Here is a 70,403-nt window from a genome sequence, read left to right on the forward strand (position 1 = left end):
TTCCATCCCCAGTACCCCCCCCCCTCACACACACACCCATAAATGGGCATGGTGGTACATGCTTGTAATCCCAGTATTTGGGAGGCTGTAGCTCGGAGGTAGAATGCCCCTGGGTCCCATCCCCAGTACCGGGGGGGGGGGGGGGGAAGCATTGGTAAACAGGGCATGATGACATACACCTGTAATCTCGGTACTTGTGAGGCTAAGACAGGAGGGTCACAGGTTCCAGGCCAGCCTTAGCCATTTATCAAGACCCGCAGCACCCTAACCAACCTGGTGAGACCCTGTTTCAAAATGAAAATAAAATAGGGCTGGGATTGTAGCTAGAGGTAGGATGCCACTGGGTTCAATCTTTATTCACACACACACACACACACACACACACACACACACACACCTTCATAAAAAAATGTTATTTGGGTTGGAAGTGTTAGCTGTTCAATTGAGATAGGCTGTTGGCTGGCCCAAATGTGCTAGCCACATAACCTGCTACTCTGCTGGTGGTAGAGCATGTCCCTAGCATGTGCAGTCTGGGTTCAATTCCCAGCACACACACACACGGAATTCTCCTAGGTCTACTATAGAAAAAGCAGATAAATTAGGGCTCAGCCTAAAGACACTTAGCATTAAGCAGACAAGCAAGTATAGAGTAGGATCAAAATCTGCCCCTATCATGCCTCCAGGGCCATTACATGTAACCCCCTAATCCAGGGAGGGCGAAAGGGCCATTGTGGATCAGTGACAGGTATATCCTGTAGGAGCTCAGAGTGTTTTAACACAGACGTGGCTAGAGGTATTAAATATTCTGTCTGGGCAGGGGCAGAAGTATTCATTGTAATCTGTGTCTAGTTTGCTCATCAAATTCATAATATTGTGGGAAGGTCTTTTTTCCCTTGAAAGTGAAGGCCACAGCCGGGCATGGTGGCTCACGCTTGTAATCCCAGCATTCGGGAGGCTGAGACCGGAGGATCACGGTTCGTGGGCAGCCTCAGCCACCTAGTGAGGCCCTCCACAACTGAGTGAGACCCTGTTTCAAATTAAAGAATAAAAAATAGGGCAGGGGGTGTAGCTCGGAGGTTGAATGTCCCTGAGTTCCACCCCTAGACCTGAAAAAAAAAAAAAAGGAAGAAAGCTCACAATTTGGAGACCAACAATAAAAAGCCTATTTCACAGGACAGATATGAAAATTAAGGAATCTATTGCCTTGAAATGAGAAGTAGACTAAAAAGGGAAATTTTGTTTAAGACAGCCTTCCTGTTTAGGTAGTATAGTGTTCAAATTATGAGAAGATGTTCAGTGCCAGGGTAGAAGTGGACACAGTATGTGGGAGTCAGAGGAGGGAAGGAGCTGGAGGCTGAAAGCTTCAGGCATGATGTGAAGCTGGGATTGAGGATGAATATGGCAGTTAGAGAAAGACCCTGAGCCTATTCCCCAGGTGAGGGCGTACTTCCAGCATGTTGCTCCAGAATGGGATGCTCCTGGCTGCTGTCCTGGCCTCTTCATCTCTCCATGGGGGTGGGATGGGAGTTACTGGTCCCTGTCTCTGGCCCCCTCCCCCTCCAGCACTGGCAATCACTGCCCCTTCATCTGCCTTAATCAGCTCTGAAACATTGTTTTTCATTTCCCCTTGTTCTACCCATTAACTACAGCCTATTAATTAGTGCCACTGGACTCCTGTAAACCCTCTTCACTAACCATGCCTCAGCTCCCCAGCTTTTGCTAAATATGTCACTGTGCCTTAGTCTATCTCTCCCTGAGAAGTGATTACAGATCTTGGCTGTGTCGACCCCCTGCCACAGCTGCCTAGAGAGTCCAGAGCTTGGCCAGACGCTTCATCTTGATTAGCTCTTAACTCCTATCTGACATTGCCTGGCCGGGCACTAAGTTGTAGGTTAGAAATCTCTCTTAATATCCAGTTCTTTTCTCCTTGGGCCTGTTCCCTGCTCTCCTGCTACTCTGGATCACAGGGAACAGCACTGTGGGACTCGAGAGAGGTGGGTCCCTCTCCTGACCCAGTGGAGTCTCGTCAAAATCCCATCATCGTCTGTGTGTGGTGGCACACTCTTGTATCCCAGTACTTGGGACGCTGAGACAGGAAGATTGCAGGTTTATGGACAGCCTCAGCTAGTTAGGCCTTGTGCAACTTAGTGAGACCCTGTTTCAGAATGAAAAAAATTAAACTGGGAGTGTAGCTCAGAGGTAGAACGCTCTTTGGTTCAATCCCCAATAACACCCAAAATAAAAAAAGCCATCAGCTTGTTCCACATCACTTGACATCATTATATATAGATCACAGTGATTAGGGTCTGTGTACACCTCAACCCTCACCTCTTTTGTTGACTCCTTTTCTGTTTACTTAGCTTTCAGATGAAATTCCAAATCTGCAAAACCCTGCTTCTTTTTACCTTCTTGTACTACCCTATCTTAGCCTCCACCCACAAGTCCTCCAAACCAACTGTCCCAGGGCGATCAGTCTGATGTTCACTTCTTTGTACTGAGGAGGCCCACATTCTTCTTGAGTCTGACTCTTGAATCCTCTTTCCCCTGGATTCCACCCTGCCCTGGCCCTCTAGATACTTCAGGGAAGGCAGCCTCTCTCAGGATAGGTAAAATGGACTCGACTATGATGGCGGTGGTAAAAGGAGCATCAGTCGTTGAGATCTGACTAACGTCAGGTATGGTGCTAACCATGTCTCTTGTAGTTCTTCCAGCTGAGGAAAGTCAGGCTCAGGAGCCTTTAGTAACTGGCTCAAGTCACACAGTAGTTAAATACCTAAGCCTGTACTAAAATGCCTCAACTTCTATGCTTATGTGTGTGGTCTCTCTCTCTCTCTCTCTCTCTCTCTCTCTCTCTCTCTCTCTCTCTCTCTCTCTCTCTCTCTCTTTTTTTGGTGAGGTGGGGTTTTGAGAATTGAATCCAGGGACATTCCAAGCTACACCCTAGCCCTTGATTGTGTGTGTGTGTGTGTGTGTGTGTGTGTGTGTGTGTGTATAAAAGAGAGAGAAAGAGAGAGCGACTGGGGATTGAACCCAGGGGCATTCTACTTCCAAGCTATACCCCAGTTTTATTTTGAAACAGGGCCTTGCTAGGTCAATGAGAGCTACATTATTTGCTGAGGCTGTCCTCAAACCTGCAATTCTCTTGTCTCAGCCTCCCAAGTACTGGGATTATAAGACTGCTCCACCATGCCCAGCTGTGTTTTTGTTTTTGGTACTAGGGATTGAACCTTAGGGCATTCTACCTCTGAGCTACACCCCCAGCCTTACTTTTTTAGTCTTTTTTTTTATTATTATTTTTGTGTGTGGTACTAGGGAGTGGAACCGAGGGACTTTCGACTTCCAGGCTACATCCCAGCCCTATTTTATAATTTATTTGGAAACAGGGTCTCACTAAGTTGCTGAGAGCCTCACTAAGTAGCTGAGGCTGGCTTTGAACCTGTGCGATCCTCCTGTCTCAGCCTCCCAAGCGTGGGGATTACAAGTGTGCGCCACCATGCCCAGCACCACCCTTTTTATTTTTGAAACAGGGTCTCACTAAGTGTCTCAGTAAGTGCTGATGCTGGTGGACATAAACCTGTGTGATCCTTCTCCCAAGTACTGGGATTACAAATGTGTGCCACTATGCCTGGCCCTTTTTTTTTTTTTTTTTTCAGGTTTGGGAATGGAACCCAGGGGTATTCAACCCCCAAGCTACACCCCCTGCCCTATTTATTCTTTTTTTTTTTTTTTTCGGTATTGGGGATGGAATCCAGGAGCATTGTACCTCTGAGAGAGACCCACAGCCCTATTGTTTAGTCTTTTTATTTTTGAAACAGGGTCTCACTGAGTTGCGAAGGGCCTCACTAAGTAGCTGAGGCTGTCTGCGCACTGTGCTCTGGTTTCCACCTCCCTAATGATGGGATTACAAGTGTGCACCACCATGCCCAGCTTTTATTCTTTATTTTGAAACATGGTCTCACTAAGGGCCTAAGTAGCTAAGGCTGTCTGCAAACTGTGATTCTCCTGTCTCAGCCTCTGGAATGCTGGGATTACAAGCATGCACCACCACACCGTTTGTGTATGGGGTGGGGGGAGGTTATTGGGGATGGTACTCCAGGGCATTTCTACCTCTGAGCTACAATCCCAGACCTATTTTAATTTTAATTTTGAAACAGGGCTCACTAAATTGCAGAGGGCCACACTAAATTGCCGAGGCTGGCCACAAACCTGCGATCCTCCTGTCTCAGCTTGCCAAGTACTGGGATTACAAGAATGTGCCACCACACCTGACTTTGTTGTTTTAAATAGGGTCTTGCTGAGTTGCTGGGGCTGCCCTGGAACCTATGTTCCTTCTGTCTCAGCCTCCTAAGTACTGGGATTATAAGCATGTGTCACCATGCCCAGCTGGTCTTTTCTTTTAACCTTGATGCACAGAATCATTTCTTTAGGTCAAAATCATTTTATTTGGAAAGTAAAAGTCTGAACTGTTGTATTGATTATTCTTTTCCCTCAGTCCTAAGGGACCACATGTGTTTCAGATCCCAAACCCTTCCTGGACCTTTTCCCCTTGCACAGTCTGTCCCAGATTAGGCCTGTAGTCTTTATACCTGGAGGTGGCAGGTCGAAGACCAGCAGTGGGGGTGGCACTGGCAAGGGGCTTCCTGCCAGCCAATCGGAATCTCCTGACTAGGCTACTGACTGGGCTCTGAGCTCACATCATCTGTTCCTGCTAAGACAATCATCAACATAAAAGGCTAATTGTATTAATCACCAAGGCACCCGTCCTGAGTCCCCCTCCCATTCGGGAGAATTATGAATTGCAATTGCAGATGGCTCTGCTGATTGAAGGCAGGGCTCAGCAGGGAGAAGGGCCAGATCAGATTACACACCATTAATTAAAAACTTCCCCCACAAAGAGGAGGAAGGGAATGCACACCAAGGGGCCTCCTGGTTGGGTCTCTGTCCTCCCCAGGCTCCCTCCCCCTGCCTGGGCCCAGGGCCTGTAGGGTGAAGCCTGCTTCCCCAGCTGCAACTGCTGAGATTCAGCTTGCCAAAGGCCAGCCCTTTCCTCATCCAAACAGATGGCCGGCTGTCCTATTAAAGGGCTCCAGAGAAGGAGAAGCTAACCTTTGGTTACTTCTTTGTCTAACCTACACGCTCTTCAGCCTCTAACCTAATTCCTCACTTCTCTGGAAGTTTATCTCCTGTTCTAGTTCATCCTGAGAACAGGGATACAGAACTGTCAGTGGAAATAACCCCCAGCAATTGGACGTGGAGTGCACGCTTGTAATCCCAGCATTGAGAGGCTGAGACAGGAGGATCATGGTTTGCGGCCAGCCTCAGCTAATTAGTGAGGCTCTCTGCAACTTATTGAGACCCTGTTTCAAAATAAAGAATAAAAAATAGGGCTAGGGGATGGGCATGGTGGTGCAAACACTTCACTTGTAATCCCAGTACTTAGGAGGCTGGGGCAGGAGGATCACAGTTTGTGGAACTCTGAAACCCTGCTTCAAAGTAAAGAATAAGCCCAGCATGGTGGTGCATGCTTGTAATCCCAGTACTTATTGAGGGTGAGACAGGAGGATTGCACAGGTTTGGAGCCAGCCTCAGCTACTTAGTGAGACCCTATTTCAAAATAAAGTATAAAATAGGTTGGCGGCATAGCCCGGAGGTAGAGGCCCCTGGGTTCTATCCCAAGGACCACCAAAAAAAAAAAAAAAAAAAAATAGGGCTTGGGGTAGAGCTCAGAGGTAGAATGCCCCTGGGTTCCATCCCCAGTACTGGGGGAAAAAAATAGCCCCCAGCTTTCCCTTTAGCACCACTCCTACCCTTTGGGCCTCTACATCCTGGGACAGAGGTTGTGAAGTTGGCCCTGGAGGGGTGGGTGGAGACTTAGTGTCTGGCTGCGCAGCCTCTTCCCAGCCGCTGCCTGGAAGCAGAGCCCTCGGCTGCTGTCATTTGGATCATTTGGAGCTGTAACTCCTGAATTTTCCTCTTGATCAATTACTGCCTCCTCTCCCTCCCCGGACGCCCAGCCTCAGTCATTCATTCATCAAACTTATTGAGCGCCCAGTGTGTGTTGGCTCTGGGGATGCAGAGATGATTTGTCAAGGAGTTTAAGAGCCTCCTCCCCCACCCCATCCTCTAGTCCAGCCTCTTTCCTTTCTGTGTGGTGGTTTGTATAAGCCCCCCTGCAGTTTGATTTTGGAAAACTCTTTAAGACCTTAAGGACCTATGCAGTCGAGCTGGATGGCCTTTGGTAAGTCAGTGATATCCTACACACACACACACACACACACACACACACACACATGCAGATCTAGCTTTCCTTGCTCATAAAAGGGTGCAGGAAGCCCTGGGCCCTGAGAAATCACAAGGACGGATGAGTGGAATTCAGCTTGGAGAGATGTAAATAGTACTCAGCACTGACAATAATACAGAACACTGAACGGGCACCAGGGACTAAGCCACTAAGCCTAGGCTGAGCCTGTTACCCTGCCCTCAAAGACTTTGGCGGCCCTTCCCCCAGCCCCAGCCCGGCCCCTTCCAGACATCATTTAAAAGGACCTTTTTTGTAGATTTGGTTGCTGTATCTCGGTACCATGGTGATGAGTGCCATAGAGATAGGAACTGGCTTTTATTGGCTTGTCTCTTCATTCCAGGGTTCTTTCCCTACCCCTTTCCCTACCCCCATTAAGCTCCCAGGTCAGCAAGCCCAGGAGAGAAGGAGGCAGGGTCCTGGTAAATAGACCCAAAGATCATGAAACCTGCTCCCACTCCCTCCCTCTCAGTCATCTTTCTCCGTCTTCCCTCCTCCCTCCCATTATCAACAGCAATTGTATTCAAACCCAGTAATTACAGTAAAGCAACAATAATTATCATTTATTTGGGTTGTTTTTCTAGCATGTTAACTTCCCAAAGCATTTCTAACTTTGTTTTCACAGCAGTAACTGGGGATAAAGTGTACCCATTTTACAACTGAGGAAGATGAAATTCAGACAGGATCCTGTCATGGGCAGATTAGATTTCCAATTCAGATTTTGGTAGGTAGCTGTATTACCTCAGGAAGGCAGTCTCTATCTTCAAGAAGCCCTCAGTCTAACAGAGGAGCCCCCCCCTCCAAATATCCAAGAGTGGAGAAATCCCTCTGAGGAACTTAGAGGCTGTCCCACAGTTTGATTCTTCTGGGAAGCCTGTCCCTCCTCCCTAGGGCTCCCTGGTATGTGAAGCTGGGCATCCCTGAGGTCCCTTGGTCAGTCCAAGCAGAATGGCTGCCTGGGCTCCAGTTCCCTTTCTTATAAGGGTCTGGAGGCCCAGGACTCTCACTGGGCCCAGCTGGGTGAGTGGAGGGGAGACCATCTATAAAATCCCTGTCTCCTGCTCTGCCCCCATTAAGAGATGGGGAGAACTAGAGGGAGTGAACCAAACAGATTTTCTCTATAAATGTGGAAGATGTGCCCATGATTCCAGCTACTTGGGAGGCTCCGGTGGGAGGATCTTGAGTTCAAGGCCAACCATCTCAAAAGAAAGAAAGAGAAAGAAATGTAATTCCAAGGATAGTGATTGGCATGCCCTTCTCCCTCCACCTGCCCCCGCCCCAGTTAGGAGGAGGCCAAGCCCTCCAATCCCCCTTACAACCACCACCAGGGAAGCCCTCAGTCAGGTCACAAGTCTGCTGGCCTCAGGGCTCCTGCCCAGGGCCCCAGGCTATGGCTTCTCACACACTCACTTCTGCATCCCCTGAACTGGACTGGGATTCCTTCTTCTGGGGCTCTGCCCCGACTACTTTCTCCACCTCTGTGGTGCCCATGAGGATGGCCACCCGCTGTGCCAGGGTTTTGGTGTCCGGGAACAGGATAAAGTTGTAGATCAGTGAAGCCAGGACAGCCCCTGTCAGGGGCCCCACCCAGAAGATCTGAGGAAACAGAAGTAGGCATCCCACCCATGAGCTACCAGGATCGCAGGACCCTACTTCCCTAGTGCTGCCCTGACCACCCAGAAACTCAAACTCCCTATGAGGTTCTAAATTGAGAACCACAAATCCTGCCTCCCAAGCTGGAAAGGTGAGGGGACCTTGCCTTCCAGGCTACACAGTCATCGCTGGCTCCCGAGGACAGGCTCCTCACCCATTCCTGCCTCTTCCCTCTCACCTCTCCTGTTTTAGCCAAGTCTTTGTTACTACTTTTCTGCCTCTGCTGCTGTGTATCTATTTCTGTTTATCTTTTTCCTTATTCAAGTTTGAAAACTGGTCCAGCTGGAGAAGGTGAAGGAGGGAACAGCAGAGCATAAAGCATGGGCTGAGGCATGCTCCTGCTCTGGTCCTTCTCTCACCAGCCCGCTGGGTCCCTTGGGCTGTTGGAGAAGAGAGGAAAGGAAGCAGGATGCAGAGCTCTCCTGCTGGCCTTCCAGGCTTAGGGGAACTGCCAGGGACCGTCAGGCTGCCTCTGCTCAGGCCTCTCCCTTCCCCAGCTGCTGGCAGAAGGTCTCACCCAGTGGACTGTGAACTTCCCGATGATGACGGCAGGACCGAAGGAGCGGGCAGGGTTCATGGAGCAGCCGGTAAAGTAGATCTGGAGAACAAGTGTCCAGGCAGGGCCTGAGGAGGCAGCCTGGGGAGGGCAGTTCCCTCTGCCCTGGCTTAGCTCTAGCCTGGGCCTGGAGCACAGGGTACCACCATGGTTCCAAGGCAAGGGGGTTGGGAAGGGGAGACACTTCCTTGCCTTGGGGCCCTGCAGCTTCCCCAGGACGTGACCCAGTGTATGCATGTGCACACATCCCCTTTGTCCCTTACCCCAATGAGGTGGCCCAGTGCCACAGAGGTCCCAATCATGGCTGCAGGGGAGCCCAAAGCCTGACGGTTGTCCGTGGAAGCAAAGATACAGAGCACCAGCTGCAGGGTCAGAATCAGTTCAACTGCCACCGCCTGGCCAGTCGAGGTGCTGTTTTGGACCTTGGCAGAGGGTGTTACACTGGAGTGGACATGGGCTTTGCCTGAAGGACAGCGAACCCCAACTCTAGCAGCTAAGAGATCTGCTCAGGGGGGTCGTATTGCCCCGGGTACCTCTCCCACTCCACCAGGTGATTGGGGCCAGTGGCTATGGAGGGTGCAGGAGCCCAGGCCTGGGAGGAAAGGGAAAACTTGAGGTGCTGGGGGTGCATGTTTGAGGACAGACGGGGAGACCACTGCTGGGAAGGAGTGGAGGGAGGAGATTTGGGGAAGTAGGTGGACAAGATGGTAGGGGAGTGGGGTGGTGGGAGTAAGGTAGGCCTCAGGCGTGGAAGGGACCTGGGGAAAATGAAGGAGCAGAGGGCACAGGGTGGTGCTGGGGAGGGAAACGAGTGTGTGAGATGCAGGATCCCTTTACACACAGCCTCTGCCTCCCTCGGCTGTGCCCCTTTGATGCCTGCTTCTCCAAATCCTTCCTCCTCGTGTAGCTTCTCCCTTCTCCATCTGTTCCTCACACCACAAACCCATTCCTGTTCAGCCTAGATAAAGCTGCCATCTGATTCCTGTAGGTCCCAGACAGCTCTGAGCAGGTGTGGCGCATGAGGCCACACTTCTTCCTCTGTCCCTTCTCTTCCCGTCTGGACCTCCCCCTTACTACTGGCTAGGACTCTCCTCCTGGCCCCGTCAGGTGCCTCTGCCCCATGCCCCCCTTGCACCTACCACATTGATTCCAAGGGTCCCTCGAATGTCTCCTGGGGTGACCCCATACAGCAGAGCAGCCCCCACGGTGGCCCCTGCCAGCTGGGCAGCTATATAGGCCATAGCCCGCGGCAGAGAGATTTGGGATCCCACTAGGAAGGCCAGGGTCACGGCAGGGTTGGCGTGGGCCCCACTGGCCTTCCAGGTGACCTGCACAGCCATGGCTGTGGCCAGGTTGAAGGTGATAGCGATCTGCAGCACGGAGGGAAGTGCCGAGGGCCAGCGCAGGACTGAGCCCACCCCGAAGAATACATACAGCCCGGTGGCCAGGAACTCAGCAAACAGCGCCCTGCTGACGGCTTTCCAGAGCCTGCCCAGCAGTGTGTTGGCCCAGCCGCCCACGCCCGGCTCCATGTGCTGCTGCCTGCGCCTAGCCAGCCGTCTCCTCTGCTCCTCTTGTCTGTGGTCCCTGCCTTCCCTGGTCTCTTGCTGACTCTGGCGGTCTCTGTAGAGGCTCTGCTGCCCCTCCTGCCGCTCCTCCACCACACCGCGCTGCCCAAGGACCGAGCTGGTCAGACTGGCAGGTAGGGTTATGCCTGTCTGGGTGGGTGGGAGGCACCAGGTGATGCTCATGTGCCTGCTCCACCCTGGCTCACCTGACAGGAGGGGGCAAGGTAGATGAGGGGCGTCCCAGGGCACTGAGCTGGAACCTCCCGGGAAGCTTTCCATGCCACCGCCAGCCTGACTCGCACTGCTGACCGAGCTCTAGCCTAAGGGCTGCACGCACCGGGGCAGCTGTGGTCAGGTCCCTGGTGTCTGCTTAGAGTGAGAACACTCCGCTCCCCAGGCCCAAGGCCTGCCTCAGGGGTTCCTGTGCTTCTGCAGGGGCTCCTGCTCGCCTAGCCCTCTGTCTCTACGCTCTGCCTCCAAATGGCCCGTTTTGTGCCCCATAAATGAAATGTTAAGTTAATCTCTTCATTACCCCCCAACCCACCCAGAAACAGATGTGAGCAGTCAACTCTGCTCATGACATGGGCCTGGTGGGTACGGAGAGGGTGCTGGGGGAGGAGCTGCAGCTACTCAACTACACCCGACGCCGCCCATGACAGTGGGTCCTCTGCTGTCCACCAGTAGGGATTTGCACCGGCCCTCACTTGCTTCAGCCTCTCTCCTCCTTACCTCTCTCTCAAGGACCAAATAATTCCTCTCGTTTCCCATGCTGAGCAGCTTCACCTTTCTGTGGCTGTGCTGGCCTGGAGGTCACCCATGCCTAGCTGCTTCTCTTCTACCCTCAGTAGCATATCATGGTGAACTAGAAGAATCTGTGCGGGGTTGTTGAAGTACGAGGTGCCCTGGGCCATACCTGCCTATTCACAGAGGTCCCCTGGTTGTCCTCAGACTCCTCAAATGCAATCTCTCAAAATGAGATCCTCACCTTCCATTCCTGTCTCCAGCTCAGTTGGGTGGCACCTGGCAAGCACCCTTGACCCTTCTCTCCTCCTTCCCCCAATAAAAGCATCAAGCCCTGTTGATTTTTTATTTTTAATTTTTGTGGTACTGGGGATGAAACCCAGGGGCATTCTACCTCCGAGCCCCTATTTTTTATTCTTTTTTTAATACATATTTTTATTGAAAATAAATGGTATACATTTAAACTGTACTTGGTGCCCTCTTTCCCTACCCCCTTATTCTTTATTTTGAAACAAGTTCTCACTACGTTGCAGAAGGCCTCACTAAGTAGCTGAAGCTGTCCACAAACCAAACCGTGATCCTCCTGTCTCAGCCTCTCAAGTACTGGGATTACAGGTGCCACCATGCCTGGCAAGCCCTGTTGATTTGAATCCTATGTATGACTGTCTCCACTGTGCCCTCTTCTAGCTGCCCTGCAGCCTTTCGACAGTCTTTCTGCTCTCTTGCTTTGCTCCAATCAATTCTCCACGCTGCAGCCCCAGTGATCTTCCCAAATGCAAATCTGACCCTTGCTGAAATGCCTGCAAAGCCTCCTGTGCCTCTGGTTGCTCCAAGCCTGCCTGACAAGAGCCTCGGGGTCCCTCTCCTCCTGCCTCCCCTCTCTCTTCTCCTTGCCGCATCCTTTGCCCTTCTTGGAGAGCCCTGACCACTCCCTTTCCTCAGGTGGCTCCTGACCCGCCCCCTAAGGCTCAGCTTTGATTTCACTTCTCTCCTGGCTGAGGACCCTTTGTGTGTTCCCACCATGTCTGGACATTTTAGTACATTACAGTCACCACAGGGTTATTGTTGTGGGTTATGCATCTCCCTAACAATGGAGTGAGCCCTGAGGGAGCAGAACCAAGTTCTGCTCCTCTCTATGTGTAGAGTCTTGCAGAGATTGGCTCTAACAGGTGCACTATAAATACTTGCCGAATGAGTGACAAGTGAATGAATGAGAACATCTTGATGACTTTCATATCTGCTTCATTTCAGTATGTTATACTCCCAGCACCCGGTGCCCCTGGTTCGTGTGTGTGTGTGTGTGTGTGTGTGTGTGTGTGTGTGTTACTGGGCATTGAATTCATAGGTATTCTACCTCCAAGCTATACTCCCAGCCCTATTTTATTTTTATTTTGAAACAAGGTCTCACTAGAATGATGAGAGTCTCACAACTTGCTGAGGCTGTTCTCGAACCTGTGATCCTCCTGTCTCAGTTTCCCAAGTACTGGGATTACAGGTGTGTATCACCACACCTGGCTTCTCTGATATCTTTTTTTTTTTTTTTTTGGTGGTACTGAGGATGGAACCCAGGGGAATGCTACCTCAGAGCTATATCCCCAGCCCTATTTTTTATTCTTTATTTTGAAACAGTCTCACTGAGTTGCAAAGGGCCTCACTAAGTAGTAGCTGAGCGATCCTCCTGTCTCAGCCTCCCAAATTATGGGAATTACAAGTGTGCGCCACCATGCCCAGCTTGCTTCCTCTGATATCTTAAAAAAAAAAAAAATCCCAACTCTGTACCACAGGTTCTGCCATTCCCCCTCCCCTGTCTCAGTTCCAGTCCCAACAAAATTCCTCACTCAGCCTCTTCTGTTCTTGTGGCTATTCTGGTTTCAGCCTCCCTCCCTGGAGGACCCCTTGGCATCTCACCGAACACACTCTTGTCAGGGCTCCACCCTAAGCCCCTGCCCTCTCTCCCTCACTTCCACACCTCTGCCCCAGCTGCTGGACACTGCAGGAGAGACTGGCCAGCAGTGCAGACTGCTGCCACCAGCTAAGGTCTCTGACCTCAGCAGGAGCCTCAGCTCTGCTCAGCAACCACCCCCTCCCCAGGTCCCCAGACAGCTGTCCCCTTCATTCTCCTCCAAGCCTCCCTGACTGTGTGAATCCTGCTCTGGCTCTGGCCTCGCAGGGGTGCCGACCTCTGCCTCCCACCCTAGCCAGGTAGCCAGGCTGCTGAGCCGACTTCTGTCTCCTGCAGCTGCCCTGTGCCCCGCCAGCTGCCCGTGGCTTTGAAGAGGAAACGTCCTGTGTCCCAGGGCCTTGGTGCCTCTGTGACTGGGGCCTGTCCTTGCCCACTCCAGCCATATCTGTGAGTTTCATGCCTCTCTCCCTGGCTCCTTCCCCATTGTGCCCAGGCAATTACAGGCCGCCCATAGTGGCCTTCTCCGCCCTCCTCTCCTTGGCCCACTGTGGCCCTGCAACGCTGACACCTCTGGCTTTCTGAAGCCTCTCCTGTCCTGGCCACAAGGCATGGCTGTCTGCAGGCGCATTCCGCCCCTCTGGGCCACCTCCTTGGCTTCCGCTGCTGGCTGCTCTGGACTTGCCCTCGCACTTGTCCACTCCTGCCCTCTGCTCTCTGCACTCCTGACGGGACGAGCCTGGTGCATGTGTGTCCTTAGAATGCAGGCTTGACACAGCCTCTAGCCCAGTCCCTCTCCCAGGTTCCTGGCCCATGCAGCCTCCCGTACACCCTCCAGCTGCTCCCACTTGTCTTCCCCCAGAGTGGCTGAGCAATCATTCGGTTGCCCAGGCCAGAACCAGGCATCGTCCAGGTCCTCCCCACCCCGCAGCCCACTCCCAACAGCGCTTCTTTCTCACATCTGATGCCTCTTTCCAGTCCGTTTGCTACTGGCCCAGTTCAGCCCTGATCAACCTCCCAGGATTACTGACTGCATCAGCCTCCTTACTGGGCTTCCAGAGACACTATACCCTGCCCCTTCGGTCCACTTCTCTCTAGGGTCAGAGGATCTTCCAAAATGCCATGCTGGTCACATCAATCCTCTGCTCAAAAACCTTCAATGGCTCCCCATTGCCTCAAGCTTAAGTCTGAATATTCATGTCTAAGATGCAGGGGCGGACCCCGCCCAATGCTCACCCCTTTACTCCAGCCAGGCCAACCATTTATGTTTTCCCCAGTGAGCGACCATTGGGACCATTGGGATGCCTTTCTTCCTTATCTCTCCCTCCAGACTTTGCTCGAGTGCAATTCCTCTGGGTAGCCTGTTCTCTTTCCCCTTCCCAGAAGAACCAGGCAAGTTCACAGAGAAGTTGGTTTGAGCAGAGCTGGGGCCAGTTGTGGCCTCTGACCCCTCACTGCCTCTACTGGTCCAGTGTGGACTCCACCCCTGCCTGGCAAGAGTGGAGGACAGGTGAGGGCGCCATGCTACCCGGGGGCACGAGGGCCCCTGACTGCCCTCCCCTCAAACAGGCCCAGTGCCCTCAGTTTCTTTCTTTCTTCCTTTTTTTCTTGTGGTCCTGGGGATTGAACCCAGGAGCATTCTACCTTTGAGCTATACATCCCAGCACTATTTTACTTTTTGTTTTGAAATAAGGTCTCACTAAGTTCCTGAGAGTCTGCAATCCTCCTGTCTCCGTCTTCCAGTTACTGGGATTAAAAGCCTGTACCACCACATCTAGCTGCTGAGAGCTTTTGATAAGACAAGTGGAAGCATTTTGCAGCCAGGTTCAGGGGCTCACACCTGTAGTCCCAGCTACCTGAGAGGCCGAGGCAGGAGGATGGCTTGAGCTGAGTTTGAGGCTAGCATAGCGCAGCAGAGAGAGATCCCACCTCAAAAAAACAAAAACAAGCCAGGCGTGGTGGTACATGCCTGTAATCCCAGTACTTGGAAGGCCAAGACAGGAGGATTGGAAGGCCAGCCTCAGCAACATAGTGAGACTCTCAGAAACCTAGTGAGACCCAGTTTCAAAATAAAAAGAAAAAAAAGGACTGGGGCAGCTGGGAGCGGTGGCACACACTCCCAGCATTTGGAACGCTGAGACAGGAGGATAGTGGTTTGAAGACAGCCTCAGCTACTTACTTAGGCCCTTTGCAAATCAGTGAGATCCTGTTTCAAAATAATAATAATAATTAAAAAATAGGGCTAGCGGTGTAGCTCGGAAGTAGAATGCCCCTGGGTTCCATCCCCATTACCACCAAAAAAAACAAAACAAAAAAAAACGGGGGTCCAGGTGTGGTGGCGCATGCTTGTATTCCCCGCTCTTGGGAGGCGGAGACAGGAGGATCGCGCAGATTTGAAGCCAGCCGCGCTGGCTTAAGAGACCCTGTTTCCAAATTTAAAAAATATATAAAGTAGGTCTGGGAGTGTAGCCCGGATGTAGAAGGGCTTCCAGAAACCCCAGTACCACCAAAAAAAAAAAAAAAAAAAAAGGACTGGGGGTATAGCTCAGGGGTAGAATACCTCTGGGTTCAAACCCCAGTAACACACACACACACACACACACACACACACACACACACACACACCCAGCATTTTGCACATTTCCCCTGATCAATTGCTTAGTTTCTATTGCCTCAGTATCCCTGCCTAGCAAATGGAGATAATTCCCACCTCCCATGTGTAGGTGGGAGTTAATGTGCTGACACCTAGGAAAGTGCCTGTGAGTCAGAAAATGTTGATTTTTAGGGTTCAACCCACCCCACTCTCTAATACTCCCTAGTGACTGGGCTGTGGGGGGTGGGCTGGAGTGACAAGGTTCCAGTGCTGTGGCAGGTCCAGGAAGAGCCCTGGAGGCTGAGGGTATTAAGGCATGTGACAGCCCTTTTCCGCAGCTAGCCTGGAGCAGAGCCTTTGGGGGCCCTGCCTGGCCTGGAACAAGCTCCTTCACCCCCTGGGGGAGGGGACATGCACCTGGGCTTGCTCCAGCCGTGCCCGGCTCAGCTAGCACCTTCCCAGACCACCCAGCCCTGGGCTCAAGTGCCAAGCCCCACACCAGGTCTCTGGGCCTGGGGAAGAAAGGTAGGGTGAGAGGAGGAAGGGGGAGAGGGAGAGGGAGGACCCTGGGAGAGGAGAGGAAGGGAAGGAGTTCAAAGTGGCTTCATGTGCAGAATCTCACTGATCCCCACACTTGGAGGAGGGGGGAGCCCAGGCTGAGAGAGCTGAGAGATGTGATCCAGCCAGCAATCCCTCCTCCTAGCCATCCATCTAAACAACCCAACCTTTACCCTGGTCCTCTTCCAGCTCTCCACCCAGCACCCTGCTCGCCTTCGCTCTGCAGAGACTCTTATAGGAGAATCTAGGCTCTTGGGTTCCATCTTCAGGCACAGCAGAGGGCTGGGAAGGGGACTGGGTATGTGTGTGACTGCACAGTGCCCCTCTGAGGTCTGGTCCCCCTGTAGCTCTGAGAGTGAACTGGGGAGGGGGGCTCATGTGCACCTGGAGTGAGCAAGTCTATACTGAGAGAAGAGGCACAACATGCTCAGAAGACACAGCCCCTTGGTGCAACCCAAGGTCTGTGGTGGCTCAGCGCCCCAGAAACGTGAGGGTTAGGGCCTCTGTGAGCATGTGTACACAGGTCTTTATCAGTCCTCAGACCCAGCAGCAGTTCATCGGAAGAGCAGCTGCAAGGAGCACGGCGCCCCCTGCTGGCCAAACATCCAACCACTGCAACTGGTCAGCCCAAAGCCTTGGTTGGATCCTTGCCCAAGGGCCCAGGGAATGTCACCTGCAGAAGACTTAGGGCCTGTAACTCCGAGTGGATGCCCCAACGCACACCTGAGGAGCTGCACCCCATAGGCCCACTGGTCACTACCACCCTTGGGGCTGTCGGATGAAAAAACGCAGGCTGGCCAGAGGGAGAGGCCAGCCCCCCCAGTCACCCCAGTGCCTGTACTTGAGTACTCTGGAGACAGGCTGAAGGGCTCCCCTCACTTCTGCACCTCCTCCTGGGTAGTGGGTGGGGTGGACTAGGGAGAGACTGCGTACTGGTAGCCACAAGAAACCCAAGCCTAAGAGATGCCTTGTGTCCTCCACCCCCATGCCTCCCCTATCTAGAGCTCCTGACTTGGGGGAAGAATGAGCGCAGTATGCGGATTTGGTGGGTGATGTTGCCCCCTGCTGGTCATATCTTGGTATTGCATCCTTGCTTCCCTGGCCGGGCTGGCGACAGGTGACAAGGTGGGATGACAGGGCTGGGGAGGCCCCAGGGTTCTCTCTGCCACCTGGTGCCAACTGCGAGTCTGCGGGGCAGGCAGGCCAGGGTGGGAGGGGCCGCAGCTCCCTTTACAGGTGGCTGGGCCGCTGTTTGGAGGAGGACTGGGTGGTCAGCCCCTCATCAGCCAGGCAGTGGGGTTTCTCCATCTCTTCTCAGTGCATTTCCTGGCCCTTCTTTGGAGGCAAACCTGAAGACCAAGGGGAGTGGCTCCCATACCAGAGAAGCAGGAACACAGGTTCAGACGCTGCCAGGAGAGCAGAGATGTGGGGCCCAGGGCCCAGGCCAGGCGCAGACAGCTGGCTTCTTCCCACACCACGGCGTGAGCACCAGCTGAGGCACCTGGCCTTGTCTGCACTGGTTTCTCCTCACAACAACTCGTGAGGTAGGTAAAAGTATCCCTATTTTACAGGCAAGAAAACTAAAGCTCCGACAGCTTATGTTACCCAAAGTTGGGCCACAGGATTCGAGCGTGGGTTTCCTGCCTCTAAGCTGGACTCCGTAACTGTAGTGCTGGGCTGTGTCCTGAGCTGCACTTGTGTGGCGTCCACCCTCCTTCTCACAGAGAGCCAGCCGCCGCAGGCACCCCCTCCCTCGTCTCTCCCCCATAGCCACCCTGCAAGGGAAGCGTTAGAGGCAGGCTCAGAGAGGCAAGGGGCTTTCCTGCCGAGTGTCAGCGGTCAGTCAGCGGCCACTGGCGTAGAGCAGGCACAGGCAGAGGGGAGGGCCAGAGCAATGCTGACTGCAGAGGCAGGAGAGGGGCCCTGAAAGGGCTGGGCTGGGAGGAGCGTCTGTATATGTTGGGGGTAGGGGCTGAGGCCTCTCCTGAGCACAGGCTCCCAAGTGTCACTTTTTATTTTGGGTAATGGGGATTGAACCCAGAGGCAGTCTACCTCCGAGCTTCACCGCCAACTCTTTTAAATTTTTTTAAATTTTAAAATAGGGTCTCACTTTGTTTTATTTTTTGTCATGAAACAGGGTCTCACTTTGTTGCTGAGCCTGGTCTTGAACCTGATATCCTCCTGTCTCAGCCTCCGCAACACTGGGATTACTGTGCGCCACCATGCCTGGCCCAAATGTCACCTTTTTAAAACTGAGTTGCAGAGAAGAGAGATGAGGGCTGTGCCTCCTTCATGTGACAGAACCTGCTGGTTACCCCCTCAGCATCTCGAGGGGCTGTGGTTGATTCGCTTCTCCACTCCACCTGACACACCCTGGTACTAGTGCCAGGCCCTTCTCTAGTGGCCGGACTTGACATAGCTGAGGGAGAGGGGGCGGGCGGGGGTGGGCACCTCTTCACCCCTCCTCCCTGGGCTCCAATTGTTTCTATATTTGGTCTTCTCTCTCCTCTTTCTCCCTGCTCCTCCCCATCCCTTTGATCCTCTAGGCCTCCCCTATCCTCAGCTTCCCTTTCTTTCCTCAGAGGTCTTGTCTTGGGGTCTCTCTGTACCCTGTGGAGATCATGGAGGTGGGCATGGGATGGTGACCAGCTAGAGTGTCCCAAGAAGCTTCTGGCGAGAGATGGAATCAGAATATGAAGATCAGTGGTTTATTAGGAAATCCCCAACCAAACACCAGCCACCCCGCTGCCCCCACACCACACATCCTTGGCCAGAAATAAATAAAGTGGCATTCAGTAAACCCATCTGCTAGGGAGCGCTGGGGGGAACGTCTGCCTCTGCCCACCTAGGGGCTGGCTCTGGCTCTTTAAGGGACTTGGGGGTGGGGAGGGGGAGACTGTAGCCACCACCCCTTTCTGGCCTGGCCCTGGGGCAGCCTGCAGCCTTTCACAATCTCTGAGGCAGATCTCACAGTCTGCCCTGACCCAGGGAGACCCATCCCCACCAGACCCAGCCCTGGCCCCCACCGGAGGAGCCCCTCTTAGGCTCCTGCTCCCATCTCTAACTGTGCCTGGAGAGCCAGCACCTCCTCCCATCTGTGAGGACCCCTGTGGGGAAAGGAGGCTTCCAGTCATATTTTTCTTCTTTTCTCTCCTGTGGCTCGGGGCAGGGGCGGCCCCTGCCAGGTGCTGGTCAGTGGGCCGTCAGCTCGATGCTCTTCTTTCGCTCTCGATGCTCCGCCCAGTCTTCCTCAGGCTCATAAGTGCCCCTGACGATGGCCATACGATCACCAAGGCTCAGGGAGGTGGGGAAGAGCAGGTAGAAATAGAGGATGGCGGCCAGGATGGCCCCCACGATGGGCCCCACCCAGAAGACCTGGTGGAGAGAACGCTGATGTCAGAGGCTGAGCCCCCAGCCTTGGGGACCATGACCTCCCCATGGAGCTCAGGCCCGTGAACCCTGAGAGAAGATGCACATACGGACGTCCAGACCTCTGGAGGGAAAGGTTTCCTCCCACTTCAGGGACTGATATGCCAACACCCCACTCCCAGTAACAAACATGGATCACAGACACACAGATCTGCCAAGGAGGCAGACAGGTCCCCAGAGGAACAGGCTGCTTCCAACCCCACCCCAAAAGAGGCGAGCAAACCTTCAAAAAGACCTACAGATCCTCAGACAGAGACAGATGGAGCTCTCCCTCCACAGAAAGGCAGCCCTGGAGGAGTGACCACAAGCTCTCTCAAAGGGTGACGGACTGTCCAGAGGGACAGACACACAGGAACGCAGCCCCTCAGCAGGGACACATAGCAGCACATCGGGGAGGACAGGTGTGCAGACGCCGAGAGGAACAGACACATTGCTCAGAGATCCCAGCACTGATCCCTTCTATACCTCTAGGGAGAATGCAGGTCCCCTTCCTTAGGAGTACAAACATTCACCCCGCCCCTGCCCTAATTCCGGGGCCAGGGGAGGGCCCGGACTCACCCAGTGCGAGGGGCTGAACCGATTCATGACCACTGCGGGGCCGAAAGAGCGGGCTGGGTTCATGGAGCAGCCGGTGAAGTAGATCTGGATGGACGGGGCGGGGAGGGGGAGTGAGGAAGGCAATGTTCCACTCCGCAGAACCCAGCTCTCCCGGCACACTCCAGTCCAGAGCTCAGCAGGTCTCATACTCGCTGCCTGGTTCCTAGGCTGGTGACCTCTCCCTCCGCGGATGGGGCTACCCACATAACCATGGGCCCCTCCTTCCTAGGGTTCCTCTCTCTTCTCTACTTGGGCTTGATTCCCTACCCCCCCTTCCGATTACTTCCATCTTTCCTCAGCCCAGAGAAGAGTCTGGGGATCAAGACTGGGGCCCAGGGGGGCAAGTCCAGTAGTTCCAGGACTAGCCCTTAAAACTGTCCGGGGCCCATCATTCTGCAGGGATGTGGCTCCGAGGCTTCATGATTGCCCGAGTGCCTTCCCCAAGTGGCACCCCGGCCACATGTCAGCATACTCACCCCCACGAGGTGGCCCAGTGTGACAGACAGGCCAATGGACAGGGCTGGGGAGCCCACAGGGCCGGTGCGGCGGGAGTCGGTGGAAGAAAAGATGCAGAGCGCCAGCTGGAAGGTCAGAATCATTTCCACCACCACAGCCTGGCCTGGCGACGTGTTGTTATTGATCTGCAAGGGGAGGCTGGGTTAGGACCCTGTTGCCTGTGGGCCTGTGGCCAGGGGCTGGGGGAGCAAGGGATATTAGAGTCGGAGCACCTGGAAGCCAAGCCCTGCACACGCCACCTCAGAGAGGCTCTTCGTGGAAACGACTGTGTACTCTAGTTTGCAGAGGCCTGAAGTTCAGGCCTATGCCAAAGGGCAGAGTGTCAGGGGAGCTTTTCCTGGACTCGGGCCTGTCAACGGCTCTGCTCAATCCCCAGCCCCCACAAGCTGGCATTTACCCTCCCTCCTGTGGACAGCTGCCCAGTTTGCCTACTGCAAACTGCCCCCGGCCTCCTACCCGTGCCTGACCCGCTGCCGGTGCCAACCTCAAACCCGTCTCTCCAGTGCGGCTGACTCACGGCTTGACAATGGCCACGAAAATCCTCCTCTGTGTTTGATTAATGAACCCAGTTTGTATGGGACAGGAGGGCTGAATCTGGGGCTGCAGAGGCAGGGAGGCAGCAGGGGGCAGAAGCAGGGGTGAGGAAAGGGGGCACCAATATTCAGCTGAGACCACGCTGCGCTGACTCCCCGTGGAGGGGATCACATCCACGGTTTCTAAATAATCCAACGACACCTGCTGTGGTATGGCTATCTCCATGTAATAGTGAGGAAAAGCGACACCAGGGTCACCCAGAACTGGGATCACAACCCATTTCTCTCCAGTGCCTCCATTAAAACCAGTCCACTGAGGAGCAGAGAAGAGAGGTGAGGTGCCCCAGGGGAAGGAGGACTCAATGTGAGACCAGAGGGAAGCAGGAGTGGTGGTAGGCACCTGGAGGGAGGCAGGATGGGCCAAGAGGGGACTGGGCAGAGAGGTGGGCGTGAGCCAGAGTGGCCGGGCTGGGAGGGTGCAGCTGGACCCCTCTGCCGGGCCTGCTGGGCAGGGGTGTGCCCGGGCCCACTCTGTTGTGCCCATTCTCAATATGGGGCATGGAGGGTCTCCAGCTGAGCACAGTCAGGAGCCCTGCCCACCCTTCCCCACCCCCGGCACTCACCGCGTTGACAGCCAGGTTGCCTCGGGCATTGAGCGGTGCCACCCCATAGAGGATGCCCGCCCCCGCGATGGCGCCCACCAGCTGGGCTGCCACGTAGAAGACGGCCCGGAGCAGCGAGATCTGGTTGCCGACGAGGAGGGCCAGGGTGATGGCGGGGTTGATGTGGCCGCCGCTCACGGGCCCCAGGGCCTGGGCCATGGTGCCTATGGCCAGACCGAAGGCCAGCGAGATCTGCAGGATGGTGGGCAGCGCCGACGGCCACTTGAGGGCCGAGCCCAGGCCGAAGAAGACGAAGATGAGGGTGGCCAGGAACTCGGCGAACACGGCCTTGAGGAAGGCCAGCGAGCACACCTCCTTCTTCATGGTGGGCGCGGGGGGCGCGGGGGGCGCGGGGGGCGCGGGCCGGGGTGGCGCGCCCGCTCGGCGGCTGGCGGCCTGGCGCGGCCCGGGCGGGGGCGCGATATATAGCGCGCGGGCGGGCGCGGGGGGGCAGGGGGCGGCTCCCCAGCCCGGGGGCGCGCGCGCCGCAGCCCCGCCGCCCGCCCGCGCGCCCCCCGGACCCCGGCCCGGCCACGTGACCCAGGCGGCCGTGTAGACCGGGCCGGGGGCGGCGCACCGGCGCATGGCGGGCGCGCCGTCTACTCGCGCTCGCGCTCCGTCCGCCTCGGCTGCTGCTGCTCCGCGGGCGCCCGCGGCCCGCGCATCCCGACGCCGGCCGCCGAGTGCGGCGCGCCCGGGCAGCCGGCGCCTCTTAGCGCCACGGCCGCGGGCGCGGCCCCGCCGTCCAGCCCTCCATGCCCGCCCGCCGCCGAGCAGCGGAGGCGTCGGGAGGCGGCCCGGCCCGCCCCGCCGAGCCCCGGGCGGACGCGCTGCGGCTGGGAGGGGGCGCTGCGGCTGGGGAGGGGGCGCTGGGGCTGGGAGGGGGCGCTGCGGCTGGGGAGGGGGCGCTGGGGCTGAGAGGGGGCGCTGCGGCTGGGGAGGGGGCGCTGCGGCTGGGAGGGGGCGCTGCGGCTGGGGAGGGGGCGCTGGGGCTGGGAGAGGACGCTGCGGCTGGGGAGGGGGCGCTGTCGGCCTGGGAGGGGGCGCTGCGGCTGGGAGGGGGCGCTGCGGCTGGGGAGAGGGCGCTGCGGCTGGGAGGGGGCGCTGCGGCTGGGGAGGGGGCGCCGTCGGCCTGGGAGGGGGCGCTGCGGCTGGGAGGGGGCGCTGCGGCTGGGGAGGGGGCGCTGGGGCTGGGGGGGGCGCTGCGGCTGGGGAGGGGTCGCCGTCGGCCTGGGAGGGGGCGCTGCGGCTGGGGAGGGGGAGCCGTCGGCCTGGGAGGGGGCGCTACGGCTGGGAGGGGGCGCCGTCGGCCTGGGACGCGGCTGCCCCCGGCCGCCCGCCCTCAGCCCTCCGTCGCCCCCCGGGCCTCGCCTTCTCCACCGGCCGCAGCCCGAGGCTCCTCGCCCCGGCCCGGCCAGCCCTTCTCCAACCCATTCGCCACGTTCCTCGTCCTTGGCGCCCCTCTCCCTTCCTCTCTAAGCTCTTCCCTCCTCCTCCCTTCATCCGTCGGACACTTCCTCGGTCTCTCGGCCCCCCATTTCAGTCTCTCAGGGTCCCCTCCTCTGTTAAATTTTCTGCTCTACCCACCCATCCTCCCTCCCTCCCTCCCTTTTGGGGTCCTGGCCTCTCTCTCTATCCATCTATTTCTGTCTCCGCTCTCCTCTCGGTTTCCCCTTTCCTCGTCCTCTTTGAACGTTGGTGTATTTCTTTGTTTCTGTCTCTGCCTCATTCATCCTGCCTGTCGCTGTTACACGTGGTCTTTTCCAGTCCTCAAAGTCAACTCTTCATTTTTGTAGTGAGTAACACTGGCTTCCCGCAAACCCCCCCCCCCCATCCCTCTCCGTCCTTCTCCTTTCCCTCCGAGCTCCCGGCCCCTCTTCCCTGTCTCTCTCACCCGTTTATCTTCCCATCTACAGGTTTGGCATGTGGAGAATGAGTCTGAAGGGCCCTCCAGGGCTTGGGGAAGGGCAAGGACCCATCCTCAGGATTTTGGAAGTGAACCGCACCCCCACGCCCACCATATGTGCTTGAGAAGCACTTTACACTGGGGCAGAGTAAGACTCAGTAAAGAATCCTCCGCTGTGACTACTAATTTAAAAAGCCCCCCTGAAGCTGTGGCGGTGGCGCACACTTGCAATCCCAGTCCTTGGGAGGCTGAGACAGGAGGATCTCAGGTTCGCAGTCAGACTCAGTTACTTAGTGAGACCCTGTTTCAAAATAAAGAATGAAAAATAGGGCTGGGGATGTAGCTTGGAGGTAGACCGCCCCTGGGTTCAATCCCTAGCACCACAAATAAAAAAAAATAATTAACTAGTTAATTTAAATAAATAAATGAATGAATAAGGCTGTGGTGTAACTCAGAGGTAGAATGCCCCAGGGTTCCATTCCCAGTACTGCAAAAATAAATAAATATAAAGGGAAGCTGGGCTTGGTGGCACACACCTGTAATCTCAGTACTTGGGAGGCGGAGACAGGAGGAGCGAAGGTTTAAGGACAGCTTAGGGAGACTGCGTTTTGAAACAAAAATATGAAAAGGGGTGGGGGTGTAGCTTGTAGATAGTGTGCCCCTGGGTTCAATCCCCAGTACCACGCATACACACATAGAGAAATGATAAGGGCAGCAAGTAGCCTGCAGGAGAATGTCCCTAGGCTCAGTTCCCAGCACCAAAATATTTAAAAATAATGAAAAGTAAAAGGCTCCCTGAGGGTTCAAGCCCCAGGGCACAGTAGAGGGAGAGAACAGGTGCCCCTGACAGTCTATCAGGGCAGGGGTTGAGGGGAGGAGCCCAAAGGAAAGCCAAAGACCTGGAGGAGCGGGCTTTGGGCTCCATAGCAGCTGAGAGGCCAAAGAAAACAGGGGCCAAAGAAACCCCACTATTGTTCTGGCTCTGCTCTGGCATTTCCTGCTGGAGCAGCTCCTCCACTACATTTTTTTTTTCTTTCCAGTACTAGAGATTAAACTCAGGGGTGCTCTATCACTGAGATATTTTTATTTCAGGCCTTTTTATTTATTTTGAGACAAGGTCTCATCAAATTGCTTAGACTGGCCTGAAACCTGTGATCCTCCTGTCACAACCTCCCAAGTATTGGGATTACAGGTGTGCTCCACTGTACCCCGGTACCCACATCTTTCTTTATATACGTGGTACTGGGGATTACAAGCATGTGCCACCACACCTGGCTCACATCTTTCTTAAGGCAAAAGGACTGTCTGTCTCTTCTCCCATGGGTCCCAGGGTCCTATGTAGAGGATTTTCTTCAGAGCCTACACTTAAACTGGACAATGGCCCGAGAGGCCTTGAGCCCTGACTCCTGCTGCGGAATTGGGCTTCAGCCTGTACCCTTCCACTTTCTTGCCATCTCTCCCAGGCAATCTGCAGGAATCTGCAGGTCTCTAACTCCATCATCTTGGAGCGGGAGGACTCAGAAATGCTCCGAGGAGGCTGAGCAACAGGGGAAGCTCCCACCCGAGGATTTGAGCTTAGTCCCTTCCAGTGAATGAAGGGCTTGTTCTTGCTGTTGTATAGATTCAGAAGTTAGTCTGTAAAGTAATGTGTCATAATTGGCCTCCACTGTGTGACTTAATTTCACGGTACCTTGTGAGGAAACCTACACCCAGAGGTCACTTGCCTGGGACCCACAGCGGCCTGAGAGGGGGAAGTTCAGGTTCCCACAGACCGCTCTGTGTCAGGGTGGGCCTGGTGAGGGTGAAGGAGGTCAGACCTGGCAGGGTTGCTCACAAGGGACAGCTGATTCTGCGTCTCACGCCCTTCCAGGTGGTTGCAAGCAACCCCTGGAGATATGTCCTAGAATTCCTGCCCTGCTAGCAACAGAAGGCTTCCCCGGGGCAGGTCTCCCCTCTGTGGCAGGGAGAACCAGAATCTCAGGGAGGGCTCTCCTCCCCCTTTTCTGATACAGGGACATTTGGACTCCCTGGGAGAAGCTGAGACCTGGCTTAGAAATGGCAGGGAGCTCTGCTTGTCTGTATTGTGATGACCATTTCCAAATTGTGAAAGAAACAGCACTTATTGACAAATAAGCATTTACTAAGTGCTTACTCTATACAAAGCACGTTAGGTAAGACTGATGAGGGAAAGTAGACAGGAGAATGCCATCCCCAAATGGGAAGGGGCCCTGTCCCCAAAGGGCTTACAATCTAGCTGGGAGGCGTCGTTTATATACACAAAACCACAGCTTAAAGATACAAACAACATCCAAGCACTTCTGCAGGTACAAAGTCATTTGGTCCAAAGTAGGAAAGTGGGATGGATGCGGCTGGAACACTGTGGTGAGCCACCTCCTCCCCTCAGCACAGAGCATTCGCTGTCTCAGGCTTGGGGTCTGGAGGTCTGTCTACCTGCCTCTGCCTGCCCGGCCTCTGTCTGGTTTGGGTGTGTTTGGCCTCCACTTTCCTCTAGACAAGCACAGAAACCACCCCTTTGTTCTTCATCATGTCCTACCCTGCAACTACCCTCTCCAGGGCTCTCTGTCTACCACAAGACCGCGGGCTGGGCTACACAGGCCCAGGCGAGTGTTCTGGTGTCTGCCAGGGACTCCCAGGAGGAATGATCATGGGATTTTGTCTAAGACCTGAGTTCAAGTCTTGACTCCACTGTATTCTAGCTGCCTGGCTTTAGGCCAGTCTCTCGGTTTCAGCCTCTGAATCTTTAAGGTAGGGAGGACAGTAGTTACTCTGCCTGTCTCACAGATTTGGGAGGTGACCACACAGACACTAAGGAAAACAGGAAAGCCTTGCGGGGGGGCAGGGACCTGTTCTTCCTGAGCCTGTCTGAAAATTTAATGTTAGGTGAACTAAGGGAGGCTCAGTCAACCCCCACCCCATCTCTTGGATTCCTGCTCTGACCTCTGAGCCCAATCTGAACAACAGGGGTTAGAAGTGATGTAGATTTTAGGGGGTATACAGACATAGACATTCTTGGCACCTTCTGGAAGAGTTTGTTGGGGGTAAATCGGGGTGAGGATGAGATCCCTTGCTACCCTTGAACTTCCACAGCAAGTATGATAGAGGGTAAAAGAAATAGGAAAACAGGAAGGAGAAGTAAAATTTAACCTTAATCTAAGAGCCTGGTGCCAGAGTTCCTCAACCTTTATTCCCCAAGCCAGTTGTTTTTCCCAAGGCCTGTCTCTCTCAAATTCCTGAGAAATCTGTAGATCCTAGAGTTAACAAGAACAACAAAAAAGCAAAAACATAAAAAATTTAATTGCCCTGTGTACTGTTACGACAGATACAATATCTTGAGAAACCTACACTCTAGGGGACTGTACAGCTTATCTGTTGATCAGGTCATGGAGACTGGACCTGCCCGAGGACTCTAAGGATGAGCAGACCACCAAGAACGGCCTGGGGGCTACCTGTCTGTGCTCATCCTCACAGACCTTCCCACCCTCCCTTCACCACACGAGCCCAAGTCAGCTCCCTCCTGAGACAGCCCACATTCTCGCTCGAATGTGCATTTCCCACTTTTCATAAATAAACCTCTGTCTTTGTCACTGATTGGTGCTAGTGCGTGCTGAAGTTCTCATTTGTCAGGTAAGCCAAAGATCCTGCGGGTCCTGAGGTGGGTCTGCCTCTTTGGGAACTCCTCGGACCCCTCACGGAATCAAGGCTCCTTCCGTGACAAGGACACTCCGCTACCGCTACCAGGAGGACAGCCCAGAGGCCCCGGGACCTCTGACTCCACCCTCCCCATGCAGTCACCAGCATAGGGTTTGGGAGGGTACTCTCCTCGGCAACTATGGCCCAGGCCAGGCTTTTCTGTCTCCAGAGAGATCTTCCGTCAAGGGAGACAGGAAGGAGCCTAGATGAGAGGGTGCAGTTCAGAGCTGTTCCTTATCCACAGCTGTCTACGAAGGGAGTGGAGCAGAGAGGCGGCTGGGTGCCTGGTGCACAGTGAGAGCTTGGTGCAGTGTGAGGCAGACACAGAGGCCCGGGAAGCCTGGAGGAAACGAAGAGTGGAGAAGGGGCTCGAGGTGTGACCCCCAGGTTCCTGGTAAGGACCAGGCTAGAGAGGGAGGGAGGGGATGGGTGGGCTGGTGTCAGCAGAGCTGCCAGCCTGCACTAGGGTAAGGAGAGGCTCAGAGGCTGGGCCAGGACGGAGCCAATCCCAAGCCCAGCGCTACCGCCTGGACTTGGGGCTCCCGCAGCTCTCCTCTCTTTTGCTTTGACCACCAACTGAAGGAGGTAAAGGAGGCTGAGATCGGGCCCCGTCTGTGCACTCCTCCCACCCGAGGAAGCAGAATTAATGAAAATGAACCTAATGATGCGTGATAAGAGTGTTAAGAATTACAGTTCACACAGCATCTTTACATGCATCGTCTCACTTAATCCCACTTAATCTCATTGGAGAACCATTGCACTGGCCTGGAAATTTAGAAGCCTAGGTTCAAGCCTCTGACCTGCTTTTTCCTGGACAAGTCATTTCCCTTCTCTCGTCCCAAGTGTAGCTCTGTCCCCCTAACTCTCCAGTTTGGGGAGCTGGGAGGGGGTGGAGCACAGGAGGAGAGGAAGGGACGGAGGGGCCAGAGTCCTGGGAGGAGGAGTGCTGCCCGGGAGTGCCTGACAAGTGGCCAGGGGGCTGCTGCTGGCCTGACAAGTGGCCAGGGGGCTGCTGCTGGCGTATGCCTTGACCAGCCAGCTCTAGGTGTGTGCTGGGTGAGAGGGCTCGCTTGTGAAACTGAGTGTCTCCTTTCAAGAAGTGTCCAGTTGCAAATCCCCTCTCCAAGACAAAGGCCAGGGCCCCACACAGAGCTTTTGTTTGCTCTGCTGGAGTGGAAGGCTACTCTCTGGGTCTGGGGCCCCCCATGGGGATGAGGGTCTGTACACACAGAGCCATGTGCACCCACAAATTCTGCTTCCCCTTTTGAGGACCCGCTGTGGGGGCAGGAGGGAAGTCCTTGGGCACTCAGCCCCCCCCCTCTCTCCAGAGGCCATTTCTAGGGAGCTGTTCTCTGCTTGATACTTCTCTGCCTCCAGGATTGCATCCTTGCTGGTCCTGCGGCCCAGCTCTGCAGCTTGGGGTGATTTTCCAGGAGGGGCAAGGTAGGGGGTGGAAACCAGGGCCCTCCCTTCAGACCTTCCCCTCCCCTTCCTCTGGGATGACTGTCATGGATGACTTTCACTGCAGCAGAAAGGGCTTTCGTCCCAGAGGAGGACGGGTCAAGGGGGAGTGAGAAGTCCCCAGTCCTACACACTTGCACACTACAGGCACACCTTTTCACAGTCGGTGCCTTCCAGCTCTGCACCGGAAGACAGCGACACTTGGGTATGAACACACTCTTGCATGCTAGCAAAACAGAGGCACCATTCCTAGACCCCCAGGGCTGGGATCTGTACACTCCTTACCCCGTGCCCGGTCCAGGCTCTCCAGAGTGTTCCTTCTCTGCCCACCTGCTCTCCCTCCTTCCCTAGCCCGGTCCCCAAGCGCCCAGTTCCCTGCCAGGGGCCCGAGGGTGGGCTGCTGCGCGCGGCCTCAGGGCGGGTCCGCCAGGCTCCGCAGCCCCGCCCTGGCCGGCTCTCGCCCCTTGCAGGTCCTGGAAGCGGCTACTCTGCACTGCGGACCGACCTGGGGCCTGGGTGGGAGGAGGGGCGGGGTGGGCCGGCCGGGCGCTCAGGCCTTGCTGCCGCGGGGCAGGCTCTGCGGAGAGTGCAGTTCCACCGACTGCCGCCGCCGCACCTCGCGCTCCTCCCAGTCGGTGTCGGGCTCCAGCCCCTTCAGCACCGCCACGCGCTCCGACAGGCTCTTGGCCGAGGGGAACAGCACGTAGTTGTAGACAAGGGAGCCCAAGATAGCGCCGATCAGAGGTCCGATCCAGAAGACCTGGGGGCGAGCAGAGGGGCTGGCACCTCTGGGGCCACGTCCTCCTCCGGGGCCCCGGAGTGCTCCCCTCCCCGTCCCGTGGGAAGGAGTCTCCCCGCCACTAGCACGACAGAATTCTATCCACATAATTAGTGATGGCAGTGCGGGCTGCTGGGACGACTTGCTGAAGTAAAGGGCTATGGGGCGAGCTCTCAGTCAGACTAGCGAATTCGGATTCTACCACTTGCTGTGTGAATTCAAACAAGTCACTTACCCTCTCGTGCCTCCGTTTCCTTTTCCTTTCCTGGTAAACATGCCTACCTCCTAAGGTTGCAAACACTAAACGAATTAATATTTGCAAAGAACTTAGAACACAGCCTAGGGGCTAGCTGGTATAAATGTTACCATTTACTGAGTTCTAAGCACCAGTGACAGCTCTCACATGGTGAACTCACTTAATTTCCCCAAGAAGTCAATACGGTCAGAATTGCTGCTATCCTCAGTGGCAGCTGGGGACAGGGAGAGGAAACCAAGTCTTTGGCACTGATTCTGAAGGGTAGAACCGAAGGCTTCCCAGGGCCCCGGGAGGAGGAGTGCGGAGGTTTGGGATACAGCATCTGAGCCCCCACCCCAGTCTATGCCAGCATTGTTCTCTCTCTGAAACGGGTTTCTAGGGAACCAGAAGCAGGGGGTTCAGCCATTACCCAGTGGTCATCAAACTTGCCGGTGACGATGGCTGGAGCCAGGGAGCGGGCAGGGTTCATGGAGCAGCCAGTGTAGTAGATCTGCAGGGGAGGGGGGCAGAGGAAAACGGTGAGGGCAGGGCAGGAAGTCCTCGTCCCCATCTCCAATGCTTGACCTCAACCTAAAGGCACCCCGATGGTGGACAATCGGCTTCATGACTTGAACTCTGAGCTCTGTATATACTTGGGGCTCCAGTGATATCTGTCCCTCTGGGTGGCTAGAATCAAAGCCTCTGGGTTTTGTGTCTCTATTCTTTTGGGGGGGGGGTGTTTCTAACTGTAGCTTTTGGGAGTTCTTTGTATCTCAGGTGGTCTGTTTCTTTTTTATTTTATTGTATTTTTATTATTTGTGGTGCTGGAGATTGAACCCAAAGGCACCCTATCTCTGAGCTATACTCCTAGCTCTTTTTATTTTTTATTTGAAAACAGGGTCTTGCTAAGTTGCTGAGAGCCTCTCTAAACTACTGAGGCTAAGCCAGGCATGATGGAACATGCCTGTAATCCTAGTTCTTGGGAGGCTGAGACAGGAGAATCCCAGGTTCGAGGACAGGATCGGCAAGTATTGAGACTCTCATTAACTTAGTAAGACCCTGTTTCAAAATAAAACTAAAAAATAGGGCTGGGGGTATAGCTTGGAGATAGAAGGCTCCTGGGTTCAATCCCCAGTAACACACGCGCGCGCGCACACACACACACACACACACACACACACCTCATAAAGCGCTGAGGTTAGCTTTATCTCAGCCTCCCACCAGTAGTCTGTTTCTTTGGGGGAAGATTGATGTGTCTGTTCCCATGGGGAGGCTGCAACCCAGCCACAACCTACCCCCAGAAGGTGGCCCAAGGTCACAGAGAAACCAATGGAGAGGGCAGGGCTGCCCAGGTTGTCTCCCCGGCGCTCATCGGTGGAGGCAAAGATGCAGAGCACCAGCTGTAGGGTCAGGAAGAGCTCCACAGTCACCGCCTGGCCAGCCGTGGTGTTGTGGTTGAGCTGGGGACAGGGAGGGGTGAGTGGGGCCGTGATCGCACTCCCCTCTCTGCTCCATCTTCCTGCCCACCTGCAGTCTGGGCTCAGAGCAGAGCACCTGAGCTCATCAGACACTTAGCTAGAGCCACTGTCACCTTCATTTCTAGGCCTGGCCCTGAGGGCCAGGAACTCTGGTGGCCCCCAGCCGGAGCTGTGAAAGGACTCCTCAGCCCATCGGATGGAAGGGCTGAGACTGTGCTGCAGCATGGAGGAAAAGGGTGAGGTGATCCAGAATCTCTGTTCCAGAAGCACATCTGGGAAGCGGTTCCTACTGCAGCAGGAAGCTTCAGGCCAGCTAACAAGAAGGCCTTCCTCTCTAAGCCACAAGATTCGAAGCCACGGGAGGCTGGGGGGTCTTTCTCCCTGTGGCCAAATGGTTCCCAGGGACAGGATCTAGGGACTTGGACCTGGGAGATGGCTCTGGAGCACCCCTCTCCCGCAAGCCCATAAAAGACCCCCATCCCGTCCCCTCCTCGCCGTGTTTCAGGCCTCAGTTCTGCCTGCGGGCAGCTGCGGGCACGTCCTGTGGAGGTTGGGATGGGGGCACCATGCTGCAAGGCCTCCCTGGCCATATGGATGCCCTTGGTCCCAGCGGACTCTGCTCAGGTTAAGGAGAGAACTTGGGGCTGAGCAAAGAGGGAGTTTCATAACCGGGCCGCACCCAGCACTGGATCTCTCTCTGGGTTTTGTCATCCTGTACCCTCCACCCTGCCCTCTGGGGCTGGGCACTGCACGGGGTGGAGCTATGACGGCTCTCAACTCCCACGCTCCCTCTCCAGGCCGGGCCTCCCTGGGCCTGGACATCAGGCTGGCACCGTGGGTCTTTCTAGGGTCTAACCTCACCCCTTCCTGTCGCTGTCCGCCGGCAGAGCCTCGAGGGCACAGTGAAAAGAGCTTTGGGGAGAGGTGCTTTGGAGGTCTCTGATTTGCTGTGGGACCTTATTTACTTTGGCCTCAGTTTCTTCTCCTGTAAAATGAGTATAAAAACACATTCTGAAGGATCATGTAAGAATTGGAAATGACAAGGCGGACCCGCAGCCCCACACCTGCTGGCAGGTGGCGTGTGGAGGGCCATGGTGTGGACGGGGGCTGGTGGCAGTGCCAGGGCCATTTCCAGGTGCTGCCACTTACTGGCTCTGGGCTGTGCTTCAGTTTACCACTCAGGGTGTGGGGGAATCACAGAACTTAGCTCACAGTGTTATACCAAGGATGAGATGGTATCTGGCCTGGCCCAGGGCAGGTGCATATCAGTGATAACTTCCTGGTGGCCTCAGAGGATACCTGGGACAGCCTTGGGGGTCACCTGGCTCTCTCTAGCCACCACTGCCCCGTTCCAGCCAGGCAGAGTTATTTCCAGTTCCTCAAGACAGTAAGTGCTGAGGAATAGCTTGGAGGAGGCTTCCCAGTCCTCCATTCCGAAGGCTCTGAAGTGATGGAGGAGGAGCAGGACTGAATGTTCCCCAGGCCCTTTTAGTGCTCCCAGGGCTCTGCTATTACAAAAGGATGTTTTTGGCCATACTTCCAGGAAGTTCCTCTTTCAGTCTAACTGGACCTCTCCCTGTTGCAAAATGAATTAATTTTGCTCTCAGTGGAATTGGGCATACTTCCCCCATCTGGCAAGCACTTTGCCTGCTCTGCCCTCTTCTTGGCCCTGTGCTTCCAGCCTCGTCATATTTTCCACTCTGGAGAAAAGTTCTCCAACTCTGCTACTCACTTGAGGAAGGCCACCTGTGCATGGGGGGCAGGTGGCCACAGAGACCTTGTGGGACTTGGCACACACTCAGGGCCCAGGGAAGGAGCAGGCCAAGAAATGTTGGAGACCGAGGCATGAAAGGGCCACTTGCTGTCCTGACTTGGGGTGGGAGTGCAGAGCAGTGCTGGGGGGCTTACACCCCAGCCGTGCCCCTCGGTTCCCACCACTGCACAGACCCGGGAGAGTCCCCGCCCTAAGTGCCAGGTGCCTGACCGGCCACTGTGTCGGGTAATCAGTGCCTTCTGCAGGGACCTGCCCTTGCAGCCCTCCTCTAGGTTCTTTTGGCACTCTCTCTGGGATTGGTAGAATGTTGGCCCTTTACGTTCCCTTCCCCCAGCCTCAGTGACTTTGTTTGTGAGACGGGGCTCAGATGATAGCTCAGGAGCATTGGCCAAGAGGAAAGATCATGGGTTTTGCCTCAAGCCCAGGTTGCAGGACGGGGTGGTGCGGCCCATCTCTGAACCTCAGTTCACACATCCTTAAGAAGCCAGCATGCCCATCTCCACCTCACAGAGCTGTCATGATGTGCCCGTGAGCAACCTGAGAGGCGCAGCCATCATGGAGCCCCCACACAGTAGATGCTGAAGAAATTCCTGGTCTCTCTTCTCTCTAGAAGCCCCTTGAGGGGTATCACACTGCTGTACTCTGAGGTCCCCACAGTGCAGAAGGCCAGGCTGCTCTGGGATGCTGTCCTTTGCTGAGTTCTGCCCAGTTGCCCCTTAACGTGGGCATCGAGTCCAACAGAAACCTCGATGCCACCACTTCTCCATGAGTCTGGGGAGGGAGGTCCAGCAGGCCCATCTGTATCTTCCTCTGCTCTGCCACCTCCTACCCTGATTCTCCTAGGACGCTGTGTTCCTGACTCCGGCCTCTCTCTGTCTCTCCAGCCAGTCTCTCCCACCTCACCTTTTACAAGGGGCTCCCTAGAACCCGTTCCTTGTGGACGGGGCAAAACTCTGGCTACTCACAGCATTGACAGCCAGGTCCCCGCGGATTTCTGCTGGCGTGATCTCATGGAGCAGAGCGGCTCCAGCCACGGCCCCCAGCAGCTGCGCAGCCACGTAGAAGGCGGCTCGGAGGAAGGAGACATGGCAGGCCACCAGGCAGGCCACGGTCACAGCAGGGTTGATGTGGGCCCCACTGACGTGGCCCAGGGTCTGCACCAGGGTGCCGATGCCCAGGCCGAAGGCCATGGCGATCTGCAGCACAGAGGGCAGTGCCTGTGGCCAGTTGAGGGCCGACCCCAGGCCGAAGAAGACGAAGAGGAGCGTGGCCAGGAACTCCGAGAACACTGCCCTGGAGAAGGCGATGGAGCGGAGCTCCCACATGCTGCCGAGCCTTCGAGCCTTTGTGGCGACCCAGCGTCTAGGCCGGAGCTTTGTGGCTCTTCCTCTCTCCCTCCCGCTCTCTTTCTCTGGGCCCCTGGGGAGGCTGGGCCATGGGCATTTATAGGCCCCTTCCATCCTGGATTTGGGCAGGTGGGGTGGAGTTCAGGCCAATCCCTCTTCTCCCCCATGGCTGCCTTGGCCCCCACCCACCCCTGCCCACCTGCATGCCTATCACCCCATCTTTGCTTTCACAGCTGACTAATGTTCCCCATTAAAGAGCTCCAGATAAGGACTTGACGTCCCCGTTTTCCGCATTTGTTCCCTGGTTACCCCAGGGCTGCTGCCCGAGGGCCTCCCCAACCCCCTCAGCAATCTGCAAATGCAGGTCCTCTGCAGAGGTGCGTCCAGTGCCCCCACACTGTTGGTCAAGGCAGGGGCGCACCTCACTCAACACGGGCACCAGCTATGTCAGGGCTACCCCTCTAGGGGTAGACTGAAGTTCTCCCTGCTGTCTCACCGCCAATTATTTCTTCTCGAAGCGGATGGAAAACAACTGGTTGACTTGGGACAGATTTCCAAGGCATTAAGGTTTTGCTCGGAGCTGGCTTTCCTGAAGTTAATCACCCACAAGTCATTAAGCTTCACCCCCCCCCCAGCCCTGCCAGGTAGCAGCTCCCATAGCCTGGAGGCAGGGTGGCTTCAGTGGCACTGGGACCCTGGAGTCTACTGAGGAGGCTGAGGGCTTCCAGTCCAGCATCACCCTGCCCCATATCTCAGACTTGACCTTTCTGGGTTTTCTCTGTAAAAAGGGGGTAGTAAAAGCTAGCCCAGGGGATCTGGAGTGAATGGAACGATGGCTGGAAAGCCCCCTGAGCAGCGCTGGGCCTGCAGTAGGTGGTCACTTCCGTTTGGACATTATTTCAGTATTATTTGTGCTTTGAGGGGGACAGGTTCCCCAAATTCACATCTCAGGGTCGCAGAAGCTGTGATAGGCCCTAGCACCCCCTGGAGCTCGGAGCCATCCGGGCCACAGAGGGAAGACATTTCTGTGGAGCAGCGAGCTGTGCAGGCTTGGGCAGGCCACGATGCCTGATAAGCGTCTCTGGCCTTGGTGCCCACTCAGGCCGGCAAGCTCCATCTCCTGCCACACTGCTACTGTGGCCGCCAGGGTCCAGGGGCCAGCCTTCCCTAAGCCTCCCCGCCTTATCCCATCTCTGAGGGACCCAAAGGCAGAGGCAGACTCACAGTGAGGTCAGGAGGATGGGCTCCTGGGCCTGCCGGCCAGTAGGTGCCTGGCAAGTCCCTCCCCAGGAAACCTGGGAGGGAGCAGAGGCCTTTGTATGATAATGTAGGAGGAGGCCCAGGGAGGGCAAGTGACTTGTCCAGGGTGGCCCAGCAAGCCAGCAGCTGAGCTGGGACAGGACCTCGTCTGGAGAGCGTCCCACAGCACCCTCCACTGCCAAGTCACATCCGAGCCTCGGTTTCCTCATCTGGACAGCGGTAGTGATGATGCCTCCCCCACAGAACTGTTTTGAGAACTTGGCAAGATAGCAAATGAGAAAGCAACACACACACACACACACACACACACACACACACACACACACGGACTTTGTAGCTCTACTGTTAAAGAGGAGCTAGAGGAGTGGGAAGGAAGGACAAAACGGCAACAAAAGATCCAAACAGAGGGACGCTCTAAATTAGCAGGGATTTTATTTTTATTTTTTAATACTGGGGATTGAGCCGGGTGTGGTAGCGCACCCTTGCAATCCCCGCGCTTGGGAGGCGGAGACAGGAGGATCGCACAGGTTCGAAGCCAGCCGCGCGCGCTGGCTTAGGAGATCCTGTTTCCAAAAATGAGAATGTAAAAATAGGTCTGGGAGTGTAGCCCGGAGGTAGAAGGGCTTCCAGGAACCCCAGTACCACCAAAAAAAAAAAAAAAAAGCCAGCCTCAGCTACTTAGTGAGGTTCTCAACAACTTAATGAGACCCTGTTTCCAAATGAAATATAAAATAGGTCTGGGAGTATAGCCTGGAGGTAGAAGTCCCTGGGTTCCATCCCCAGGACCACACACACACACAGACACACACACACACACACACACACACACACACACACACACACACCAAATATTGGGGATTGAACTCAGGGGCATTCTACCTGAGAGCTACACCCTAAGCCAATTTATCATTTTTGTTTTGAAACAGGGTCTTGCTAGGTTAATGAGAATCTCACAGAAGAAGACAAGGATCAGAGGGACCTGGCGAGGCTGCGCCTCTGCCCTGCCCCTGGGAGTGCGCCCCCATTCCCTCCACCTGTGGCTTCATGTGACCCTCAGATACACTACCCACACCTAAGTTCAGACCTGAGCCTCGGGGGTCCCTGGAAAGCCTGCTCCTCATGAGCTGAAGTTGTGGTAATGGTTTCCAAGATTAGAACATGAAGCAGGTGTTCCTGCTGTGCTTCTGTGCCAACTTCTGTGCTGGGGTAGGGGGACAGCTGCGTTCTGTCTACAGGACAGTCTATCTACGTGGAGTCTTAGGAAGTCCAAGGAGCCCACTGCCCATCCATGATGGGCTACTGATCAGAATATGACAGCAGTGCTTTCGTGGCGACGGACGCATGCCAACGTGAATGCACACGATACCACTGAACTGTGCATATAAAATAGTTACCATGGGCTGGGCATGGTGGTGTACACCTGTCATCCCAGAACGTGGGAGACCGAGACAGGAGGATTGCAGGCTCAAAGCCAGCCTCACCAATTTAGTGAGACCACTAGCAACTTAGTGAGACCTTCAAATTAACAAAATAAAATGGGTTGGGTATGTAGCTCGAAGGTAGAATGCTCCTGAGTTTAACGCAAGGAAGGAAAGAAGGAAGGAAGGAATGAAGGAAGGAAGAAAAGAAGGGTTAGAATGGGTTGGACAAGGTGTCACACTCCTGTAATCCCACTGACTTGGGAGAATAAGGCAGGAGGATGGCAAATTCCAGGCGAGCCTTGAGCAACTTAGTAAGGCCCTGTCTCAATATTAAATAAAAAGGTCTGGGGACAGCTCAGTGATAGAGTGCCCCTGGATTCAATATCCAGTATCATCAAATGAAATAAATAAATATGGTTAAGAAGTGAGACTTTTTTTTTATACTGGGGATGAAACCCAGGGGCATTCGACCTCCAAGCTACACTCCCAGCCCTATTTTTTTGTCTTTTTATTTTTGAAACAGGGTCTCGCTGAGTTGTGAAGGGACTCACTAAGTAGCAGAGGCTGTCTGCGAATCTCAATCCTCCAGTCTCAGCCTCCTGAATGCTGGGGTTACAAGTGTTCGCCATCACATCTGGCTGAGACAGTATTTTATTTTATTTTATTATTTATTTTTATTTTTATTTTTTGGTGGTACTGGGGTTCCTGGAAGCCCTTCTATCTCCGGGCTACACTCCCAGACCTATTTTTACATTTTTTATTTGGAAACAGGGTCTCCTAAGCCAGTGCATGCGGCTAGCTTCGAACCTGCGCGATCCTCCTGTCTCTGCCTCCCAAGCGCGGGGATTACAAGCGTGCGCCACCACGCCCGGCAGAGACAGTATTTTAAATAAATAGATAAATAAATAAGCCAGGCTTGGTGGCACACGCTGGTAATTCCAGTACTTGGGAAGCTGAGACAGGGGGATCATAGGTTCTCAGTCATCCTCAGCAACTTAGAAAGGCCATTTCAAAATAAAAAATAAGCCAGATCTGGTGGCGCACGCTTGCAATACCAGCATTTGGGAGGCTGAGACAGGAGGATCATGGTTCGAGGACACCTTCAGCTACTACTTAGTGAGGCCCTCTGCAACTCAGTGAGACCCTGGTTCAAAATAAAGAATACAAAAAATAGGGCTGGGTGTGATGCTCAGAGGTAGAATGCCCCTGGGTTCCATCCCCAGTACCGCAATAAATAAATAAATAAATAAATAAATAAATAAATAAATAAAATAGGGCTGGAGGTGCAGCTCAGAGATAAAATGCTTCTGGGTTACCCGGGCATGGTGGCGCACGCTTGTAATCCCAGCGCTTGGGAGGCTGAGACAGGAGGATCGCACAGGTTTGAAGCCAGCCTTAGCTACTTAGGCTTTGAGCAATTCAGTGAGACCCTGTTTCCAAATAAATTATAAAATAGGGCTGTGGGTGTAGCCGGGAGGTAGAACGCCCCTGGGTTCCATCCCCAGTACTGCCAAAAAAAAAAAAAAAGAATGCTTCTGGGTTCAATCCCTAGTACCACAAAATAAATAGATAGATAAATAAGTAAATAATAAAAAATAAAAAAGGAACTGGGCATGGTGGTGCATGCTTGTAATCTCAGTACTTAGGAGGCTGAGATAGGAGAATAACAGGCTTAAGACCAGCCTCAGCAACCTAACAGGATTCTGTTTCAAAATAAAATAATAAAATAGGGCTGAGGTATAGCTCAGAGGTAGAATGCCCCTGGGTTCTATCCCAGTACCATCAATCAATCAACCAATCAACATAAAAAATTTTAAAAAGGACTAGGGTATAGTTCAGAGGTAAAATGCCTCTGTGTTCAGTCCCTAGATGGTAAATTTTATGTTATGTGTTTTTACCAATATTAAAAATAATGAATTTTAAAAGTCAGAGAAGGAAGATAACCAAAAAATTGCTTGCTTCTAGTCAGTAATTGTGTGTGTGTGTGTGTGTGTGTGTGTGTAGTACTAGGGATGGAACCCAGGGGCATTAAATCTCCGAGCTACACCCCCAGCCCTATTTTTTTTTTTTTTTTAGTCTTTATTTTGAAACAGGGTCTCACTGAGTTGCAGAGGGCCTCACTAAGTAGCTGAGGCTGTCTGCAAACCGCGATCCTCCTGTCTCAGCCTCCCGAATGCTGGGATTACAAGTGTGCGCCACCACGCCCTGCTGGTGATGTACCATTTCTTAAAATATTGTCTGCTATTCTTTCCAAAATCTCGTTCCATACCTCAGACACCCCCTCCGTAAGCGTTAGTTATTGCAGGTGTTTTCTTGTTTCTGTGTGATCAGCAATCTGAGCGTCCTTTTCTCAGTAGTAAAACGACACAGCAGTTTTATCTTGGCTCTTATTTTCTTAGGTCCTATAAACACTTGGCTGTTGTTTTGCAAGAAGTTATGGAAATGTGGTCGTTCTTTGACAACTGTTTGCGTTACTGATATCAAATTCCTGCTGTGTGCCTCTGCTTCCACGCCTTTCTGGACATACAATAACTGTTTAAATGCCAAACCACAGTATGATCTTTTTGAAGACGTTTTAAAGGGCTATTAAACTAAACCTATACAGGAGAGAGAAGGCACTTCAAACTCACTCAACCAAGTTTGCTTTACACAGGCAGTGGCGACCACTCCCAACTGCCATAGGATGCCAGGACCGTAAGAGACATTCCAGCTGACAGGAGGCGTGCCTTAGGGGAGCGAAGAAACACTGCAGTTATTATACCTGTCGATATATGTAGGTTTATATTTTGCAGAACTAGGGATCAAACCCAGGGGCATTCTACCTCTGAGCTACACCGCAGCCCTATTTTCTATTTTATTTGGAAACAAGGTCTCACTGAGTTGCAAAGGGCCTCACTAAGTAGCCGAGGTTGGCTTTGAACCTGTGCGATCCTCCTGTCTCAGCCTCCCAAGTGCGGGGATTACAAGCGTGCGCCCCCACGCCCGGCTAGCAGTTATTATATTAAACATGTGTAGTGTCCATTCTATCTGCACTGTGGTTCTAGACATTCTCGCAAGTATTTGCTCTCTCAAATCCTCATGCCATCCTTTATTCCTCTGGGCTACATCTCCAACTCTTTTTTTTTTTTTTTTTTTTAAATAGGTTCTCACTAAATTTCTGGGGTATCTCACTAAATTGCTGAGGCTGGTCTTGAACCTGCAATTCTCTTGTCTCAGCCTCCCAAAGTACTAGAATTACAGGTGAGTATCACCATGCCTGGCTAGATGAACAAACTTATTTTTGTGTGTGTGTGGTATAAGGAATTTAACTCAGGGTCATTCTACCTCTGAGATACATCCCCAGCCCTATTTTATTTTTTATTTTGAAACAGTCTCACTATGTTGCAGAGGGCCTCACTAAATTGCTTACACTGGCTGCAAAACTGTGACCCTCCTGTCTCATCCTCTCAAGTACTGGGATGTGTACTACCATACCTTGCTAAATTTTTAAATTAATTAATTAATTAATTTAGTGTGTGTATGTGTGTGTGTATGTGTGTGTGTGTGGCACTGGGGATGAAACCCAGAGACATTCTACCTCTGAGCTATACTCCAGCCCGATTTTATTCATTTTATTCTTTTATTTTTTATTTATTTATTTTTTGCAGATCTGGGGATGGAACCCATGGGCTTTTAACCTCTGAGTTACACCCCCTGCCTTATTTTTTTATTCTTTATTTTGAAATTGGGTCTCACTGAGTTGCATAGGGCCTCACTAAGTAGCCGAGGCTGTCCGCGAACCGCGATCCTCCTGTCTCAGCCTCCCAAATTCTGGGATTACAAATTCTTTTATTTTGAAACAGGGTCTCACTAAGTTGCAGAGAGTCTCAGTAAGTTGCTGAGGCTATCCTTGAACCTGTGATCCTCCTATCTCAGCCTTCCAAGTACTGAAATTACAGGTGTGAGCCACCACACTCATTTTATTTTCTTTCTTTTTCTCTTATCTTTTTCTTCTCTTCTCCCTCCCTCCCTTCCTTCTTTCCTTCCTTCCTTCCTTCCTTCCTTCCTTCCTTCCTTCCTTCCTTCCTTCCTTCCTTCTTCCCCTTCCCCTTTCCCTCCTCCTCCTCCTCCTCCTCCTCCTTCTTCTTCTTCTTCGTACTGGGGATGAGTTCCATCCCAAGCCCTATTTTTTATTCTTTATTTTTTGAACAGGTTCTCATTGAGCTGCAAAGGGCCTCACTAAGTAACTGAGGCTGTCTGAGAACCGTGATCCTCCTGTCTCAGCCTCCCAAATGCTGGGATTACAAGCGTGCACCACCACACCCAGCTCTTTTCCCTTTCCTTCTTTCTTTCTTTCTTTCTTTCTTTCTTTCTTTCTTTCTTTCTTTCTTTCCTTTCTTTCTTTCTTTCTTTCTGTACTGGGGGTTAGAACCCAGGGGCTTTTTCTACTCACAGACCTATTTAATACTTTATTTGGAAACAGGGTCTCACTAAGTTGCTAAGAGCCTCATTAAGTAGCTGAGGCTGGCTTCAAACCTGTGTGATCCTCCTGTCTCAGTCCCCCAAACCCTGGGATTACAAGCATGCACCACCATGCCCAGCTCTTTTTCTTCCTTCCTTCCTTCCTTTCTTCCTTCCTTCTTTCATTTCTTTCTTTCTTTTCTTTCTTTCTTTCTTTTTTTTTTTTTTTGTGGTACTGGGGTTCCTGGAAGCCCTTCTGCCTCCGGGCTACACTTCTAGATCTATTTTTTATATATATTTTTATTTGGAAACAGGGTCTCTTAAGCCAGAGTGGCTGGCTTCGAACCTGCCTGATCCTCCTGTCTCCACCTCCCAAGCGTGGAGATTACAAGCGTGTGCCACCACGACCGGCCCTCTTTTTCTTTTTAAGATTGAGCCCAGAGACATTCTACCTCCGAGCTACACCCCTAACCCTTAAAAAAATTTATTTTTTTTGGAAACAGAGTCTCACTAAATTGCTGAAAATCTTGCTAAATTGCTGAGGCAATCTTCTTGTTTTAGCCTCCCAAGTACTGGAATTACATGTGTGTACCACACCTGGCTTATTTTCTAAGTGTGATTTTTTTGTTCTATCCTATATCACTAAGACAGAATTCAGATCACAGCTGGGTGTTGATGGCTCATGTTTGTAATCCCAGTTCTTGGGAGGCTGAGACAGGAGGATTGTGGTTCACAGACAGCCTTAGCAACTTATGAGGCCCTCTGCAACTCACTGAGACCCTGTTTCAAAATAAAAATAAAAAATAGGGCTGGGGGTGTAGGATTGAACTCAGAGTTAGAATGCCCCTGAGTTCAATCCTCAGTACCAAAAAATAAAATATAAATAAATAAGTAAATAATTCTGGCCACGAATAGATTGATTTCGTGGTCCACTGATGAGTTAATACTCACAGTTTGAAAAATGCTCAAAGCTGGGCATGGTGGTGCACGCTTGTAATCCCAGCACTTGGGAGGTTGAGACAGGAGGATTGCGCAGGTTCAAAGCCAGCTTCAGTTGCTTAGTGAGGCTCTCAACAATTTAGTGAGACCCTGTTTCCAAATAAAATATAAAATAGGATTGGGAGTGTAGCCCGCAGGTAGAAAGCCCCAGGGTTCCATCCCCAGTACCACAACAAAACAAAACAAAAACCCCCAAAACACAATATTGCTCAACTTCCTGGCTGAAAAAGCTCTCTGTCAACTGGGCATGGTGGTACACACTTGTAATCCCAGTAATTGGGAGGCTGAAACAGAAGGATTGCAGGTTTTCGGCCAGCATCAGCTACTTGTGAGGCCTCCTGCAACTTAGTGAGACCTTGATTGAAAATAAGGAATAAAAAAAATCTAGACATCGTGGCGCACGCTTTTAATCCCAATACTTGGAAGGCTGAGACAGGAGGATCGCGGTTCGCAGCCAGCCTCAGCTTCTTAGTGAGGTCCTTTGCAACTCAGTGAGACCCTGTTTCAAAATAAAGAATAAAATAGAGCTGAGGCTGTAGCTCAGAGGTAGGATACTGCTGGCTTCCAAAACCATTACCAAAAGAAGAAAAAAAAATTAAAGCCAGGCGTGGTGGTGCACGCTTGTAATCCCCACGCTTGGGAGACTGGGACAGGAGGATTGCACAGGTTGGAAGCCAGCCTCAGCTACTTAGTGAGGCTCTCAGCAACTTAGTGAGACCCTGTTTCCAAATAAAGTATAAAATAAGTCTGGGAGTGTAGCCCGGAGGTAGAAAGGCCCCTGGTTCCACCCCCAGTACCACCAAAAAAATAAGAATAAAAAGAAAAGAAAATGCCTTCTAATCCCCTACTCTTTCCCTATCACACGTGGAGGGCAGGGTGCCCAGGAAGTCGCTGCCACCTCAACCCCTGCTCCTGGGCTTCTGTGCATCCCAGGATTCCTCCCCACATTGCTGAGGGAAGAGGCAAAGGAATTTGCCAACAGTGCCTGGAGCTGGTGTATCCGCCCTGCAGGGAGAAAGGAGAGCCATGAATGCAAGAGTCGGGCTGTACCGGGGTCATTACCAAAAAGGGGCTGGTGACAAGCAACACCCATGACCTCGTGCGCAGAGGTCACCCAAACCTGTTTGACTTCCCACTCAGAATAGCTGTGGCAGAGCTGCCGGCTCCCCAGCGCCTGCCCCCAGCATTCATGGGCGCGAGGGCCTGGGGGACCCTCAGGACCCTGCTCAGACTCTGCCAGGGCCCCGTCCCTCCGGGACCTCCTGGTTCTTCCTCCAACCCCATGCCACCCCACACCGGCCCTCCCTGGCCTCAGCCTCCGGGCCTGCCAGCCGCTGGCTCGGTGTCCTTCCAACTAGGAGGCCGGGTGGGTACAAACCCCATTGTGTGGATTAGGAAAGGGAGGTCAGAGAAGACTCGCAGGCCTCCGCTGGCTCTCTCAGCCACAGACTGTCGCGCAGGGATCGCGCCGTCCCTGCGGATTCCCGTAAGTGCCAAGGACAGGAGCTGTGTCTAATTCGCCTTTGTTATCTTGCCACTTCACACAGAAGTGGCATGCAGTAGATGCTCGAAAAAAATGTTTGTAGAATGAACTAAATGTTTGCCCAAGGTCAAATGACTAGGAAGAAATCAGTTCATAATTCAAGCCCAGGTCTTCCTGGATCCCATCCCTGCTCCACACCCTTTACCCTCCTTCAGGAAGCCTTCCTGGATTTATCCAAGGCGACTTCCCTCTCCCCACCTCCAAGAATTCTGGGTATCTGGGTATCTGGGTGTGTTCCTATCCAGACCCGGGACAGGGTCTCAGCCAGGCTCTGATCTCCACACCTCTGCCCCCCAAACCCAGGACAGGTCCTGCTAATGCCCAGGCAGAGGGCAGAGGGCCAGGAAAGGGCCACGCTGCCACGCTTCCGCCCCCAGCTGCGCCTGCCAGTAGCCAAGCTGTTAGCTTGGCCCTTGGCTTTCTCTCGGGCTGGATCCCGGTGAGGTGCCTAATCCTTGGCTTATTTTGCTGCAATTCAATACCAGCCTCCATTTTGCACGCTCTGTTGCCATCCTCCCTGCTCCCAGGGGAGGGGGGCTGCTCATTCCCCACAGCAGGCCCGAGGGCCCCTGGGTACTGGTCAGGCTGACCTCACCCCAGGCTTGCTCAAGCTGAGCCTTGGGATGGAGGGACCACTCCTCCCCAAGCGCAAAGCCTGGGCCCTTAGCAGCCAGCAGCTGAGTTCCACTTCCACCCCTTGGTTGCAGGGCCTGGGATCCAATAAAAGTATGAAGCTTCCCCGCGGGCCGGGCCCCATGGCTCCGGGAAGCCCTTTACCACGTCTCACCCTCCCTCTGGCTGCAGTGTTGTCCCATTTTCTCTGCTACTGGTCGGTGGATGCCTGTTTTCTTGAAGTTTTAGGGCACTTGAAACAGCTCGTTGTATTTATTTATCCATGCATCAAATAATTATTGCCCACTGACCACGTGCCAAGTACAATTCTAGGCTTTTCAGATACGTCAGGGAGAAGAACCCCCACTGATGGAGACCCCTGACCTGGTGGCACTTACAGCGAGGTGTCGCTTATTCAGCCTACGGGGCAGATTCTTAGGTGGCCCCTCTCAGCCTGTTCTCTTCCACTTTATTATTTTATTTTATTTTGTGTGGTATTAGAGATTGAATCTGGCTGCACCTCCTGCCCTATTTTATTTTTTGTCTTGAAACAGTCTTTCTAGGTTGCTGAGTCTCACTACTTGCTGGCTCTGGCCTTGAACGCTCGACCCTCCTGTCTTAGCCTCCCAAATACTAAGATTACAGGTATGCACCACCACGCCCAGCTTTTTTCCTCCACTTTAAACAACCAGAGTAAAAAGACATAAAAAGAAATTGGAAATATAGGAAAATAACAGTGTATATTTTCGGATGTTGCCTTCTCCCCTGCCTTGCTACTACTGCTTGCATTTAAGAAATTAAAAGTGCAAGCAAAAGAGAGTGCTGTGTCTTAAGAAAGATAACCCCAGAGTTAACATACGCCTTACAGTTCTCCTCCTAGGTATGTATCTGAAAGAGTCAGAATCAGGTGTCCAAATAATAACGTGTACGCACATGGTCATAGCCGCACTATTCACGAGCAAGAAATAGAAACGACCCAAGTGCCCATCAACACGAAGGGAGAAGCGTGAGTGCGTTATACGCACACAGTGGAATATTATTTGGCGATACGAGAATGGAATATGATACATGCCATGGCACGAATGAATCTTGGACACCTTGAGTGAAAGAAGTCAGACGTAGATGGCCACATGTGTGATCCCATTTAGATGAAACGCCCAGATAGGCAAATCCACAGAAACAGAAAATAGAAGCATGGTTGCAAGAAGCTGGGGAGAAGGAATGGGGAGTGAGCACTGATGAGCACAGGGTTCCCTTCAGGGCAGTGAAGTGCTCCGAACTAGATACTGCTGATGGTTGCACAATTTTATAAACTTACCAATTATATACATACATATATGTGTATATATGTATATATAAAGTACATATATTTTTGGATGGTACTAGGGATTAGATCCAGGGTCTCATTCTCACAACGCTAGTAAGCACTCTACCACTGAGCTACATCCCCAGTCCTTTTAAAATTTTACCTGTTAAGTTGGGCATGGTAGCTTGTATTCCCGGTACTTGGGAGGCTGAGACATGAGGATTGCAGCCTAGACAACTTAGCAAGGTCTTCCACAATTTAGTGAGACCTTGTTTCCAAATAAGAAATAAAATCGGGTTAGAGGTATAACTTGGAGGTAGAATGCCTCTTGGTTCAATCCCTGGAACATTGTGTGTGTGTGTGTGTGTGTGTGTGTGTGTGTGTGTGTGTGTGTTTACTTATTTGATACTGGGAAATGAACCCAGGGGCATTCTACTTCTGAGTTACACCCCCGGCCCCATGTTATTTTAATTTCTAAATTGCTAAGGCTGGCCTAGAACCTGTGATCCTTCTGCCTCTGCATCTTGTGTAGCTGAGATTATAGGCATGCACTTCCATGCCTAGACTGCAGTACATACTTTAACATGATTGAAATGACAAATTTTATGTTATTTTACAGTTTAAAAAAATTGGTGTAGCCAGGCGTGGTGGCGCACGCTTGTAATCCCCGCGCTTGGGAGGCGGAGACAGGAGGATCGCGCAGGTTCGAAGCCAGCCGTGCTGGCGTAAGAGACCCTGTTTCAAAAATATAAAATAGGTCTGGGAGTGTAGCCCGGAGGAAGGAGGGCTTCCAGGAACCCCAGTACCACCAAAAAAAAAAAAAAAAAAAAAAAATTGGTGTATAGCTGGGCGTGGTGGCGCACGCTTGTAATCTCCGCACTTGGGAGGCGGAGACAGGAGGATCGCGCTGGTTCACAGCCAGCCTCGCTGGCTTAAGACACACTGTTTCCACATAAAAAAGTTAAAAAATAGGTCTGGGAGTGTAGCCCATGGGAGTGTAGCCCGGAGGTAGAAGGGCTTCCAGGAACCCCAGTACCACCAAAAAAAAAAAAAAAAAAAAAAATTGGTGTATTAGTTGAGTGTTTTGGCACACTCTTGTAATCGCAGTACTTGGAAGGGTAAGACAGGAGGATCACAGGTTCTCGGCCAGCCTCGGCAACTTAATGAGGCTCTCTGCAACTTAGTGATACCCTATTTCAAAATAAACGAATAAAATGGGGCTGGGGATGTAGCTTGGAGGTAGAATGTTCCTGGGTTCCAGTTCCACCCCCTGTTTCAAAAAAAAAAGAAGGGAGCTAGCCTTGCCCATGCTGACTTCTCGTCCTGCATATTACCTCTGCTTCCCCAGGGGCTTTGCACGTGTGGGTCCTGCTCCCTGTTATGCTCATCCCTCGTTTCTTTGTCTTGGAGCTCAGCTTGGCCCTCACTTTCTCAGGGAGGACCAAGTCCCCATATCACATGCTCAGAGCACAGCACTTGTCTTGGTGATGATCGTGACATTTGTATGATGCCCCCTCCCCAACTCAACTTTAAGCTCCGGGAGGGACCTGTGCAGTTTTTGCTTCCTGGTGTCTCCCTAGGTCCTGGCCTGGTGCCTGGAACATTGTAGGTGCTCAATAGAGATGCATACGCAGAAGTTCCTGTCTTACGGGAAGTCTTAAAGAGTTGCTCTCCTGTAGAGGATCGCGCAGGTTCGAAGCCAGCCGCGTGCGCTGGCTTAGGAGACCCTGTTTCCAAATAAAAATGTAAAAATAGGTCTGGGAGTGTAGCCCGGAGGTAGAAGGGCTTCCAGGAACCCCAGTACCACCAAAAAAAAAAAAAAAAAAAAAAAGAGTTGCTCTCCTGTAAGCCCCAGCCAGGCTGACCCTGTCCTGATCACTGCCACCTCTGAGCCCTCAAGGGGCCACAGCTCCTTGTGATGCCACCGTCAGATCCCACCGACAGCTTAGGACGAGAAAGGAGAGACCAGTGAGGAGCAGGTGGGCTCGAGGGAATAACATGCCAGGACCCGCAGGGAACGGCCTGGCCCATGGCAGAGGCAGGATGATGGATTCTGGGGACATTTAAGAGGAGCCTCGTGTGGACTTGGAGGGCGGTGGACTGGGTTGGGGGAGGGAGAAGGCCAGAGTGACCGCAGCCTGTGCCCGGCCCTGGGCCCTAAAACGGGAGCAGTGGGGGGTCTGGAGCCTCTGGGGTGGGAAAAGAAGGCAGAGGAGGGGACAGTGTGGGCCAGGGAGGAGGAGAGCACCTGGAGGTGGAGGAGGCTGCTTGGAGAGAGGTGTGGGGGACAAGGGAGGGGGCTCTAGCTGGTGACCCAGTACTGGGGGGACTGAGATAGGAGGATGGTGGGTTTGAGGCCAGTGTGGTAACAATGAGACTCTTCTTCTTCTTCTCCTCCTCCTCCTCCTCCTTCTCCTCCTCCTCCTCCTCCTCCTCCTCCTCCTCCTCCTCCTCCTTCTCCTCCTTCTTTTTCTTTCTTTGCAGTACTGGGGATGGAACCCAGGGGCATTGTACCTCCAAACTACACCCCCAGCCCTAGTTTTTAGTCTTCTTATTTTTGAAACAGGGTCTCACTGGATTGCGAAGGGTCTCACTAAGTAGCTGAGGCTGTCTGCGAATTGAGATCCTCCAGTCTCTGCCTCCCGAATGCTGGAATTACTACCATGCTGGATTTGTGAGACTATTTCTAAATAAAAAAATAGAATATGCCGGGTGTGGTGGCGCACACTTGTAATCCCCGCGCTTGGGAGGTGGAAACAGGAGGATCGGGCAGGTTCGAAGCCAGCCACACTGATTTAAGAGACCCTGTTTCCAGCCGGGCGTGGTGGCGCACGCTTGTAATCCCCTTGCTTGGGAGGCGGAGACAGGAGGATCGTGCAGGTTCAAAGCCAGCTGCGCTGGCATAAGAGACCCTGTTTCAAAAATATAAAAAAAAAAATAGGTCTGGGAGTGTAGCCTGGAGGTAGAAGGGCTTCCAGGAACCCCAGTACCACCACCAAAAAAAAAAAAAAAAGAATATGGCTGAGTGTAGGCCAGAGGAAGAATGCTCCTGGGTTCACTTCCTATACACAGAGAGAAAGAAAGAAAGAGAGAGGGAGAGAAGAGAGGAGAAGAGAGAGACACAGAGAGAGATACAAAGAGAGAGACAGAGAGACAGAGAGATACAGAGAAAGAGAGAGAGACAGAGATGGGGCTCCATGCCCAAGGAGGCGGAGGAGCCAGAAGAGGGAGGGCCGCATTTCAGGAGGAAGGAGGAAAAGCGGTGTTGTGATGGTGAAATGTGAGGTGGGGCAGCAGGACATTAGGACCTTCCCTGGTCTGGGCTTCTCTTTATTTGTGAACCAGGAGGAGGAGGGCCAGCGCTCAGAGTGAGGCTGCGAGAGGGCTGGAGGCCTGGAGAGGGCTGCAGTAGCTGCAGGGGGGTGGGCAGCAAGGGGGCAGTGGGGAGGGCTGCAGGTCGGAGGCCAGGCCCTGCGTGCCTGGCTTGCCTTTCTCCAGTAGGGCTCCCGGCCCGGTGGGAGCCAGGAAGACAGCCTTGGGCCTGGAGGGTGCTGGGCGGTGGTGGATGGGCAGCAGGGCTGGGTGGCGGGTAGGGCAGGGCGGGAAGGCCGCTGTGTGGGGCTAGGGCCTGAGTGACCCTGGAAGTGAGGCTGGGGATGAGGGCCAAGACAGAGCACAGAGAGAGGTGGCTAGAGAGGGGCGTTTAAGCCTGGAGCAGTGCAGGATATAGAAATGACAGGCTTGCACATGAGCCCCAGGGGCCCTGACGGGTGGAGAAGGGCTGGGCACTCACCACAGGACAGCAGGGCTTGGAGGGGGAGAAAAGGTTCTGCAGGGATCCTGAGGAAGAGCCTGGGAGGCTTGTCCCAGGACTCCTGTGAGTGGGAGGGAGAGGAGGAGGAGGCAGAGCAGGCCCACATGCTGGGTGGTGATGGCTAAGTTTCTAGAACAGCCCCCTCAGCAGACCCCAGCAGAGCGGGACACAGGCCTCTGGGAGGGGTCAGCTTCAGCTGGGGCTGCATTCCTGGGGAATCCTGGAATCTCTGTCCTGGTGGGCATTCCTTATATCCAGGCCTCGGCAGTTTGTTTGGTTGTTTTTTTTTTTTTTTTTTTTTTTTTTTTTGGTACTGGGGATGGAACCGTTCTACTTCCAGGCTACACTCCCAGACCTAATTTATATATTTTTTAAAATTTGGAAACAGGGTCTCTTAAGCCAGCAAGGCTGGCTTCGAACCTGCACGATCCTTTTGTCTCTGCCTCCCAAACACTGGGATTACATGTGTACGCCACCACGCCCGGCTCAGGCCTCAGCATTTTTGCTAAAATGTGATGGTTATACAACACTGTGAGCCGGGCGTGGTGGCGCAATCTTGTAATCCCAGCATTGGGGAGGTTGAGACCAGAGGATGGCGGTTCGAGGACAGCCTCAGCTACTTAGTGAGACCCTGTATCAAATTAAAGATTAAAAAAAATAAGGCAGGGGGTGTGGCTCAGAGATTAAATGCCCCTGGGTTCCATCCTCAGTCCTCAAAAAACAAAAAACAAACAACAATAACAACAAAAACACTGTGCATTTACTAAATGCTACTGAGCTGGACACTTAGAAATGGCTGAAATGAAGCTGGGTGTGGTGACGCACGCTTGTAATCCCAGTACTTGGGAGACAGAGACAGGAGGATCGCAGGTTTAAAGCCAGCCTCAGCTACTTAGTGAGGCTCTCAGCAGCCTAGTGAGACTGTTTTCAAATAAGAAATAAAATCGGGCTGGGGGTATTGCTGGGAGGTAGAATGCCTCTGGGTTCCATCCCTAGTACCCACCCCACCAAAAAAAAAAAAAAGACTGAAATGGTAGATTTTCAGTCAAATGATTTATCTTCTGGTCACAAGGACCACTTTCCAGGCCCATTTATTTCCCAGGCTGCAGCCAGAGTAATAGCAGCACCCCAGCCTTCCTCAGCCAGCATCTCCTTTGGCTTCCTGGGCCTCCAAGCTGTATAGATGGTTACTTCTTTCCTGAAAGGCCTTCTTTGCTCTCTGGCTGCTCCTGGCTTCAGTCCACCTTCCTCTAGGAAGTCTTCCCTGACAAACAGAGATCACCCCTACTGGGCGTTCCTGGACTACCCCCTACTTCCCCATCACAAAGCTGTCATGGCATTGTGACCCTCTCTGCTCTGACCTGTTATTCTACCAATAAAAATGTATTGAATGAGACCAAGCATGGTGGTTCACACCTGCAATCCCAGTACTTGGGAAGCGGAGACAGAAGGATCGCAGGTTCAATGTCAGCCCCAGCAGTTTAGCAAAGACCTCAGCACATCAGGGAGACCCTCTTTCTAAATAAAAAAAATTTAGAAAAGGGCTGGGGATGTAGCTTAAAAGTAGAATGCCCTTTGTTCAATCCCCAGTACCAGAAAAGAATATATATTTGTTCTTTCTTCTCAGTGGCCTTCCCAGACAGTTGTTCTAAAGGAGTCAGACTAAGCATCAGGGATGGACCAGGATTATCTGAGGGCCCCTGGCAGTACAGTGGCTTCCCTCTCCAGAGGCCTGCTGTCTACACACAGTGGATTGGGGTGTGCACGTATTTAAGGATGCTCCCTGGAGGCGCTGACCCTGTGTGCCCCCCAGCGCCTCTTCTAGGCTGAGGGCCCTGCCGTCCTCAAGGTGGTAATGACCATCACTGGGATTCAAATCAAGGCCTGCAGGACTCTGCAGGACCATCCCTGCCATCCCCACCCTTGTGACCACATCACAACAAAGTCCTGTCTTGGGGACCGCTAGCATGCCCCTCACGTGGCCCCTTATAGCTGCCATGTGGAGCATGACCTCAGGGATCCCGTCCCTGCTGCAGCCCATGTCCCTCTCCCACCCATGGTCTGACCATGACATCTGAGTCGTGCTTTGGCATCTACAACCCATGCTTCCCCCCAAGGGGAGCTGTGCCCTGGCCATGGTCCTTATCCTTGGGGTTCATGTGTGTCCCCAAGATCAATGGCCACAATTCTGATGGCCTCGTGGCCTTTTTGGTGGGATCCTGCTCTGAGGTCCATGATGTGTGTGTGTGTGAGGGACTATGAGTTTCATCAGATTCTTCTAGGGACGTTGAACCTCTGAGTACTTGCCCCCCTTGCCCCTCAGAGAACCCCTATCTCCCCACCAAAGCCCAATGCAGACACAGCTGACTCTGGGCACCTTCCCACTCCCTCCGAAGCCATTCTCAAGTTCCGTATCTTTACTGTGATGAGTTGCCCTTTATCGTCCTCCTCCACTAGAATGTCAGCTCGCAGCTGCACCAACTTGTAATGCACGCTCCAAACTGTCCTGTAACCAGACCGCCTGTCGCTGTCACCCTATTCCAGAAATTGCTCCTCTTCCAAGGAGCATCTCCAGATGGACTAGCAGGCCAGCACTTCCTCACCCCGGGGATGTCCTCAGTGCCCTTTGCACAGGGAAAATGGATACTGGGCTAAATGGAGGGGTTGTTAGGGTTTTTTTTTTTGTTTTTGTTTTTGTTTTGTTTTGGTGGTACTGGAGGTGGAACCCAGAGGCTTTCTACCTCCAGGCTATACTCCCAGACCTTTTTTATATTTTTTATTTGGAAACAGGGTCTCACTAAGTTGCTGAAAGCCTCACTAAGTAGCTGAGGCTGGCTTCGAACCCGTGCGATCCTCCTGTCTCAGCCTCCCAAGCGCGGGGATTACAAGCGTGCACCACCATGCCTGGCTGGGGTTGTTAGTTTTTATGGTGGTTTTCTTTTTTTTCAGTGTTGGGGATGGAACCCAGGGGCATTCTACCTCTGAGCTATACTTCCAGCCCTATTTTTTTATTCTTTCTTTCTTTCTTTCTTTCTTTCTTTCTTTCTTTCTTTCTTTTTTTTTTTTTGTGGTACTAGGGGTGGAACCCAGAGGCTTTCTACCTCTGGGCTATACTCCCAGACCTTTTTTTAAAATATATTTTATTTGGAGACAGGGTCTCACTAAGTTGCTGAGAGCCTCACTAAGTAGCTGAGGCTGTCTTCGAACCCGTGCGATCCTCCTGTCTCAGCCTCTCAAGTGCGGGGATTACAAGCGTGCGCCACCACACCCGGCTATTCTTTATTTTTAAACAGGGTCTCACTGAATTGCAAAGGACCTCACTAAGTAGCTGAAGCTGTCCGTGAACAGTGATCTTCCTGTCTCAGTCTCCCGCATGCTGGGATTACAAACGTGCGCTACCACACCTGGCTATGAGGGCTTGTCCTTGATCAATCATCCAGCATCCACCCAGGCATGTCTAAAGGTCCAGCCAAGGCTCCCAAGCACCTTGACATCAGCAGACTCAAGGCAGGACCACCCACCCTCACCCCTGCCCAGCGGATTTCTTCCCTTCCTGCCTCATCCGTCTCTGGCTACTTCCTCCCTCCAGAGGATCCCCTGCACACCCTCGTACTGCTCAGAATCCTGCCTGGAAACTGTCCAGGCTGCAGCACCCCCTCCTGGGATACTCTTCATTTCATGGAGCTGCCCTCCCCCCACCAACATCCACACGTGAGGGACATTCTCTCCAACCTCCCAAAAAAACCTCCCTCCCTTTTGACCCCAGCTCTAGGCCCATCCTGACTCTCCTGGGTATGGCTCTGGCTCCTCATAGCGGTACAACTCCTGTTCTCAAGCCGACTTCATCCAACCCTCAGATCATGGTCAGACATGGAGGCAGGGGTAGCCGGGTGTGGTGGCCCAAGCTTGTAATCCCAGTACTTGGAAGGCTGAGACAGGAGGAGCACAGGTTCGTGGCCAGCCTCAAAACTACTTAGTGAGGCCCTCTGCAACCTAGTGAGTCCCTGTTTCAAAATAAAAAATAAAAAACAGGGCTGGGGGGATAGCTCAGAGGTAGAATGCGCCTGGGTTCAATCCCTAGTATTGCAAAAAATGAAAGAAAGGAAGAGAGAAAGAAAAGAAAAGAAAAGAAAAGAAAGGAAAGGAAAAGAAAAGAAAAGAAAGGGAAGGAGAGAGGGGAGGCAGGGCTAGAAACCAGGGTGCTCTTGGGGCATAAGGGCCCAGGACTGCTGGAGGAGGCTGGCCTTGGGGACCAGGCCAGGCCATGTTCTTGAAGAGCCCTTGGAGTTCTCTCCTAGGACTGGTGAGCGCTGCCTGAAGCTGTAAGGAGCAATTATCAAGTGTTCTAGAAACTATGGTTCCATCAACAGTTTCCAGATAGATCCCCAGAGAAATGTGAGGGACGGGGCACGGGCAGGTGGCTGCTAGAGCAGGGGGCGGAGGCCAGGGAGACGTTCATACCCCAAAGCCCGCAGTCAGTTCCAGGCAGAGTGGGAGACCCCAGGACGTGTGGCTTATCAGGATGGGATGACAGAGAGTGTCTTGTCAGTGGTTCCTGGGCCTGGCTGCACAAAAGACAGGGAGGAGGGCTCTCAAGCTAGTTGCTAGACTTCACCAGCACACCGGGCAGGTGACCGTTCCCTGCCAGGAGACTGCAGCCAAGTAACTCAGTCATAAAGAGCCTCTGCCTGGGAGTAGAATTTTGTCAACCCGGTGGCTCTGCTAGCGATCAGCCATAGGTCTGAGTCAGCTCCATACATCTTCCGGTTAACAAGAAATGGGGAAACAAGCTCATCATTACTTACACGCGGTCTGTTCAGCTGGCAGCATTTTTCAAAGCATGACACCCATGGCAGCAGTGAGTTGGGATAAATACTGGAAGGAGGCCTTGGCAGTGAAAAGGTAGGAGACTATTATTCACCCCAACCCTGCAGAGGATGCAAATGAGGTCCAGAGAGGGAAAGAGTTTTCCCAAGTTCGCACAGCAAACTAGATGAATATTTGAACCCACATCTCCAACTCCTGGACCACAGCACTTTCCATCAGGCCAACTGGCCTCTCCACGAGACCCAGGCGTGTGAGTTACTCCATTTTATGGTTGTAGGTCTGAATTCCTAATGAAAGCTAGTCTTCCCAACACCTTCTCGCTTTCCTCTTCAGTCTTTCACCAATTTATGTGCTCAAGAGTAAGTGCCAAGACGAGAATAGTGGCGCACGCTTGTAATCCCAGTACTTGGGAGGCTAAGATAGGAGGATCATAGGTTCAAAGCCAGCCTTGGTAACTTAGTGAGGCTCTCAGCAACCTAGTAAGACCCTGTTTCCAAATAAATAAAATTGGATTGGGGGTGTAGCCTGGAGTGAGAATGCTCTGGGTTCAATTCTCAGTACAAAAAAAAAAAAAAAAAAAAAAAAAAGGAAGGAAGGAAGGAAGGAAGGAAGAAAGAAGCAGGGAAGGAAGAAAGGAAAGAAAGAAGAAGAAAAGGAAGGGAGGGAAGGAACACTGGGTATGGTGGCACATGCCAGTAATCTAAGTACCTGGGAGGCTGAGATAGAAGGGTCACAGGTTTGAGGCCAGCCTCAGCCATTTAGCAAGACTCTCAGCAATTAGATCCTGTTCAAAATAAAAAAGCACTGGGGTGTAGTTTAGAGGTAGAATGCCCCTAAGTTCAAACCCTAGTACCATGAACATGCATGCTAAAAAAAAAAAAAAAAAAAAAAAAAAAAAAACAAGCAGGCAAACAAAGAACCCCGATGAAACTCATCTGTGAGGTTCGGAGGCTGAGTTACATAGAGCCTCACTAAGTAGCTGAGGCTGTCCTCCAAAGGCGATTCTCCTGTCTCAGCCTCCCAAATGCTGGGATTACAAGCATGCACCACCATGCCCGGCCCAGTGTGTGCATTTTTAAAGTATGTTTGTAGAGCCAGGCATGGTGGCATACACTTGTAATCCCAACATTTGATCTGGGTTCATGAACAGCCTCAGCTACTTAACAAGGCCCTTTGCAACTCAGTGAGACCCTGTTTCAAATTATAGAATAAAGCCCGGCGTGGTGGTGCACGCTTGTAATCCCTGGGCTTGGGAGGCGGAGACAGGAGGATCGCGCTGGTTTGGAACCAGCCACACTGGCTTAAGAGACCCTGTTTCCAAATAAAAAAATATAAAATAGGTCTGGGAGTATAGCCCAGAGGTAGAAGAGCTTCCAGGAACCCCAGTACCACCAATATATATATATATATATATATATATATATATATATATATATATATATATATATATATATATATATTAGGGCTGGAGGTATAGCTTGGAGGTAGAATGCCCCTGGGTTCCATCCCCAGTACCCTAATAAATAAATAAATAAATAAAGTATGTTTGTATACTTTGATTAAAATTTTAAATTCTCAAACTGGGCGTGATGGCACATGCTTGTAATCCCAGTACTTGGGAGGCAGGAGGATCACAGGTTCACAGTCAGCCTCAGCGATTTAGTGAGGCCATCTGCAACTTAGTGAGACTCTGTTTCCAAATAAAATAATAAAATAGGTCTGGGGATGTGCCTTGGAGGCAGCATGTCCCTGGGTTCAATCCTCTGTACCACAAAAAATAACCAATAATAATAATAAATTAAATTCTCAATTTAAGTGACCAATAAAGACTTGATGGATGGAAGAGAGCACACAGAGGCTGTTTCTAAACAAAGCATTAGATGCTGGACAGTATGTCATGGATGATCAGTCTCCAGTGCCGGGGAAGCCCTCCCTGCCCTGGCAGCTTGGCCAGTCAGTCAAAGGCTCAGTGAGGCAGGTAGAGAATTCTGCATGAGGCACCCAGCCTCCATCGGGACCTGTAGCCTCTGTGTAGTTCCTGAGGGGCTCCTGGGGTGAAGTTGCAACGAGTTTGCAGCATGTAAGAGCCTAGAGCCAATGCCCAGGCTGGTGATGGGGATAGAGCTGCTCCATCGGAAGGCAGGCAGGGTCAGCTGTCACTGAAGGTGCCCCTGAGGAAGGACAGGTAGAACCCAGGGCCTCGTGGGCCTGCGAGCGGTCGGCCAGCTGTGGTGGACACACTGACATCTTTCAGACCGTTTCTTTTTTTTTGGGGGGGGGTATGTTTGGGGATGAAACCCAGGGGCATTTGATCTCTGAGCTACACCCCCTGCCCTGGTTTTTATTATTTATTTTGAAACAGGGTCTAAGTTGCAAAGGGCCTCACTAAGTAGCTGAGGCTGTCCGTGAACTGCCATCCTCCGGTCTCAGCCTCCCGAATGCTGGGATTACAAGCGTGCGCCACCACGCCCGGCTTCAGACTGTTTCTGACTGGCCAGTTCTTGGGGGAGAACGCGCTGGGTGGGACAGTGCATTGGCACCCGCACGCTCCTGTGAAGTTGCCCTTCCTGTAGGTGTTCCTTCTGCCGGGAACACCTTGCCAACAGTTCCAAAAGCCTCTGGTCCTTCTCCCTGCCTGGCAAAATGCTAGGCATGCTTCTAGGGCCAGCTCAAATGTGTGATGTGGCCTGAAACCTCCCTGCTTCCCAGGCCAAATGAATCGCTCCCCTGGGCCCACTGTGTGGCCCAGCACTCACCCCTCTGACTCATGGAAAGGAGTGGTGTGTGCGACCTCCGCTTCTAGACTGTGTGCTCCTCCAGGTCAGGAGCTCTGTAACCCCAGCTCTCCACTAAGGGTCACTTAAGGGACAAATACCTGTGTAGAGCTCTGGGAACGCATATTAGAAATAACTAGGACCTATCCTTCTAAACAAAGAAAACCATTAGCAGGTTAATTGTGAGTCCTATTTGGAGTGCTAATTCAAAGGCTAATAATCTTTTCGCTTAAGCAAGATCCAATGCTTTGATAAGAACTGTCCCTGTGGTACAGTATTGATTGGACCTAAGCCCCGGCTGTGAAATGCCTCAGTATGCAATTCATACATAATTCCTCAAGTAATTTAGGCACATTTTTCTCTTATTGACACGCATTATAATGACTATAATAAACTAAGGAAACCTCAGGTGAAACAACGCATGATTACACTTGTCAGGAGAGGTGTAACCGTGAATTTAATGAATGCATTTCCCAAGTCCTTCTTTGTTAAGGATGTTTGCCCAGGTTCTGATTGGAGTACAAACTGTGCAAATGACTCAACAGCATTCATTTCTTTATCCATTCATTCATTCCTTCACTCATGCGGCAGAGTCTCAGCCCCACTATGGTCCCGGCTCCAGGCCAGGGACCACGGAAATGCTGTCAAGTGAATAAGACGTGACTCTGCCCTCAGAGAGCTCCTCTTTCAGGGAGGCTGCTGGCTGGGATCGGCAGCCTCTCTGCAAACACTAGACCCTGCCTGGGGGAAGGCAGAGTCCCAGTGGAGACTCAGGCGAACGCTCCCTAGAAGGGAGAGCTCCAGGTTGGAATGACTTGAATACATAGGACTGTGCTAGTAGTAATAATTTGTTTTCCTTCTAGGAAAGCCATTCATGCTTCAGAATAACCAAAACAGCCATGCAAAGGAACAAAGTCGTGGAAGTCATAATTCCTGATGGGATTTTATTTTTAGTCCTGGGGATTGAACTCAGGGCCATTTTTACTCTGAGCTACACTCCAGCTATTTTTGCAGAACTGGGGATTGAACCTTGGCTAGTATACATGCGGGCCTGGGTTCTCTCCTTAATACTACCAGGAAGTCAGGTGCGGTGGCACATGCTTGTAATCCCAGCATTCGGGAGGCTGAGACAGGAAGATCGCGGTTCATGGACAGCCTCAGGTACTTAGTGAGGCCCTTTGCAACTCAATGAGACCCTGTTTCAAAATAAAGAATAAAAAAATAGTGCTGGGGGTGTAGCTTGAAGGTAGAATGCCCTTGGGTTCATCCCCAGTATGGTAAAAAGAAGGAAGAGGAGGAGAAGGAGAAGAAGAAGGAAGAGGAGGAGGAGGAGGAGGAGGAGGAGGAGGAGGAGGAGGAGAAAAAGAAGAGGAAGAGGAAGAAGGAGAAGGAGAAGGAGAAGGAGGAGAAGAAGAAGGAGGAGGAGGAGAAGAAAATGTGTGACCCTCTGTGGCGGCGCACACTTGTAATCCCAGTACTTGGGAGGCCGAGACAGGAGGATTGAGTAGGTTCAAAGCCAGCCTTGGCTACTTACTGAGGCTCTCAGCAACTCAGTGAGACCCTGTTTTCAAATGAAGAATAAAATATAGGGCTGGGGGTATAGCTTGGAGGTAGAATGCCCTGGGTTCCATCCTGACTACTGAAATAAATAAATTAATTAATTAATTAATCCCAGTACTTGGGAGGCTGAGACAGAAGGATCACAGGTCTCCCCGCCCCCCAGCCTCAGTTATTTAGTGACATTTTCCACAACAAATGAATGGATAGTACTGGAGGGCTTTTTTTTTTTTTTTTTTAAGGACTGGGGATTGAACCCAGGAACATTCTACCCACAAGCAACACCCCAGTCCAGCCCTACTTTTTATTCTTTATTTTGAAACAGGATCTAAGTTGCGGAGAGTCTCACTAAGTAGGTGAGGCTAGCTACGAACTTAACCATCCTCCAGTCTCAGCCTCCTAAATACCGGGGTTACAAGCGTGGGCCACCATGCCTGGCTCATACAATAGAATATTTAGCCCTTGTTTGTTTCTTTGTTTGTTTGTTTATTGGAAGGAATTCAATCCAGAGCATTCTACCTCTGAGCTACACTCCCAGCCTGATTTTATTTCTTTAAACAAGGTTCTCACTACTTGCTGAGGCTGTCTTTGAACCTTCAATCCTCCCGCTCAGTCCCTCGATACTGGGAGAGTACTCTCTCAAGTACTCTCAAGTACTACAAGCCTGCATCACCATGCCTGGTTTTTTAGCCTTAAATTTTTTGGACATATGCAACAATAAAGATGAAGCTTGATGACAGTATGCCGAGTAAAATAAGCCAGTCACAGCCGGGCATGGTGGCGCACGCTTGTAATCCCAGCATTTGGGAGGCTGAGACCAGAGGATCGCGGTTTGCGGACAGCCTCAGCTACTTAGTGAGGCCCTCTGCAACTCAGTGAGACTCGATTTCAAAATAAAGAATAAAAAATAGGGCAGGGGATGTAGCCCGGAGGTCAAATGCCCCTGGGTTCTATCCCCAGACCCTCAAAAAAAAAAAAAAAAAAAAAAAGAAAAAAAAGAAAAGAAAAGAAATAAGCCAGTCACAAATGGCCACATGTTTTATGATTCCTTTTTTTTTTTTTTTTTTTTTTTTTTTGCAGTACCAAGGATTGAACCCAGAGGCATTCTACCCTCAAGCTGTTCCTCCAACCCTATTTTTTTTTTTTTTTTTTGTAGAACTGGGGAACCCAGGGGCTTTTTTACCTCTGGGCTATACTCCCAGACCTATTTTTTTATACTTTATTTGGAAACAGGGTCTCACTAAGTTGCTGAGAGCCTCACTCAGTAGCTGAGGCTGGCTTTGAACCTGCGCGATCCTCCTGTCTCAGCCTCCCAAGTGCTGGGATTACAAGCGTGTGCCACCACGCCCGGATTATTCTTTATTTTGAAACAGGGTTTCACTAAATTGCAGGAGGGCCTCACTAAGTAACTAAGGCTGACTACAAACTTGTTAACCTCCTATCTCAGCCTCCCAAGTACTGGGATTACAAATGTGCACCACTATACCTGGCTATGATTCCATTTATATTAAATATCCAGAGTAAACCAAGCATGGTGGTGCACACTTGTAGTACTTGGGAGGCTGACACAGGAGGATTGCAAGTTTGAGGCCAGCCTCAGCAATTTAGCATGACCCTCTGCAATTCACTAAGACCCTATTTCAAAATTTAAAAAAAGGCTGGGGGTATAACTCGGAGGTAGAATGCCTCTGGATTCAATCCCCAGTAGGGAGAAAAAAATCCTGAATAGGCAAAGTCACAGAGCAAGTAAGTGGGTCCGTGGTTGCCAGGAGACAGGGGAAGGGGGACTAGGGAGTCAATGCTCATGAGCACGGAGCTTTTCTTAAGGGCAATAAAATATTCTGGAATTAGATAGTGGTGATGGCTGTACAATCCTGCAGATATGTAGCAAAACCCCACTGAATTGTACACTCAGAAAAGGGTGAATTTTATATCCTATGAATTACATCTCACTGAACAAGAGCAATTTGTGCCTGTCATGCTAAATTTGGAATCAATTATTTCAAAAGGGAACGTGTTTCTCACGCTCTCACCCGGAGGACGTTATGGGTGGGGGAAGAAGGAGTGGGTGCAGCTGGAGTCAGGGTGACCTGCAAGGGCCTGGAAGGCAGCTTGGCCCTTGTGCGGCACAAGGAGGGGCTGTAAAGGGGTCTGGGGCAACCTGGCTGGCACTGAGAAGAGAATTCCCATGAGAATGTGAGTCCTTGCTCGGACCAAGCTAGGACTTGACTTAAAATCAATCCATCTGCCGGGCATGGTGGCGCAGGCTTGTAATCCCTGCGCTTGGGAGGCTGAGACAGGAGCATCACACAGGTTCAAAGCCAGCCTCAGCTACTTAGTGAGGCTCTCAGCTACTTAGTGAGACCCTGTTTCCAAATAAAATATAAAATGGATCTGGGAGTATAGCCTGGAGGTAGAAAGCCTCTGGGTTTCACCCCCAGTACCACAAAAAAAAAAAAAAAAAAAAAATCAATCCATCTGTCCCAAAGCAGAGTGCCTGCCTAGGAGACGCACTGTTCCGCACGTGCCACGTATTGGGCGCTTCACAGGCCTAGTGAATCCTCTCAGCCACCCCGGCAGGTCAGGTCGTCCTCAGCATAATTACTCCCCATGTGGTTAGCAATTTACCCAGGTTTCCTGTTTTGGAATCGATGGAACTTTGCTCTTTAAGCTTCCGGAGCCGGGGTCACCACCGTCTGTCTCAGCACAGCCATGAGACATGCGCTCACCTCCCGGACACTGGCTTGCGTCTGGGCTGGCCTCGGGGGTAAGTGAGGTAGGGTCCACCCTCAAGCAGTGTGGAGAATTGAGGTGGGACGTGGAGACGGATATCATCCTCTTTGCACAAAAGAGAAGGCAGGAGCTTCAAGAGGCTGAGAAACTTTCCTGGACTGTACACATGTTAGAGTAAGCCAGAGCCTTAGAAACATACTGACCGCTTGGGCACAGTGACCCATGCCTGTGATCCCAGTACTTGGGAGTCTGAGACAGGAGGATCGCAGCCTCAGCAACTTAGCGAGGTCCTCAGCGACTTAACAAGATCCTGTTTTAAAAGTAAATCAAGAAAAAAAAAAGCGGGGGGGGGGCTGGAGGTTTAGCTGGGATGTCGAATGCCCCTGGGTTCAATCCCCAGTTCTCCCCCCAAAAGTGCCAACACACAGTCAAGCTCGATGTCACCTGCTGTTTTTCTCTCTAAGGTTGTCCTCGTCCTTAACTCTAGCTCTTCTAGCCCAACGTTCAGTGTGCCTTGGGATAAAAACCTGGACAGGGGAGAACCCCACGGTGGCAGAGCTGGGCCAGGCTGTGTGGGTCCTGCAGCTTTGAGGGGAGCGATTTAAGAAAAAGAATAGAAGCTGGATGTGTGGGGGAGGCACATCTGTAATCCCAGTACTTGGGAGGCTGAGTGAAACAGAATGACCACAGGCTGGAGGCCAGCCTCAGCAATTTAGTGAGATTCTCAGCAACCCAGAGAGACCCTGTTTCAAAAAAATAAATAAGAAGGGCTGGGGGCGTAGCTCAGAGGTAAAATGCTACTGGGTTCAATCTCCAATTCCAGTAAATAAATACATAAATAAACAAACAAACAAGTGACTAATTCACCATGCAGGCCTTCCTCCCAAAGCACATTAATGTCATCGACTCCTCCCTAACCAAGTTTCATTTCCCAGAAATGCCAAATATCTACATTCTTCTCTTCACGTGTCAGTTTGTGGTCCTGGCTGTAGTCATGAATTAGTATAGCATTCACAAAAGTTGCAAGTGGCAGATGAGTGTTTCATAAGATGAATTCTTCTAACTCTTATGTCTGCATGTGCATAGGTCTGGGTTACGGCAGCACCACCCCAGTCCTTCACGGTGCTCCCTGGTGGCACGCCTTAATAGATGGTCTAAGAATTCCTGGGGGTTCCTTCCAGAGGTGTGAGAAGTCAAAAATATTTTCTGAAAAATATTAAGACATCATTTTCCCTCTCTAATCCTCTCGAGTGTACCTCGGATTTTCCAGAAGCTGCTAGGTGCATGATGTCATCATTGCTCTGATGACTAATAGTAATGTGCCTTGGTGTGATTTGTTTGTTTTGTTTCTGGGTACAGGATTAGAATCCAGGGCCTTGAAAATACCACTGACCTATACCCGTAGCCCTTCAAATACTGTGTTTGTGTTTGTGTTTTTGTTTTTGTTTTGTTTTGTTTTGTTTTGTTTTGGTGGTACTGAGGTTCCTGGAAACCCTTCTACCTCTGGGCTACACTCCCAGACCCATTTTTATATTTTTATTTGGAAACAGGGTCTCTTTGGCTTCGAACCTGCGTGATCCTCCTGTCTCTGCCTCCCAAGAGTGGGGATTACAAGCGTGCACCACCACGCCCAGCTTTAACTCAGGGACATTCTACCTCTAAGCTACACCCCTCAGCCCTATGTTTATTCTTTATTTGAAACAGGGTCTCACTAAATTGTAGAGGGCATCACGAGGTTGCTGAGACTGGCCACAAACCTGCAATTCTCCTGTCTCAGCCTCTCAAGTACTGAGATTACAAATATGTACCACCACACTCTGCAAGTATAGTATTTTAAAAGTAACCAGTGAGCGGGGCATGGTGGCACACCCTTGTAATCCCAGCATTCGGGAGACTGAGACAGGAGGATGGCGGTTCACGGCCAGCCTCAGCTACTTAGTGAGGCTCCTTGCGACTCAGTGAGACTCTGTTTCAAAAATAAAGAATAACAAATCGGGCTGTATAGCTCGGAGGTAGAATGCCCCTGGGTTCCACCCCCAGTACCACCAAAAAAAAAAAAAAAAAAAAAGGGGGAACCAGGCGAGTCAGGTGTAGCAGCATATACCTGTAACTCCATATTTGGGAAGCTAAAATAGGAAGATTGCAGGTTTTCAGCAATTTAGTAAGACTATCTCAGCAACTGAGCAGACCCTGTTTAAAAAAAAAGTTGGAGCCAGATGTGGTGGCGCACGCTTGTAATCCCAGCATTTGAGAGGCTGAGACAGGAGGATCGTGGTCGAGGACAGCCTCAGCTACTTAGTGAGGACCTTTGCAACTCAGTGAGACCTTGTTTCAAAATAAAGAATAAAAAAATAGGGCTGGGGGTGGAGCTTGGAGGTAGAATGCACCTGGGTTCCATCCACAGTACCACAAAAACAAAAACAAAACAAAAAGTTGGGCTGAGAGTGTATCTCAGAGGTAGAATGCACTTGGGTTCAGTCTCTAGTAACGTACACACACACACACACACACACACACAACCTAGGGCTAGGAGTGTAGCTTGAAGGTAGAATACCCTGAGTTCAATCTCCGGTACCACAAAAACAAACAAATAAAAAGTAATCTATGTGGTAAGTATTTATAATTATAATTTACATAACAAGAGCTCCTTGAAATTCTTAATAACTTAAAAAACTTTTTTTTTTTTTTTTGGTGGTACTGGGGTTCCTGGAAGCCCGTCTACCTCCAGGCTACACTCCCAGACCTATTTTATATTTTTGAAACAGGGTCTCTTACACCAGCGCGGCTGGCTTCGAACCTGCGCGATCCTCCTGTCTCTGCCTCCCAAGCGCGGGGATTACAAGCATGCGCCACCACGCCCGACTTAAAAAAACATTTTTATTGGTGCATTGTAGTCATACATCTTAATGGAGTACCATATGGTAGAGGCACACATGTGCACATCACCCAATTAGCCCTTACCCAGTTCCCACCCCATTCTCTCCCCCTCCCTCCTTCCCATGTTTGGCTTAGGGACTGATTGTGAATGTACATCCTGTAAATAACTCTTTTTTTAGTACTGGGGATTGAACCTAGGGCCTTGCTTGTGCCTTTACTACTGAACCACATCTCAATAACTTTTTTTTTTCAATACTGGGGATGGAACCTAGGGGCATTCTACCTCTGAGCTACATCGCCAGCCCTATTTTTTATTACTTATTTTGAAAAAGGGTCTCACTGAGTTGTAGAGGGCCTCACTAAGTAGCTGAGGCTGTCCTCGAACCACAATCCTCCTGTCTCAGCTTCCCAAGTACTGGGATTACATGTGTGTGCCACTATGCCCAGCTTTCAATAACTTTTTTTGTGTGTGTGGTACTGGGGGTGGGCCCCAGGGGCTTTTCTACCTCTGGACTACACTCCCAGTATTTGGAAACAGGGTCTCACTAAGTAGCTGAGGCTGGCTTCGAACCTGTGCGATCTTCCTGTCTCAGCCTCCCAAGCACTGGGATTACAAGTGTGCGCCACCACGCCCGGCTGCTTTCAATAACCTTTAAGGAGTTCTGACTTCAGAAAGTTTGAGAACTGCTGATCTGTAGATCTAGATATTGCTTAAGTTTTTTATGATATAAGGGATAGCAGTTTATGGAACGAAACAAAAATGTTTTGTAATCTTTTTTGTGTGTGACAGCAATAATTTATCATATGTTATTCCATTAGTTTGTACATGATACATAAAACTATGATTTAGCTCTGTATCCAACTATTGCTTCAGGAATTATATTGATAATACATTGAAATTCATAAAACCAAAAACTGTCATCACTTAAGAAAGGTTGTCTAATTGACTTGACTGTCAACAGAACTCAAAATATGTAAAAATCTTGATTATAATTGTATGATTGGCAACTTTGTTATGACAAAGGCAAAAAATATACTTTTTAAATAAATATGTGACAGTTTTTGAATTAAGTATAATTTGTCATTCAACCAAACACTGCCAGCCTTCCATGTGCAATAATAATTAAATTTAGCCTTTCAAAGTTTTGTTGTCTTTTAATAATGTAAAACCTATGGCTTTAGAGTTGTGTGTGTGTGTGCGTGTGCATGTGCGTGTGTGTGTGTGTTTCTTTGCTTGTTTTTTCTCAATACTAGGGATTGAACCCAGGGATACTTTATCATTGACCTATATCCCCAGTCCTTTTTATTTTTATTTTTATTATTTTATTTTATTTTTATTTTTATGGCTTTGGGGATTGAATCCAGTAGTGTTCTACTTTCGAGCTATACCCCCAGCCCTATTTTATTTTATTTTATTTTTATTTTTTTATTTTGTGGGTCTGGGGATGGAACCCAGGGGCATTCGACCTCCGAGCTACATCCCCTGCCCTATTTTTGTATGCTTTATTTTGAAACTGGGTCTTACTGAGTTGCAGAGGGCCTCACTAACTAAGTAGCTGAGGCTGTCCTGCGAACCACGATCCTCTGGTCTCAACCTCCCAAATGCTGGGATTACAAGAGTGCACCACCACGCCCGGCTCCTATTTTATTTTTATTTTGAAACAGAGTCTCACTAGGTTGATGAAAGTCTCACTACTTTCTGAGGCTGTCCTTGAACCTAAGATCCTTCTATCTCAGCCTCCCAAGTACTGGGATTACAAGCATGTGCTACCACAGTTCTGCTTATTTTTTATTTGGAAACAGGATCTTATTAAGTTGCTGAGGTTGTCCTTGAACACGCGATCCTCCTGTCTCGGCCTCCCAAGTACTGGGATTACAGGTGTGTGCCACCACATCCAGCTTATTTAACACTTTATTAGTGGAATGAGTAACTTCAATATTTGGTCACGTGGTATGAGAACCTGCCTGGGCCCAGCAGGGGTTAAACTGGGCCTGGTCCTGTGGACAAGGTAAGTTCTCACAGAAGTAGGCAAGAGTTTCCAAAATGTCCAGATGCCACAAAGGCCTCTTATTCAAGCTGAAGTTCTGCCACCAGGAGAAAGATGGTGAAAGCTCCTCCCTCAGCGAGGACAGTGGTGCTCACCATCTTTGCCACGGCCCTAAGTGCACGGGAGCCCGGTATGGATGCGGAGACCATGTCAGGGAGCCACCTGGGGACCACTCTTCCCGACCAACAGCATCACCAGGTAGGTTGCAAAGATGAACATGGCACCCCTGGTGGGATGGGAGGGCAAAGCAGTCCTTGGGCAGGACTGTCCTTGGCGACGGCTGACCCGAATCCTTGCAGGAGGCTGGAGTCTGGGCTGTGACTGGCTCAGGGGAGCTCCAGGCCTGAGGTTCCCTGTGCTTGGCAGGTGTGGCCCACGAAGCTCGGTTTGCCGGCTCACAGTTTCCCAACCCAGGTTGCCCATCAAGCCGGGAAATCTGGGTCAGGAAGCCTTGCCCAGACCTTTGCTGTCTTTCTAGAGGCTGCCCAGGAGAGGAGCGAGGTGGAGAGTCGGGAGGAGGGTACGGTGGCCGCCAGTAGGGAGCCAGCTCAGTAGTATAGCAGAAAGAGAAATGCAAGGAAGCATATGCCCTTTGCCTTATCCGGACTGAGCTCTCCAGTCTCCCTCTCCCTCCCAGGGCAGAAGGATGGGAATGTGGAGAAAGAGTGATGTTGTCACCCTCTGCTGTCCCCCGCACCCAGCCAGGAGCCTGGGAATGTGCATCCGCTGAGGGTTACGAGGACAGAGAGAGCCATGAGCCTGGGTCCTCTGCCTTCCCTTCCTCCTCACCAGTTGCCATTATTGAGCAGCCCACACTGAGTACTGCACAGGAGTCAAGGGGAGGCTGTTCCCTAACATTCAAGTGTCGCAGGGCCAGGAGCCTTGGAAAATATATATGCCCATCCCCACCCAGTAGGAAATTCAAAAGCACTTAGACACTGATTGAACCAGGCGAGAGGGCCGGGGTGGAAGGGTGGAGACGCAGGCTGAGTGAGTGTGCTGGGCCTGACCCCAGAGTCCCCAGCGATGGTGGTGCTGAGTGTGGCGGGCGAGGCCAGAGGCCGAGGCCAGGCCCTGTTGCTAAATCAGTTTCCATGGACGGCTGCTACCTGCCAGACCTTGTTCCTTGCAAAAGTGTCCCTTTCTTCATAGCACTTATAATATGTTTTCAGCCTATGACATTTATAGAACATTCATTGCACACCTGGTTCAAAGCTAGTCCTCTGGGTCTCAAAAATATATATAATTCCAAGGACCTTACAGTAAAGTGTAAAAGTTACGTGTATCTAAATGTGACTAAGTACAAACTAGCAGCAGGAGTAAGTCATCTCCTAGAGGTCCTGCGTTTTCTCATCTACAAAATGCCAGGTGGGGGTTGACTTTTTTTCTTTTTTTTTGGTGGTACTGGGGGTGGAACCCAGAGGCTTTCTACCTCCGGGCTATACTCCCAGACCTATTTTAGGAAACAGGGTCTCACTAAGTTGCTGAGAGCCTCACTAAGTAGCTGAGGCTGGCTTCGAACCCGTGCGATCCTCCTGTCTCAGCCTCCCAAGCGCGGAGATTACAAGCGTGCGCCACCACGCCCGGCTGTGGGGGTTGACTTTCTATAACTTATATCCCAACTCTTTCCAAGGTATTTTGAAATCATTTCCAAAACACACACATTTACATTAATTGTGTTAAACTTGAATGATAAAACTAAAATGCAAGCAGAGAAGAGAAACCAGTGGAAGGGGAGAGGAGAAAAGAGAGCTAAGATTAGATTGGTTGAGAAGTCAGCCGGACCACCAGATGTGGTCCTTGGACTTTCCGAAAGTCAAGGAGAAAAGTGAAAGAAAATGACTTATATCATTACCATTATGTGGTAAGAATGAAAGCAATCAAGACTTCAGGACAAAGAAATTTTTCCAATAGTAAGTATAAAATATAATTTGCTGTGTAGGACCTTCTCTCTATAAAAGTAACATAGAACACCATGGTAGACAATGACTTTAGTGGTAGTTTTCCCAGAACAAAAAAATGCAGGATTTTTCATGCTGTCATTTCTTCTGCGAAGCGTCAATAGACACCAAGGGTATAACATTCAGGTGGAACTTGATGAAGCCATTTTTGCCTAAGCAGCTAAGCTAATGGGGTTTAAATGTATAGTTTTTCGGTGACATGATCCAATATGATACTAGAACAGCACTTAGAATATGTGAAGAAATTATATATGAATAGGTTGTTTCCACATACCATTACGAGTCTGGGTATTGGCAAATGATTTCATTTTTGCCAAGCAGAGAGGTGAAAAAGTGATGCCTAACCCAGGCGTGGTGGCGCATGCTTTTAATCCCAGCATTCAGGAGGCTGAGACCGGAGGATCGTGGTTCGCAGACACCCTCAGCTACTTAGTGAGGCCCTCTGCAACTTAGTGAGACCCTGTTTCAAAATAAAGAATAAAAAATAGGGCAGGGGGTGTAGCTCGAAGGTCGAATGCCCCTGGGTTCCATCCCCAGACCCGCAATAAATAAGTAAATAAATAAATAAAAATAAAAAGACTAAGCCGGGTGTGGTGGCACATACTTGTAGTCCTCGTGCTTGGGAGGCTGAGACAGGAGAATCACACAGGTTAGAGGCCAGCCTCAGCTACTGAGTGAGGCTCTTAGCAACTTGGTGAGACCCTGTTTCCAAATAAAGTATAAAATAGGTCTGGGAGTATAGCCCGGAGGTAGGAAGACTCTGGGTTCTACCCCAGTACCACCAAAAAAATAAATAAATAAATAATATAAAATAAATAAATAAAAATAAAAAATAAATAAAAAGACTAAGCCAGGTGTGGTGGCACATACTTGTAGTCCCCACTCTTGGGAGGCTGAGACAGGAGGATCGCGCAGGTTAGAGGCCAGCCTCAGTTACTGAGTGAGGCTCTCAGCAACTTGGGGAGACCCTGTTTCCAAATAAAGTATAAATCAGGTCTGGGAGTATAGCCCAGAGGTAGAAAAACCCTGGGGTTCCACCCCAGTATCACCAAAAATAAAAAGACTAAATATAGGGCTGGGGTTGTGGCTCAGAGGTAGAATACTCCTGGGTTCCAACCTAGTATCTAAAAAAAAAAAAAAAGTGATGCCTAAAACTGAGTTTTATTTTGCATTCCTTGAATTATGAGTGATATCAAATATTTTTCAGCCGGGCATGGTGGTGCATGTTTGTAATCCCAGTACTTGGAAAGCTGAGACAAGAGGATCGCAGGTTTCAGGACAGCCTCAGCAAATAGTGAGACACTTATCAACCTAGTGAGGCTTTGTTTCAAAACAAAAACAAAAGTAGGGCTGGGAGTGCAGTTTGGCAGTACAATGTCCCTGGGTTCAATCCCCAGTATCACATATGTGAAAAAAAATCTTTCTATATGCTATTTCTTTTATTTATTTATTTTTTGTGTGGTCCTGGGGATTGAACCCAGGGGCATTCTACCTTTGAGCTATAACCCCAGCCCCCTTTTATTTCTTATTTGTTTTTTGTTTTTGTTTTTGTTTGTTTTTTGGGTTTTTTTTTTTTTTTGCTGGTGTTGGGATGGAACCGAGGGGCATTCGACCTCTGAGCTACATCCCCTGCCCTATTGTTTTATTCTTTAATTAATTAATTAATTAATTTGGTGATACTGGGGTTCCTGGAAGCCCTTCTACTTCCGGGCTACACTCCCATACCTATTTTATATTTTTTTATTTGGAAACATGGTCTCTTAAGCCAGCGAGGCTGGTTCCGAATCAGCACGATCCTCCCGTCTCCACCTCACAAGCACAGGGATTACAAGCGTGCGCCACCACACCTGGCTTTATTCTTTATTTTGAAACAGGGTCTCATTAAGTTGCAGAGGGCCTCACTGAGTAGCTGAGGCTGTCCATGAACCGCGATCTTCC

At 51.5% G+C, this 70,403-nt stretch overlaps 3 protein-coding genes across 3 annotated transcripts; all 3 read right to left on the reverse strand.

Moving 5' to 3' along the window:
- Positions 1 to 7,696: 7,696 nt before the first annotated feature.
- On the reverse strand, positions 7,697 to 10,039 carry AQP6 (aquaporin 6; the record flags this gene model as incomplete). The annotated part of the gene is made up of 4 exons (XM_080706597.1): positions 7,697 to 7,894; positions 8,469 to 8,549; positions 8,771 to 8,929; positions 9,647 to 10,039. 4 exons carry the CDS (start codon positions 10,037 to 10,039, stop codon positions 7,697 to 7,699), a joined length of 831 nt encoding a protein of 276 aa, XP_080562723.1.
- Positions 10,040 to 19,059: 9,020 nt separating this feature from the next.
- On the reverse strand, positions 19,060 to 21,934 carry AQP5 (aquaporin 5; the record flags this gene model as incomplete). Its single annotated transcript, XM_080705111.1, has 4 exons — positions 21,566 to 21,934; positions 20,370 to 20,534; positions 19,855 to 19,938; positions 19,060 to 19,242 (listed from the first exon to the last, which is right to left on the reverse strand). Exons 1-4 carry the CDS (start codon positions 21,926 to 21,928, stop codon positions 19,060 to 19,062), a joined length of 795 nt encoding a protein of 264 aa, XP_080561237.1. The 5' UTR covers positions 21,929 to 21,934.
- Positions 21,935 to 29,232: 7,298 nt separating this feature from the next.
- AQP2 (aquaporin 2) lies at positions 29,233 to 34,272 on the reverse strand (the record flags this gene model as incomplete). The annotated part of the gene is made up of 4 exons (XM_080705173.1): positions 29,233 to 29,442; positions 30,126 to 30,206; positions 30,991 to 31,155; positions 33,913 to 34,272. The coding sequence occupies 4 exons, from the start codon at positions 34,270 to 34,272 to the stop codon at positions 29,233 to 29,235; spliced, it is 816 nt and encodes a 271-aa protein (XP_080561299.1).
- Between the last annotated feature and the right edge of the window lie 36,131 nt (positions 34,273 to 70,403).

The sequence above is a fragment of the Muscardinus avellanarius genome, assembly GCF_963383645.1.
Source record: "Muscardinus avellanarius genome assembly, chromosome: 11".
In the NCBI taxonomy this organism is placed as follows: domain Eukaryota; kingdom Metazoa; phylum Chordata; class Mammalia; order Rodentia; family Gliridae; genus Muscardinus; species Muscardinus avellanarius.